Raw genomic sequence first — 72,089 nt, forward strand, 5'->3', positions numbered from 1 at the left:
GTTCTGCCCATACCTAATGGGTACAAAGATGATTGTTCACACCGACCATGCGGCACTTCATTATTTGATGAGAAGAAAGACTCTAAGGCAAGGTTGATGCGGTGGGTGCTTCTATTGTAAGAGTTTGATCTATAGATTCAAGACCGAAAGGATAGTGAGAATCAAGTGGCGGACCACTTGTACTGATTGGAGGAGGAGGGGAGGCCACATGATGGCCTTGAGATCAATGATTCATTTCCTGACGAACAACTCCTTTCCATTTCTATGACTGGGATGCCATGGTTTGCCGATGTGGCCAACTATCTTGTGAGTGGCATTGTTCTGAATGAGTTCTCCTCAAACCAAAGGAAGAAGCTCAAACGGCACTGTCTGGACTACTATTGGGATGAGCCATATCTCTTCAAATTTTGCACTGATGGTGTTATCCGGAGATGTGTTCCACAAGAAAAGCAATTGGGTATTCTCGAAGCTTGCCATTCGTCGCCCTATGGTGGTCACCATGGTGGGGCGAGAACTACTACAAAGGTCCTAAGTTATGGATTCTATTGGCCTACCTTGTACAAAGATGCTAGCTATCTCGTTAAGCGTTGCGATGAATGCCAAAGGGCCGGTGGGATCTCCAAGAAAAATGATATGCCTCTCACCACCATCCTCGAGATTGATATTTTCGATGTATGGGGCATCGACTTAATGGGTCCATTTGTGAGCTCGTATGGGAATACCTATATTCTTGTTGTTGTGGATTACGTTTCCAAATGGGTTGAAGCTGTGGATTTGCCCAAAAATGAAGCACGGAGTGTGGTGGCTTTCTTGAAGAAAACCATATTCACAAGGTTCGGCACCCCAAGGGCCATCATTAGTGATGGGGGTTCATATTTTTGCAACAAAGCCTTTGACACTTTACTCTCTAAGTACGATGTCACTCACAAGGTGTCAACCCCCTATCATCCCCAGGCAAGTGGACAGGTTTATGTCTCCAATAGGGAGATCAAGAGTATTCTATCAAAAACTATCAATGCAAATCGGACTGATTGGTCAAGGAAACTTGACGATGCTCTTTGGGCCTATATAACAACTTACAAGACTCCAATTGGTATGTCTTCGTATCGGTTGGTGTTTGGTAAAGCATGACACCTTCCGGTATAATTAGAGCATAAGGCCATGTGGGCGTTGAAGAAATTGAACCTTGAGTGGGATGTAGCTGCCAATCTTCGGGTGGAGCAATTGAATGAACTTGATGAGTTCCGGTTCCATGCTTACTCCACTTCGTCCTTGTATAAGGACAAGATGAAGTACCTACATGATAAGTATATCCAGAATAAATAATTCAAAGAACGTGACCTTGTTATTTTATTCAACTCTTGGTTACGGATGTTTCCGGGAAAGCTTAAATCAAAGTGGAATGGTCCTTTTGAAGTGGTACATGTGACTCCTTTTGGTGCTCTTGATTTGAAAAATAAGAATGGTGAGATCTTTAGAGTCAATGGGCACCGGGTAAAGCACTACCTTGGTAAGGTTGATGATGGCCACGTCGTGGCATTGCTCTATTTCAAATAAATGATGGTAACATGCGTCGTGTCGCGACGCTAAATCAAGTGCTTCTTGGGAGGCAACCCATGTGTTTTTCTTTCTTTTGATTTTCTTGTTAGATTAGGCATTGTTTTGGACTAACTGGTTGTGAAGTGTATGCAGGAATTGGGTGTGCAATGCAGAAAATTGACAAGACAAAAAAATTGGCCAAGTGGTGAAATTGTGCGGACCACACCAGAATTATGCAGACCGCACAAGCCTTTCGCGGCCGCACAATTCTGTGTGCGATCGCACAGCTGAAAGATGGAAAATGCCAACTCATTGAAGTTTGGCCTGACAAAATCCCTTAAGGATTCGCGGTCGCGATCAAAATTTCGAGGACCGCGCAGATTGTGCGGCCGCAACCATTTTTATGTGGACCACATCACTGAATCAGCTGATGAGCTAGAAAAGATAAAGAGTGCAGACCGCACCAAAATTGTGCGGCCACACTCAGGTAAGTCGGTGGGCCAAAGTATAAATAGGACTTCTTGAGACTATTCACACTTTACACACTTTGACCTCTCAAGCACAGTGCACTCTTTCTTGTTTTCAATCTCATCCCATATTCATCAATTGTTGATTTCCTACTACATTTCATTACTGGTATGTTGATTTCAATGAATTAATTTCATCTTTTTCTTTTCTTTTCTCTTTGTTGTAGTTTTCTTTTTATCTAGGGTTAAATTCATGCCAAAAATGTCAAATTGATGCTTAACTTTTGTTTAGAAGCATGTGGGTAGTGTTTGAATACATAATGGAGTCTGGGGTTAATAGCTTTTATTGTTTAATTAATGCCTAATTGGTGAAAACCTTAGTATTAATCGTACTTCAATGCCTCTCTAATTTGAATTTCGCGGCCGTACACATTTTTGTGCGGTCTGCGCTAGGGTATGCGGCCGCATACAAAATTGTACGGTAAGTGACACCCTAAGTTGAAGGCACCTGTCATTCCTAAGTTTGTGCGGCCGCCCTCAATTTTTTGCGGTCCACGATTGGTTTTTGCGGCCACACTCAATTTTGTGCGGTCCGCACAATTAAACTTCAGAGACCCAACAAATTGATTATGCAGCCGCACTCAATTTTGTGCAGTCCGCGGTTGGTTTTCGCGGCCGAACTCAATTTTGTGCGGTCCGCACAACTAAACTTCAGAGACCCAACAAATCGATTATGTGGCCACACACAATTTTGTGCGATCCACGATGGGTTTTTGCGGCCGCACTCAAAGTATGCGGTCTGCGCTGAGGTAACTTCAGAGAACCAGTAGTCTGAACCTGAGATCTCCGCGACCGCACGCAATTTTGTGCGGTCCGCGATGGGTTTTCGCGGTCGCACTCATTTTTTTGCAGTCCACGATGGGAAGTCCGCGGCCGCACTCAATTTTGTGCGGTCTACGCTGCCCTGTTCTGAGAAGCAGTGTCTTTCTTTCCAACTGTAATTCAATAACACGTATTGAACCCTAATTCTAACTGACTTTCACTACTTGTTTGTTGCAGACAATGGTGCGTTCACATGGTCGAGGTGATACTTCCAAAGGGAGGGCAGAATCCTCCCGAGGCCGGGGTAGAGGAAAACCTAACATGCAACTATCAGTCCAGAAAGTCTTGGGCAAAAAAACTACTCTCAGTAGACCACCTCCGGAATTCTCAGACATCGGTGAATACCTCACGTCCTGGGAAACGTCTGAGGGGGATTCTGTACAACCACAACACATGCCGGATGCATGATGGCTCAGAGGGAGATAGTCAGGCATCTGAACCATCTTCCCCACCTGCTATAACACCTACCACGACAGCTACCCCAATTATTTTAGATAATGATGATGAGGTCCCGAATATCGGTAGAGGGGGTGACACAATTGTGGGAGGCCTGGCTAGATCAAAGAAGTCAGAGGTGTGGGCTGATATATTTGTAAGTGAGAAGGCGTATGGAAATTTTTGGGAATGGTGGCCCCAAAGGTCGCTCACTCTTGAGCAACAATTCATAACCAAAGACCTAAGCCAGCACAATCTGAATATCCTAAAGATATTTACGGAGAGAAAAGGATGGAAATGGTTCACTTGCCGGATGCATGATGCAAATGAATACCTCGTTAAGGAATTTTATGCCAATGTTACCCACATCAAAAAAGGTACAAAGGTGACGAAGTTCCGGAACCTGAAAATTCGGTTTGATGGCCACACATTGAACACATATGTAGGGTTTGAGGAGGACGAGGCAGTGCAATACCTAGAGAAGCTAGCCTTGGGTGATGTAGTTCGCCCATGGCTAGCTGAGATACTTGCTATTCCGGGGACAACACCTGCATGGCTCACAGTAGGAGTTCAAATTGTCAGAGCCACCCTTAACTTTGAAGCAAAAGGGTGAGCAACATTCGTGTGCAGCCGTCTTGACCCGTGCCAGCATGAGAATGTCCTTCCACTCCCCCGGGCAGTATTGGTAGCTTTCATCATGGTAGGCTATCCTATTAATGTAGGAAACTTGATGTCCCACAACATCTCTAATGCAATCCAGAAAGAAGAAAGATCGTATCCCTACCCCAACTTCCTTACAGAGTATTTCCAAGACCAAAGGGTAGAGCCGAGACATTTTGATGTGGAGGTGAAGGCTAAAAAGCCCTTCTCATGGTACCACCTCCAGGGAGCGGACAACCCTAAATTCAAGGGTAAAGCCACTACCTCCACTGGCGAGTCTGAAGAGCCCAGGGTAATGGCCACCGGGTCAGTTGACGAGCCCTCCACATCAGCCGATACTTCTGTCGGAGAAACTGCCATGCCTCCTCCTTCCTCCAGACCATCCCTCTTAGTGCCACTGTCAGTGCCCACATCTTCTACCAACCCTTAGACTGCACTGCGAGTTTCACAGACACTATTCAGTCTCAATAACTGGATGGAGGCAGCTACCACAAGGTTGACTACCATATCCAGTGCAGTGGCCGCACAGTCTTCAGTCCCATCAGAGCTTCAGGTACCTCCATCAGTAGAGGACTCTTTGAAGAAAATTCTAGACAACCAGAAAAAGATTCTGGATGACCAGAAAAAGATCCGAGAGACTCTTAATACACATGGGAGGATTATCAAGGATTTGGGGAAGCAGGTGAAGAAGATGCGGAAGACTCAAGCATCTAAGGCATCGGTGGAGAAGTTGAGCAAAGAGGTTGATAAGATTGCTTCTGCTGGTGATATTCCACTGGACCTGCTCATGGAGGAGACAGTCCGTGCAACACATGCAGCAGTGCACGAGGCATCAGCGGCAGCAGCCGGTCAGTCTAAGGAGCCGGCTACCACTTCACACACTGCTGCGGAGCTGATTCAGATGCTCAGCAACCCCGTAGTCCCCCAGTCAGAGGATGTAGAGATCCAGTTAGAGGATACAGAGGGTGCTGAGGAACCGATGTAGACAGGGACCACATAGGGAGTTTTCTCTACTCTCAACCCCTTTTTCCTGTTCTTATTTGTTTTGAGCATTGAGAACAATGCTATTTTTTATTTGGGGGGTGGTCCTTTTTGATTTGATGACATTTGGTATGTAATAACCATTATACTATTTTTCTTTATCTTTATTTTATTCATTATTGATCTTTATTTTCACTTTTGGTATGTATATATTCTTACCATTCGACGTATATATTCACTTTACTTCATTTTTTACATATTCAGTCTACTTTCCGTAGCTTACTTCATAACTTCTTTCGTTGTTTTTCCTTAGTAGCATAGCTTCTTATTTACTTTAGTATCTTCTTTTTACGTTTTGTGTGAACAATAAACCTTTGGTTTTCTTAATACCACAGTTCTTTCCTAAGGTGGATGTCATGTGAACTGGGTGACTCTGCCCCACGATGGATGGCGTGACAACCTTCTTAAGGGATTGAGTCTGTTTTCTTTATGTTTTTGTATATATAGTAGTATTAAATAAAAGTGTCTCAAGCAGGCTTCACTTGTTACTAACACATTTACCTTCGACCTTATGGTTAGAAACAAGTTGATTGGCAAAGAATAGCTCTAGTTGTAACCTTTAGACTCTTGTGTTGACAAAAACAATCATCAAGCGATTTCTTTGAGCCATTTGTGATTTTCAATCTTAGCCAGGGTTGTTGTGGGACCTCGACTCTGTTCTCTGTAACAATCCAGCAGCTTGAGAGGTGAGGTATTGAATTGCAAGTCCAAGTTCCGTGCCAATAAGTCTAGAACTTACCCTGAATGTTTGTCTAGGCGAAATTCTAAGTGTAGCTCGACTTGAGAAATAATTGTAGGCTCTCCTTGATCCAATTTGAAACTTGAAAGCTTCCATAGCCTACTAATGTGATATCCCTAGTCAACCCCTTTGAGCCGAATCCCTTTTTCATTCAATAGCCATGTTACAAGCCTTTATCCATTTTATAATGACCCTCTTTTGGCACCCGATTTTTCCTTAGCATTCTAATTGGCAAAAGCATAAGTTTGGGGGCGAGATGAGGAATGTGAAAGTGATAAAAGGTACAAAGAACAAAAAAAAATAAAGAAAAGGGAAGGCAAAAAAAAGGAAGAATGGCCAAAAAGAAATATGTCAAAAAGAAAGTGAATAGAGTAGAAAGTTGAAGGGATTCAAAGAAAGCAATGATGAAAGGCATGGAATGATTAGAAAAGAATAAAAATAATTATCATGAGCAAGAAAGAGTGACATTACGTCTCTCTAGTTCCCCTAAGGAAGAAGAAAATGACTCAAAGAGTCAAGAAAGTATGAGCCAAAAAGAGGAAATGGAGTGCTTAAGGAAAGGTGAAACCATCATATGTCGATAAGTCCTACCTTGATCCAAAAGCCTTCATTACGTTACCGCAAAAGCCCTATATGATTTCAAGATTGAGTAAGCTTACATTAGTGGTGATTTACATAATGGGCAAGCTTATGGTACTTAGAGCATGACTTGCGACATTCTTTTAAGAGAGATGAGCGCACTTCTTCACAATCCTTGTTTTGAGTGTTACATTGTAAAGTGAGATTTGCTCATGGAGAGTAGAGGAGGAGGATTTTGGGTTCTACAATGACCTACGTGTTAGAGCGAGCTTCCTAGGTTAATTAAGTCAACTCTTGATGCACTAGTGTCACATTAGAACTATGGTACTCAAAAGGTCAAAACATGGTGTTGTTGATAATTCATTGGTGTTGAGGGTAATTATTAGTCCCAATTGATGCATGATTGATTTACCTTAGGCCAGCTGAAATATCCTTTTTTTCTAGTGGAGGTGGGAATTACCCTATTTGCTTGAGGACAAGCAAAAGCTTAAGTTTGGGGGAGTTGATAAGAAGGGATTTTAACCTATTATTTGCTCTCTTTTACTCGTGTTTTAGGCCAAAAATGCTTGAGGTATTCCCGAAAACTAATGAAATATGCTTGCTTGCAGGAATTATTCAAAATGAGCTAAAGGAATCAAAATTAACTCACAAAGGAGTCAAAAGTTGAACAAAAACCAAGGCTGGGCAAAGAGGTCTAAAGCGCGGATCGCACAAATATTGTGCGGCCGCGAAAGCTATGATGCGGTCGCGATCAAAATTATGCGGTCCACAAGAGGGAGATTCAGAGAGTGTGATTTAGGGCTAAGTGATGAGCGCGGACTGCACCAGAAATATGCAGCCGCGAAAGTCCCTGCGCGGCCGCAATTGAAATTATGCAGACCACTATTACTGAGATTCAGAGAGCTGACAACTTGAGCAAAAGAGAGAAGTGCAGACCGCACCAGATTTGTGTGACCGTAGAAGTTCCTTGTGCGGCCGTGATCGAAATTATGCAGTCCGCAAGATGAAGAATTAGAGAGTTGATTTCAAGCCAAACTCAAGAGCGTGGACCGCATCACTTTTATGCGGCCGCATAATCTGGAGCGCGACCGCGCTTAGAATTACGCGGTCCGCGAAAGTTCGGCTCAACCCAGATCCAAAAGAGAAGAACACGGACCGCATCAGAATTATGCTGCCGCAAAAGCAAGAGTGCGGCCGCACTTAGAATTACGCGGTCGCACAACATCCGTAAGGGAATTTTTGTCAGATATTTTTAGCTTAGTATAAATAGAACTTTTTGTTATTTTTTAGAGATATCAGGTTATGTTATGTTTTGTATACGGCTAACTTTTCTATTTTCGGAAATTTTGTATAAGATTCACTTCTTAACATTAGATTTTCATTCCATAAATTAATATTATGAATTTTATCTTCATTTCATCTTTAATTTCTGTTATTTCCATGAGTAGCTAAACCTATAACTGGGGTTGTGACCCAACCCTAGTACGGGTATTTAATGGTTACTTGATTTTAGAGCTTGAATGTGAATGGGTTAGTGATATTTAGCCTAGTTCTTGCTAGACCTCAAGAATTAATGGTTGCAAACATTGATTCATGCCTTTATGACTTAGTCTCTACTTGAGAAAGGGGGACTAAGTCTAGGAAAACTAGGCTTAACAAGGAATTGGGGTGAACTCAAGAAATTGATAGCCCCAATTAAAGGGTTAAACCTAGAGATAGTAATACCCAACTTGAGCTAATATCACTTGATTTGCATGAATACCCATTTGGACTAGAAAAATCCAAATTGGGAAAAATCACTCAAACTACCGAGAGGTATAGAGTGAGTACCCGGGTGTGATAGCTATATTACAATCCCCAACTAATCAAGCTTGCCCTAGATTTTGCTACCCGTTAGATGTCCACCTAGGTAGAAGTCACTACCCTAGTCTCTTTAAACATTTGAATAACAACAACAAAAATATTGTCCTTAGTTTCAATTATTGCAATCTTTAGAATAAAGTTAGAAATAGAAAAACCAATCAAGTTTGTGGAAGTGAAATTAAAGCCAAAACTTGCAATTAACTTAGATATACACCTAATTGCATATTCTAACTCCCTGTGGATTCGATCCCGACCTTTGTTGGGTTTATTATTGCATCGACCGCCTCGCTACTCAATTGTGGTATTGGTTTGGCTCAGATCACTCCTCTATCCCGAGAGAGCATTCCCTCTAATATCCTAGCAATACTCACAACCTGCTGGTAAGAAATATCCATCTCCAACTCCCGGGCCATACTAATCCTGATACTGGGGTGGAGTCCCTCAATAAACCGATGAACCCTCTCTCGAACTGTGGAAACCAAGGCCGGTGCATGTCAGGCCAAATTATTGAAACGAACTTCATCCTCTGACACAATCATAGCACCCTGGCGCAGCTGCTCAAACTCTGCACGCTATGGGTCCCTAAGGCTCTGAGGGACATACTCTTTCAAAAACATGTCCGAGAACTGAGTACATGTAAGTGAAGTTGCCTCAGCCGGACTACTCAACTCATAAGCACGTCACCACTGATAAGTTGCTCCTCTAAGCTGGAATGCAGTAAAAGAAACCCCACTCGACTCCGCTACACCCATAGTACGGAGAATACGGTGACACTCCACCAGAAAAACCCTAGGCATCCTTCGATGCCAATCCACTGAAGGTAGGAGGGTGGTACTTCTTGTACCTCTCGAGTCTAAGTTGTTCCGCCTCAAAAACTGCTGCCCTAAACTCGGGCAGAGCTGGAGCTACTGGCTGCATCGGTATAGTCTCTGGAATCTGGTCGACCTGAACCCGCTGCTCTGGAGTACTGGCGATGAGAGTCTGTGCTCCTCCCCCGGCCTGAGATGTGGCAGGAGCAAGTGGAATCAATCCAGCCTAAGCTGAGGTGCTGAACATGCTTAGAAATTGGGCTAGAGTCTCCTGGAGGGCTAGTACAGCAACAGGTACCCCAGGTGTCTACCCTCCAACTGGAGCTACTGGGGGCTCCTCTGTAGCAACTTGTGCAGGTGCTCTGGCTGCACTGCGTGGACATCCTCAGCTTCTACGCCGGCCCCTGCCTCTCGCGGCTCTAGCAGAGGGCGCGGGTGCCTGGTCATCAAATCCGCCTATACGTGTCCTCACCATCTGTGAGAGAATAGAATACAAAAATTTAGAATTTTGAAGTCAACAATTTTCGCACGACAAGGAATCAATGAGTGTAATTTTTCCTAACAGTTCCATAGCCTCCCAAAGAGAAGTACATGCATCTCTATACCGATTCGTGAGACTCTAATAAATCGGCTTGTGACTTACGACACCTATGAACCTAGAGCTCTGATACCAACTTGTCACAACTTAAACTCCTTCCGTATAATGTCGTGTCGGCACCTAATCTCTACGACTAGGCAAGCCTAACAAATTGTGAAAAATAATAAAACGAAAGTAAAACATGGCAACTAACAGCAATGGATAACTGAATAACTAGTAACAATGCCGCTCGACATGTACAATAACTAATAATCTATAAATATACAGTCTTCCCAAAACCTGGAACATCGTAAGTCACAAGCTACAGAAGGAAAATAGCATCACTATACACCATAGTCAAATAAAAGGAATACAGGAAGTGTTTGACATAGGGGAGAATAGAGGGGGGACTCCTAGGTCTGCGGACGCGGCAGATGTACCTTGAAATCTTCGTACAACAGCAAGCACTCTCAGCTAATAGCGGGGCTGATAAGAAGTACCTAGATCTGCACACACAAAAACATGTGCAGAAGAGTAGCATGAGTACACCACAATGGTACCCAGTAAGTGCCAAGCCTAACCTCGGTCGAGTAGTGACAAGGTCAGGTTAGGACCACTGGTATATAATAAATAAAGCAGGGGAATATAACAGTATATTAAGAGACTGGAATTTAACAAAATGAAAACACAACAAAAGTAGCAGTACAACACAGGGGGTAAACAGCAGGGGATCTGCCGAGATACCGTCTCGTAGTCCCGAAGTAAAGAAGAAAAGAGATCTCCCGAGGTACCACCTCGTAGTCTCAAAAGTAAATATGCAGGGAGAACTCCCGAGGTACCGCCTCGTAGTCTCAAAAGTAAATATGCAGGGAGAACTCCCGAGGTACCGCCTTGTAGTCTCAAAAGTAAATGTGAAGGGAGAACTCCCGAGGTACCGCCTCGTAGTCTCAAAAGTAAATATGCAGGGAGAACTCTAAAGGTACCACCTCGTAGTCTCAAAAGTAAATATGCAGGGAGAACTCCCTAGAAACCGCCTCGTATTCTCAAAAGTAAATATGTAGGAGAACTCCCGAGGTACCGCCTCGTAGTCTCAAAGGTAAACACACAGCTCAAACCGATAAATACGACAGTTAACAACAAGATTTCTACAGTTATACTGATAAAGAACAAGGAAAAGCAGGAAATCAACTAGGCATTCTTCACAGAGTTCAAATAAGCAGTTAAAGCATGTAGACATGCGATATTAGACTAAACAGGGTAACTACACATATTAGAATAGCTCAATTACGAATGAAAATAGACTAATACTCATTTAAACGGTATAACTCAAATTAAAGGAAAAACAGGTTACTACTCAGTAAAATAAATCGGGTTTTGCAACAAATAGCTTGTGTACGTACTCATCACCTTACGTACACGGCGCTCACATATCACAACAGTACCAAATCCTAAGGGGATTTTCCCCACACAAGGTTAGGCAAGCCACTTACCTCGAACCAAGCCCAATCAATCGGTAACAATTCCTTTTCCATGAATATACAACTCCGAATGGCCCAAATCTAGAAAGAATCAATTACATACCATAAATACAACTATAAGAAACTAATCTAATTAATGAAATCAAAGCTAAAGCAAGAAATTAGAAAATCGCCCCAAAAAGCCTCCCCGGGCCCACGTCTCGGAATCTGGTAAAAGTCACTAAATATGAACACTCATTCACTCACGAGTTCACTCGTACTATCAAAACTCAAAACTTAGTTGAAGAACTTCCAACCTTTTCCCCCAAATTTCTCAACCAAATTCCTTAATTAGATGATGAAAACAACTATAGATTAGTGTAATATAACCATAAATGAGTTAAGAATCATTACCCCAAAGTTCTCTCTGAAAAATCCTTTAATTATCGCCTCAATCCGAGCTCTCAAAGACCCAAAAATGAAAATGGGATAAAACCCTCGAACTTGGCCCTTTTCTGCCCAGCGATTTCGCATCTGCGAGCCTATAATCGCACCTGCGGAAATTCCATCACAAGTGCGGACTTAACTTAAGTCTCCTGGGTCCCTATCTATGAGATAAGTGTCGCACCTGCAGATGCGCTCCTGCGACCAAGGAACTGCACCTGCGACCCTCACCGCTCCTGCGCACCATCCCACCGCAGAAGCGAGGCCGTTTCTGTGCAAATAGATCCGCACCTGCGAACCCAGTCTTGGCTGCTCAAATCCACATCTACGATCCTTCTTCCGCACGTGTGAATCCGCACCTGCAGTCTCCCCACTGCAGGTACGAAAACACCAAAAACCAGAAAACTTCAGCAATTTGCATAAGTCCAAATTCAATCCGTTAAGCATCTGAAACACACCCGAGGCCCTCGGGACCTCAACCAAACATACCAACAAGTCCTAAAATACCATAAGAACTTAGTCGATCCCTCAAATTACATCAAACAACGCAAAAAACATGAATCACCCTCCAATTCAAACTTAATGAACTTGAAATTTCAAACTTCTACAACCGATGCCGACACCTATCAAATCACGTCTGATTGACCTCAAATTTTGTACACAAGTCATATTCGACATTACGGACCTACTCCAACTTTCTAAATCAGAATACGACCCCGTATTCAAAAATTCCACTTCCGGTCAATCTTCCCAAAAATTCGACTTTCGCCATTTCAACCCTAAATCAGCTACAGACCTCCAATTCACATTCCGGACACACTCCTAAGTCTAAAATTGCCCAACTATGTTATCGAAACTGACAGAACTCTATTTTCGGAATCATCTTCACACAGTCCCGACTACGGTCAAAATCCTAAGACTTAAGCTTCCATTTAGGGACTAAGTATCCCAATTCACTCCAAAACTACAACAACAACCTCCCGGCAAGTCACATAAGCAGAAAAAGATATGGGGAAAGCAATAAACAGGGGACCAGGGCTATAAGTCTCAAAACGACCGGCCGAGTCATTACACTTTGCATCATTTTTGTAAGTTCATCCATAGCAACACGAGGTTCTTATTTTCCGGCATTTCTTGAATCGTAACCATAAATCATTATATCTCCAATTTCTTGCTGCTTTGGTTCATCTACCTCTTCACGCCCTTGATTTCGCTGTTCTGATCTTATCTAATCTCTGAAGCACACTAGAACATCCAAACTGTTGCTACCCAATGAGTGACGGGTATCTCCTAGCTGCTGCCTTTCTTGGCTAAATGTGCTCTCTGATGTAACTGTTGAAATCAGCACATTTAGCACGTCTCGAGTCATGGCTGAAAGAACTGGAAATTGATTTAAGTTGGTCCTCCACCAAGCCAGCTGTAGAAATTTGTAACGACCTAGTCGGTCGTTTTGAGTATTATAGCCTCGTTCCCCCATTTATTGCTTATTTTGTATTTATTTGTTGTTATGTGATTTTTTAGAGTGGTTGGTTTAGTTCCGGAGATGTTTCGGAATGAATTGGAACACTTAGTCCCAAGGTTGGAAGCCTAAGTTGAAAAGGTTGACTGAATATTGACTTATGTGTAAATGACTCTGGAATAGAGTTTTGAAGGTTCCGATAGTTCCGTATGGTGATTTGGGACTTAGGAGTGTGTCATGATATTGATTTGGAGGTCCGTAGGTTATTTTGGCTTGAATTGATGAAAATTGGAAAAGTTGAAGTTTGGAGAGTTGAGAAGTTTGACCGAGAGTTGACTTTATTGTTACCGGGCTCAGATTTTTGTTCCGAAAGTTGGCATAGGTCCATTGTATCATTTATGACTTGTGTATAAAATTTGAGGTCAATCGGAGTTGGTTTGATAGGTTTCGACATCGATTGTAGAAGTTGGAAATTCAATAGTTTTATTAGGCTTGAATTGGGGTATGATTTGTGTTTTTGATTTTGTTTGATATTATTTGAGGCATCGACTATGTTCATATCGTGATTTAGGACTTGTTGGTATGTTCGGATGGGGTCCCGGGGGCCTCGGGTGTGATTCGGATCATGTTCAGCTCATTTTTGGACTTGTGTTATTGCTGAAGTCAGTGCTTCGGGTTTCCTCTTTCACGATCGCGAAAGGAGGACTGCGTAAGGTTAGGTCTGGCAGGTGGGAATTTGTTCTATGCAATCTCATGGTTGAGGTTGCAATCGCGAAGCCTTGAGGGAGTTATGTTACGCGATCGCATGGGAGGAGACGCATTCGCGAAGAAGGAAGAAGAGGCATAGGATTTCCACGCGTTGTTCATCGCAATCGCGTGAGGCTGTCTGCGATCGCGTAGGTCAAGGAAATTAGTCACCGTGTTCGCGACCTGGAGTATGAGTTCGTGTAGAAGGTTTTTGGCCACTGAAGGTTTCATTCTTCGCGGTCGCATGGGAATTTCGACGATCGCGATGTGTAATCACTCGACAGACTATTAAAATATCAAAATCAAGGGTTTGAACCCATTTATCATATTTTGAGCTAGATACCTCGGATTTGGGCGATTCTTGAAGATATTTTCAAGGAGTTAATTGGGATAAGTGATTCTAACTCGGATTTGGTTAATATACATGATTCTATCATTGTTTTACCATTTAATTAGTGTTTTGGGTATGAAAAATTAGGGAAAATTGTAGAAACTTCATAGACATTAATTTGAGGATTTGAAGGCCGAGTTTAGATCGGAATTGAGTAATTTTGATATAGTTGAACTCGTTGTTGAATGGGTATTAGGATTTTTTTAATTTTGTTGGGTTCCAAGATGTGGGCCCGGGGTTAACTTTTTGAGTTGACTTTTTGACTTTTGTTAAAGAACCTAGCTTTATCATATGGAATTTATTCTTATAGCTTGTGTTGATTGTATTAAGTTGTTTGTGGCTAGATTCGAGTCGTTCGGAGACCGATTGGTGAGGCAAGGGCTTGTTGGAGTAGGGATTTGTGCGGTTTGAGGTATGTAACACTTCTAAACTTGATTATGGGGATATGAATCCTGAAAATACGTGTTATGTGGTTGGTGTGGAGGTGACGCACATGCTAGGTGACGGGCATATGGGCGTGAACCGTGGTAATTATGATTCGGTTGATTTCGTGGTATTGTGTAGTTATCAAACCTTGTTGCTATTCATGAAACTCCTACTTGTTACAGTAATTGAGCGACAATCCATGTTAGAAATCATGCTTAGACCATATGCTTGTTCTGTTAGGACCCACGAAGGTCACTTCTACTATTGAATTATTTGCTTAAATTGCAAGTATGTACTTAGTCACATCTATCATTTGCATATCAAATCTCAGTCACTGTTGTTATTTATTGTTACATTATATTATCATTATCCAGGTTGATTGTCATGAGATTTGTGAGCCCGAGAGACTGGAGAGATTAATGACTGAGTGAGGCTGAGATCCTGATTGTGAGTGATATTTATAGGATCGGGCTGCACGTCGCAGAATGCTTTATTGAGTCATGCCATGATTGTCTTATATTAGCGCTTGGGCAGGATCCGCACCTCCGGAGTATGACCTACCAACAGTGAGGAATACATATTGAGTGCGAGTGCCGAGTGCAAGTGACGTGTGATTCAGAGTGCTGAGTGATTGAGAGTATTAAGTGATTGAGCGTGTTGTGAGGTTGAATACTCTAAGAATATGAGTATATGGCTTATACATTATGTTGCATTACAGTTGACATGCATATATGACATTCTCGTATTTTGAGCTAGATACCTCAGATTTTGGGCGATTCTTGAAGGAATTTTTAAGGATTTAATTGGGATAAGTTATTCTAACTCGGATTTGGTTAATATACTATCATTGTTTTTACCATTTGATTAGTGTTTTGGGTTGGAAAAATTGTAGAAACTTCATAGACTTTAATTTAAAGATTTGAAGGTCGAGTTGAGATCGGAATTGAGTAATTTTGATATGGTTGGACTCGTTGTTGAATGAGTGTTTGGATTTTGTTAATTTTGTCCAGTTTCGAGATGTGGGCCCTAGGTTGACTTTTTGGGTTGACCTTTTGGCTTTTGTTAAAGAACCTAGTTTTATCATATGGAATTGATTCCTATAGCTTGTGTTGATTGTATTAAGTTGTTTGTCGCTAGATTCGAGTCGTTCGGAGGCCGATTGGTGAGGCAAGGGCTTGTTGGAGTAGGGATTTGTGTGGTTTGAGGTATGTAACACTTCTAAACTTGATTATGGGGATATGAATCCTGAAAATACGTGTTATGTGGTTGGTGTGGAGGTGACGCACATGCTAGGTGATGGGCATATGGGCGTGAACCGTGGTAATTATGACTCGGTTGATTTCGTGGTATTGTGTAGTTATCAAACCTTGTTGCTATTCATGAAACTCCTACTTGTTACAGTAATTGAGCGACAATCCATGTTAGAAATCATGCTTAGACTATATGCTTGTTCTATTGGGACCCATGAAGGTCACTTCTACTATTGAATTATTTGCTTAAATTGCAAGTATGTACTTAGTCACATCTATCATTTGCATATCAAATCTCAGTCACTGTTGTTATTTATTGTTACATCATATTATCATTATCTGGGTTGATTATCATGAGATTTGTGAGCCCTAGAGATTGAAGAGATTGATGACTGAGTGAGGCCGAGAGCCTGATTGTGAGTGATATTTATGGGATGGGGCTATACGCCGCAGCTAGGGGTGTACATAGGTCGGGTTGCATTTGATTTTTCAATTATCCAACTAAACCAATGGTGTAGGGTTTTTAAATTTATAAACCAAACCAAACCAACTAAATCGGGTTTTTCAATCTCGATTTTTCTCGGATATTTTGGAATTTTTCGGGTTTTTGGATTTTTTCCGGTAAAGTCTTCATAGCATAAAATATGTAACTCGTGCTCCAAATATTTCTTAAGTCCTAGTAAAATACAACTATATAATGTGTTTTCCAAGAAACTAACGCAATAATATGATATAAGTCATAGCATTATACTAAAATATTCAATAACAAAGATAAAATAATAAAATTACATAAAATAAATATTGCTAATTAATAAGCCATAATAAAAATTAACATAATCTAAAAATACTATATATGTCATGCTAAAATAAGTATAGCTAATAAGTACTAATATTAATTACATAACTAAGCACTAAAGAAAAAGATAAACTAAGTTATGCATTTTCATTATAAACCAATGTAAAACTAAAATAATTATTCAACACTATCGTCATTCCTAGTATCGCAAAAGGTTTAAGAAATATTTACAAATTACATTACAATAAATATTTATATGTATAAAATATTTTTAAAAATTATATAAATGTACTATCGGGTTGGTTTAATTTCGGTTTGACTTTTTTAGTTAAAAACAAACCAAACCAATTATGGTCAGATTTTATTTTCCAATACCAAACCACATCGGGTTTTTTTTCTGATTTGACTCGGATTATCGGTTTGATGCGATTTATCGGTTTTCTTTGTACACCCCTAGTCGCAGCAGGCTTTATTGATTCATGCCATGATTGGCTTATATTAATGCTTGGGCAAGATTCGCCCCTCTGGAGTCTGAAATACCAGCAGTGAGCACGGGTACCTACTGAGTGCGAGTGCCAGTGCCAGTGCCAGTGCCAAGTGATTGAGAGTGCTGAGTGATTGGGAGTATTGAGTGGTTGAGCGTGCTGTGAGGTTGAATACTCCGGGAGTAAGAGTATATGGCTTATTCATTGTATTGTATTACAGTTGACATGCATATTTGACATGTAGATATCGAGATGTAACATACCTCATATTAGTCATACTTGGCATATTTTATCCGTGTTGAGCTCAAACTGTTAAAATACCTGAAGGCATGTCTACATTTTTAAATTGTCTACAAACTAATTATGAGGTTTTCTCTGAGTTATTATTATCATTTTCTTGTCATATCTGCGTTGTTGTTATTTGAATTTGGACTGTACCTTTCTGAGCTCGTCACTGCTTTTAGCCCAAGGTTAGTCATGTTACTTATTGAGTACATTGGGTCGATTGTACTCATACTACACTGCCCACTTCGTGTGCGGATCCAGGCACTTCTGGGCACGACGGTTGCTAGATTTTAAGCTTCTTTGTTTGGAGACTATTGAGGTAGCTGCTTTGGCATCCGCAGACCTCGACTCTCATTCTTTTCAGTCTATTAGCATTGTTCTATCTTTCTAGACAATTGTTTTAGCAGTTAGACTGTATTGTCATTTAGATGCTCATGTACCCAGTGACACCCGGATTTTGGGAATGTCGTATTTGAGTCGCTATATTTCTTATCGACTATTTAAGGGTGTTATTACTGTTAAACCTGTTTCATCTTGTTTTCAATTTTAAAAATGCGTAGTTATTTGTGGTTGTCAGCTTGCCTAGTACCGTGATAGGCGCCATCATGACATGTTGAATTTTGCGTCGCGGCAAAATTCCTTTGTGCGGGCTCTGTTGCCTTTTGCAAGTAGAATTGAAGTTCATCAATATTCCTGCTACTGGTTTGTTGATGCTCTCCTAGTATAGAGCAAATTAAATAATCTTCAACACCATCATTATCCTCCATAGCACCAGATGCAGATGTAGAAACTGAACTTGAAGGAATATTTTCATTTCCATCTATAACAGAAGAAACATCAATAATGTTAGCATAGTAATTATATAAAGCTTGTAAATGTTTGTGTAGATATGAAATACAAGTTTCAATATCAGGGGTTTCAGTTGGTCCAATATCCATATAAGCATATAAAGTAGTGATTAATTAGCGACAAGTAGCCATTTTGATAGAAGAGTTTAAAATAGCACCAATGAGGCAAATAGGGGGAATATGATAGAAATACTTTTTAAATTTATCTAGCATAAATTCAACAACAGAACTATATCCTTCTTTCTTCTTGAAATTATGGAGTAAAAGAGAAAATTTAACTATATGTACTAAACTATTTGCAATAGTAGGATAATAAGCTCTAGAAAAATCAAGTGTAGCTACATAAAATTTTCAACATCTTTAATGACATCCCAAGTATTAGCTGTTAACAAACGGTTAGGATCGGTACAATGAGAATTAGCAACTTCAGTTATCGACATTCTATATTTATAACAACATCTTAAGAATAAATAAGTATAATTTCACCTAGTAACCATTGCTTCATGCATGAGTCTTGGTCTTAGTCCATAATGTACACATTTATCCTTAAATGCATTTAATCTAGCATTTCTATTATTTTCTTGAATTACACCAATAACTCTTCTAACTAACGCGATCTCATTTCTAAATAATTCAAGGCCACTCTTAACAATTAAATTATAAATATGACATGCACACCTCACATGAAATATTTCAGGAAGTGGTGGTGTAGATGCAATTTTAATAGTGAAATAGCAGTCTTGTTGTTAGAAGCCTTATCAAATGACATGCACAAAAAAATTTCTTCAAGATTGTAAAACATAGCAAATTCATGGATAATATTACTTATAAATACACCAGTATGACATTGATCTTCATCATATTTAAAAGCAAAAATACGTTTTTGCATACAAAAATTATCGTCTATCCAATGGCATGTACAACAACAACAACATACCCAGTATTATCCCACATCGTGGGGTCTGGAGAGGATAGTGTGTACGCAGACCTTACCCCTATCCAATGGCATGTAACAGTCAAATAATCATTTTCATTAACAGCACGATCAATATCATAAGTAAGAGAAACTCTACAAGGAAGACTAGCGAACAAATAACGGATATATATTTGATATTACCCAAAAAGCCTAAATATATCAGTTCTACAAGTACTTCTAAGAATATCTTTAAATAAAGGGTTATAAATTCTTTGAATATAAGTAACAAGATATGGTGAAGCAGCAAAGCTAAAAGGTAAACAACTTAAAACAATCATTTTAGCTAATTCTTCACGATCTTTCAATTTATCGTATTTACCTATTAAACCACCGGTACCCAAGTTAAATTTTTGTTGGACAGATTGTTCATCATCACCCCATGCAATAGTATGGTTATCTACCATGTGCCTACGAAGTTGACCCGTTCCCCCTTCCTTACCTCCGTTCTCAACTTCCTGACAAATAATACATCTTACATAATTTTTATCTTCTTCTAGTCTTTCAGAAAATTGCCAACACTTACTTCTTAATCTTCGATTCTTCTTAACAGGGAGAGGAGGCCTACCTATATTACCGCCACCCCTAGTATTTTGACTAGCAGTACCGGGTGTAGGTGGTAGTGTTTTAAGATTATTAGGTGACTCAATATCATCTAAATTATCATCTATACCATAATCTTCTTGAAGTTGCTCATAATCTACATTTAAATTTTCAGGTGAACTTTCAAAAATATGTGTAAAGCTACTAGAAGAACTAACACCACCTCTTGATCTTTTAGTATTTTTACTCTTACTAGTACCACCCTTAATAATACACGCTTTTTTGGCTGCTCTAAATATATCCATTATGTAAATTAAATTTAAAAACTAAATTAATAATTCTAAATAATAAAATAAAAATAACACCAAAGAAGAGAAAGAGATGGAACGAGTGTAATGGGAGTCCGGATGCCGCATTAAATATGATATCACACTTCAATTGATATTTGATGATACCACACTTTACTTGATAGTTGTAATTTTGTAGTGGCTACCGTAAATAATTGATAAAACTTGAAATAATAATTAATTGAGAACTTGAGAGCAATAAGCAATTCAATAATCAAGAGGGAATTGAGAGAGAATTAGAGTAGAAGAAGAGAGCAAGCTGTGAGAAAAAAATGAAGAAGAGGGGGATATTTATAGTTTTTAAAAGACTAAAAATATAATTTATTAATTATTAGGGGTGGGGATGCTATTTATTAAAGGGGTAGGGCGAAATAGCTAAATCTGCAAAAAAATGCCGTTGCCCAACGATCATTTTTGAATTTGACTATTGGTAACGGTAAAAAAAAAAACCAACGGTAACCGGGCTGGAACCTGGTAAAAACCCATAAACGGGTTATCGGGCTAGCTGGGTTATGGTGCACTGACAGCCAAAAAAGACCCGACCCCGTCCGGCACAACCCCCTACCCTAGCCAATCCGTCCCACCCCTTATCGGAACGGGCCGACCCGGACTAAACCGGGTCGAGCCGGGTGTTAGTGGGCTAGCCCGACCCATTTAACACCTTTAATATGAACTGTGGTGGTTGGGTGAAAAAGGAGGTGTTGGTAGAAGAAGTAAGGGAGGGTCAACGATATGTCATGTCACGCGGGATAATATTACCATGGTGGAGAGTTCTAAATGGCATAGGAGTATTTTTGTATCAATTTTATGACGTCAGGACTGTGATAGACAAATAGTAATGGATGGTATAAATGATCATTATTATTGAATAGTAAAGGGTATTTCTGACTCTTTTCCCTTAAAATATTCTATTACCAACCGTTGTCAATTTGTCATGTTGACTTGTATCTCTATAGAACGTGTTTCCAGTGCTAAATCCATTACAAATCAATGGGTAGCTCATATCAAAATTGGAGAGGTCAAAATATTGACATTCCTAAAGTTAAATTGCCTAGTCATAAAACCAGAGTAATTCCTGTGGGTATATATTACTATAAGGAAGATAAAAGAGCAGTCAAATGAAACAAACTGCTGGCTTCACCCTTGGATTCTTGTTACCCCCTATCGCAAAATCATCCATTCCCCTTATCCTCCAAAAACAACCCATTAATAAGCTACTCTTTCTTCTCTCCAATTTCCACACTATTAATCAGCAATGCTTACTCCAATTCTCTCTTCTCCTTCATCCTCTTCCACTCCCACTTCCCAATTTCCTCATTCTTTCCATTCTTCATTTTCATTTTTAACTAAACCCCACTTACCCTTTACTGTATCCTATAAAACAGCTAAAAAACCAACACCCAACTATTCATTTAAAATTCAAGCAATGATTGAGAAAGAAGTAGCTGAATCCCAAAAGCCAGATACATTTCTTCGAGAATCGGATAAAGGATCCAATGTTACTTCAAGTTCGAGTTCAGTTAGAGGTCGATTTGAGAAGATGATAAGAGAAGCTCAAGACAGTGTGTGTTTGGCAATAGAAAAAGCGGACGGAGGAGCAAAGTTTAAGGAAGATGTTTGGTCAAGGCCTGGTGGTGGCGGTGGAATCAGTAGGGTTTTGCAAGATGGGGCTATTTGGGAAAAGGCTGGTGTTAATGTTTCTGTTGTTTATGGTGTTATGCCTCCTGAAGCTTATCGGGCTGCTAGACCCACTGATAATGGAAATGTCAAGCCCGGCCCTATTCCTTTTTTTGCTGCTGGAGTTAGCTCTGTAAGTTTCCACATTTCTGCTCTTTTTTTTTTTTTTAAAGAAAATTGTCACTTCCCCACATTTATCTTTTGTACTTCTGTTTTTTCTTGTCTTTTAGGATAATATGGATGGTAGTTTAGAATTTATGTTTCTTCAGTTTCTACTGCTTAGTTAACAGCCGGTAGAATGCTCGGTGGCGGAGCTAGGAATTTATATAACGGGATTCAAAAGTAGCAGTTTTTTAACCCCTTTGCCACTTAACGAAAATATTCTCTTATGCTTATATATAGCCAAAAAAAATCGTTTTTGTCCTATTTGTATAATATAATTTTTCAATGAAGGGGTTCAATTGAATCCCCTTTCCCAACCTAGTTCCACCAGTGAGAATGCTAGAGCCTATTTCTCAATTCCAAAAACTAGATCCGATCAGCCATTCGACTCTATTGGGGCCCATTTCCTTCCAATGCTAGATACTTTTGTTATAGACAAATCAGGGGTTCTCTAAAACGAAACGTTCTTTAAATCGTAGGCTAATATATATGCTATAGACTAAAGTGATCAACTTCTTATTCTCTTTTTCTGACATTAAAAAAAATCTTTGCTCCCTTTATTTGAATATGAGTTTTATCAGAAAATTGTAATCGTTAGTGTGTTTTATTTTTTCCCCAGGTGCTGCATCCAAAAAATCCATTTGCGCCAACTTTGCATTTTAATTATCGTTACTTTGAGACTGATGCTCCAAAAGGTATTCCTTCTCTTGATTATCGTTATTCTTTGTTGATGACGGTTCCGATTTGCTTAAGATTGAAAGATTTTTCTAGTGGTAGAAGACGAAATTGCAAAACCTAGGACTACAAGGTGATGCAGATTCCTGTTGTACTTTTGTGCGACATTTGAAAAGACAGACTCAATTTACTAGAAAAAGAAGAGATGGCAGTTCCAGATATAGGACTGGAGGGTTCTACTCCTTGGTGTGCACTGAATGCTAGTAATGTTGTCGTATACATATCATATGTGCACCTTTTGCAGTTGTACCTTCTAATCTTCATGATAGTTCTGCCTACTCCGAGGTGGTTCTTAACTTGCTTTGGTAGGTGCTACCTCCTGTAGATCACAGCAAGCGAAATCCTGTTATAGTAGCCTGACTGAATTCGCCTCGGGATTATATTCTTAAAATTGCATTAGGGAAAAATGAGGACACATAGTTGTGTCAAAAACATTGCTAGACATAATTGGTTGAAGTGAGGTTTTATATTATGCAAGTTGATTTTTTTTCTTTTTCCACCCCATGGCCCGTATCTTATATCTCTATGCCTCTCACAAACTTGTATTGCCAATAGTTTCTTTTTGGGATATTGCAGTTTTAGTTCCTCAATTACATACAAACTTCAATTTGGTTTTCGTAATATCCAACTAAACACATTTGTTAAAATCATGTCGTAAGCTGTCTTTTCATATTGATGTAAACTCTGTTACTGATTTCTGGCACTCCCTGCAAGTTGAAGGAGGGGGAGGATGAAAGTTTCTGTTGTACATATTTTGCACATTCTTGGTGCAGTTTAAATGAAATTTCTCACCTTACTTATAAAAAATAAAAAAAAATCCAACTGAACACACTTTGACCTTCAAATAATATGAAAATTTTGGTTTCTCTAAAATCAAATTCTCAAACTTAGCTACTTTTTAATCTACAAGAAGGGGTAAAAATATCAAAATAGGCACCTCCTAGTATAGAAGGTGACTAATCATAAATGGTTTAACAGTTAATAATTCGTTACATTTGTAGAATTATTTGGCAAAAGAGCCAAAGCCACACATTCTTATTAACAGAACCTTGTCCTTTATTGGATATCATGAGTATCAACTTGAAATTTCTTAGTAACCTAGAATCGCAATTTCCTCCTTGTTTTTTCTCTAATAAAAATTAGTGTGTTTCAGCTTGAGTGAGACTGCTGCAGTTATACGTCATTAAGATTCTCTGGATTTACCTTTTATAACTTCATGTGTATGATATGCCATCGTGCTGATCCCTCTATAGAGGAGAGCTATATGAACTATAAAGTTACTTATGATCAATATAAATGCAGATGCACCAGGAGCACCAAGGCAATGGTGGTTTGGTGGTGGTACTGACCTTACACCTGCTTACATTTTCGAGGAGGATGTGAAGCACTTCCATTCGGTATAAGTGCTCAAATGGTTTTCGTCTCTATATCTTTAGTTCACAATTTCAGCATGTCAAACTGAGATAATTATACCATGAGAAAATGCATCTAAGACATTTTTCTAATGTTTGATAGTGATTTTCTGTTTGCATTACATGAAGCAGATCGACTGTTTTGTAGGTGCAAAAAGCTGCTTGTGATAAATTCGATGCTAGCTTCTACCCTCGGTTTAAGAAATGGTGTGATGACTATTTCTATATTAAGGTAAGCAAGCTTCATTTTCTAACATGGTTGGTATATATGCTGGAATGAATTCCAAAATCTGGTGGAGTACTTAGGTAAATAGGGAAATTTTGCATGGTTGAAATATTCTCAGAGTGGCTATTAACTCACTAACTTATGATGGTTTTAGCTGAATCTTTAATATATTTAATATAAAACAACTTAACATTTCCAGGCAAATCAGAGCCGGAGATCCATAAAAGTAAATCACATGACTAACATGTGGTACTACCTAACAGCTACATAGTCTTTTGACAGATGTATCTCCTTAAATCACAGAAACCCGTATAAGAATTCTCCCCTCAATAGTGTACCCTAGTTCTCTTGTGGTTTTTGAGGTCGTGTACTGATCTGTTGTGATTCTGCCATATATATTGATTCCTTAAATTGTAACTCAAGTTTCGGGTCCTCTAGACACATGTTGCTGTTGGTTGCTGGAACTGGCGATTGAAATCTCTAATATCAAGGAATTCCTTCTCAAATACCTCATGAGGGTATTACACTTACACGTGAAACCTCTGCCTTCCCTTGGTAAAAGTACTATATAAGCCACACGATTCACATAAAAGATATTCAGAGGCCTTCATAAAACTTTAGAAACATTTAAGATATGTGACATGTTGATCCTCTTATGCAACTGTTTAGCCAAAAAGCAAGCAATAGCTACTCTTGCCCTTTCCTCTCTATATCTGTATATTTCTGTTCAGGACTAGCATCATTGTGCAGGATCCTTAAGTTGAAAAGTAGTTCCCGCTTTTCTGCATTTAAAATTGTTGGAAGCTTATAATGGGTTTTCTCTTGTATTGCTGTCTATTCTTTTAGATGTTGAGTTAAAGTATGGATCTTTATTCTGGTTGCCTATTCTTTTAATTTTTAAATTAAAGTATGGGCACAATATAGCTTTTCATTGAGCTCGTTGTCTTGCAGCATCGTGGTGAGAGGCGAGGTCTTGGAGGAATTTTCTTTGATGATCTGAACGACTATGATCAAGAAATGCTTCTTTCCTTTTCTACAGGTAAATGGTGTGAAAATGACCTCACATGTGCTTGTAAATAATCTTTGTTAATGGAGGAAACAGAGCAGTCAACTTATCATAGACAAGCTTCCTTTTATGCGTAAAAAACACAATGGCATCTGTTAGTTCGACACTTATCTCTAGAAGGGAGTTAGCTGTGTGCTATTTCCTCATATGCATTCCTTGGATGAATACCCAAGATGTTAGTGCCTTTAAGCCCAAGATTTCAAGTGCTGCTTAAGGAGTTGTTGATATGCTGGAAACTGTATTGCTAGACTAGATTATATCTTATTTTTCATTTTCCCTGAAATAATTAGGACAACAACAATCCATAATCTAGCAACGAAAGTTAATTCAAGCACGGAGAACTTTTTGCTTTAATGGATAAAATACTTTCCTTGAAGTGTCAGTTTTGGAATTGTAGAGTGCGCAAATTCCGTCATTCCAGCATATATACCTATCATAGAGAAGAGGAAGGATACCCCTTTCACAGAAGAAAACAAAGCATGGCAACAACTACGGAGGGGCCGCTATGTGGAATTCAACTTGGTGAAATACTTTGTTTCCTTAATTCCTATTTGCCTATCTACGATGATTATTGTTTAACTCCTTTATTTCCCTTGTAATTGCAGGTTTATGACCGTGGAACTACATTTGGTCTCAAGACAGGAGGTAGGATTGAGAGCATTCTTGTATCTCTTCCATTAACTGCACGATGGGAGTATGACCATGTAAGCTTTACTCTGCTATCTATTTTATTGATATCATTATTAGATAGGAGGGCGCGCTGGGAAAGCATCATAGAATATCAACTAAATGCTTGTTGCTCAATGCAGCAACCAGAAGAAGGCACTGAAGAATGGAAACTCTTGGATGCTTGTATCAACCCTAAGGAATGGATCTGCTAGTTGTCAAAGCAATGTAAAGGTTTGGCCGTGTTGGTCTTTTGTTACCTTTCGCTTCACTTCTGTTACCAAATCTCCTTATGTCTTTTTTTTTTTGGGTTCTTTTTTGTGTTGGAGGCACGAGGAAGGTCAGGAATTACTGATTGCAGAATTTTGTTAGGATTCATAGTTGTATTACAAGATTGCATTTAGCCTAATATGATAGGGAGAATTTCTTATGTGAGTTGTGTATCTTATTCTTAACTTTTCGATTCTATAATCTGAACCTGCTTGTAGCAATTGTGGGGAGGAGAAAATGTATGAAATTACAACTTTTTCCATTGTGTACAGTGTATTTTTGTTGAGGCATTCCTTTTTCCTGGCTGAATTTTTTCTGCTTGTTTAAGAATTCGAGTATTCTAATATTCCCTCCACTTGCTACCTTCTGAGAAGCTTCCAGTTGCTTGCACTTCTTTCTCCAACTTGAGCCTTAGGCTGCTTAGCTTCATTGGATTTGACCTCAAGGGATAAAATGTAAGAACCCAGCCTTCACTTCGTAATAAACCTCCTAGGAATTTTGCAGAGGTGAACTGGGATACCACCAGACCAAAATCTGGAGAACAACTCTATTTCTCTTCTTGAACATGCACCTTTAGAAATCAGCATGAGGTTCATGACAAGAAGAATTGTACATATCAAAGTTTGAAGGATGTATAAAGGTAGTTGGTAGATAATGGCATGGCTTTAACTGGCAAACATGGAATGTGAGATGAAGTACGAAGGCAGGAGGTAGTGAAACCTTATAGGCATATGATCAACGTCCTCTCCAAAATCTAATCTGGTCTGAAAATTCATAGCAACTATTAAATGCCCTTTGGATGAGAGTGAATCTGCTGTGTTGAATCTTCTATTAGACCCATTCTTCTGCAAATACTATGTCAGACCTTTGTTATTCTGCTGGGGACTTTTTGTCGAACTCGAGATGAGTGGTACATAACAGCCTCAACCTGAGCTTCTATTGAACGAGGTCCAGTCCCACCTCTTGATGATTCTTCCTAGAAAATAAGGCAGATGTACTAGAGGAGCATAGGCATAACATGCTTCAGAAGGAGTAATTTTTATGGCAGAATGATAGGTAGTATTACACCACCATTCTTCCATAAATACGAACCAACCAAATCATGATATGACTTCGAACAAAAGCACCTTAAATAGATCTCCACGTAACGATTTAACAACTCATTTTCCCCATCGGATTGATAACGATAGGCAGTTGAAGTAATCGAAGTGAATCCCCGGCATAAAGAGGATTCTTGCCAAAACTTTTCTAACAAAAATAGGGTCCTTATCATTGATGTTTGACTCGTATCCCATGCAACTTGAAAAATGTGATCCCTTAAAAGTTGCCCTAACTCGGAGCTGTATGCAGAGGGCCAAGAACTGCCTATATTTACTTTTAGGCTGAATATCAGCCAAATTATAGTCGTCCTTTTTAAATCGACAACCTTTTTATGATCCATGCTAATTGTTGCTCATACTGCCTTAAGACTGATAAGTATTACCTGATCTTTACCGTATAATCTGTTAACAGTTCTTTCTATTGGAATTCATCTTTTCGTTAGCTAAGTATTACCTGATCTTTACCGTATAATCTGTTAACAGTTCTTTCTATTGGAATTCATCTTTTCGTTAGCTGAAAGTCTATCGGAAACAGCCTCTCTGCCCGTCTACGGTAGGGGTAAGGCTGCGTATATTTCACCCTTCCCAGACCCCACTTGTGGGAATACACTGGGTCGTTGATGTTGTTTCTTTCTATTGGAAGATACATAACAGCACGCAGTAATAGTAAGGGATGCATCAACAAGCTAAAAGCAGAAAGTCACGTTGCAGTCATTTTACCACATTATTATTAAACAAAAGCAAATTATTATCGTCTACTTGCTAATTGCTAAAAGTATGAAAAACTGAAGGACTTTGTACAATACACTCCGATGTTGTTGGAATTTTATGCAGAGAAGGAAAAACGAGGAACAAAAGTATAATTATAAGCGAGATTAATTAGAAGCCGACTTTAATCTTCCTTTGGATCAAGCCAATCGAATTCCTTAATCTTTTCCTATTTGAGTACAAGATTACTTAGTTTTGAGTGTTCGAAGAAATTATTCATCAGAAAAGTCTTCCGCCCAGGACAAAATTAAAGGGAAAAGAATTAACCGAAGATGATCGCATGCATAAATGCATAAAGTAAAGATGGCAGTCAAAATTATTAGAGAACTGGCATAGTAAAATACGTGAAGGTAAAACAAAAAACTTATTTAATGTTTTGTCCTATTTATTTTTTGGGGAAAGAAAACAAATACATCCATGAACAGATTAAGCTCCTATTCATTACCCCTCCCCTTTGATTCTACCAATACAGATTGATCATTACAGAATTTAAGCCTTGTATGGAGCTGGCATGGACAGGCCCTTGACGATACCGCAGAGAGGATGGTTGTCTGGGATGTTGTATTCATCCCTCAATGAGCGGCTTGGGGAGAGAACACTGAAGTACAATTGCTCTCCCAAGTAAGTTTTCTCCCACATCTCTGACCTCAAGTTCCACATACCTGCATTGTCAAATGTCAACATTATAGCTGCCCATGAGTTTGGATAGACTTGGATGTTGTTCCTGCTTAAGCCGTCCACCAAGTTGTAGTTCTTTCTCTTCTCAGGGCTCCACCTCCCGGGCTCGACAGCAACGGCGAAGAAGGAATATCCATCCAAGTGATAGGTACGGATAGTCTTCTCGTGGTTCTCGAAGATGATTTCCACGAAGTTACGGTAGGTGGCGTTCTTCACATTTGTGGCGATAGTGAGCTTGCTTGGGTCGGCCGGGGCTTCGTCAGCCATGAGATCATACTTGAAGGCCTTATCGGTAGCTCCAAAGTACTCAACAAGCTTCAATGGAGTCTCGCCATTAGTGTGGGAGATACCGTTCAAGCCATATCTAAGCTTACCACCTACTTGGCTCATTGAGTTGAAGATCTTGATGGTGCGGGTGATGTTGATCTGTCCATAATGGTAGGATCCTTGTGGGTTGGGTCGGGCAGCACTAGCGGTGAGGTTCCATCTGAAGGAGCGGAACTGGTTCATGGACCAGGCAATGCCTTCGGTGTTTTCTGGTGGGGGTGTTGGGAGCTCAGGAGAAGCTGGGCCCTTGCCGTTGGCGTATCGGATGATGGCCACGGAGGAGAGGGCTTGCTTCAAGAACCTGCTTGAAACAACCAAGTAGTAGTCCTTGGGCTCCTGATCAGCAGTGACCAATACTGAGAGGCACTGACCAACATGGAGGTCCAAGGAATCGTAGATGTTTTGTACGGTGTGGGATCCCTCTAGCTCGACTAATTTCATTGGGTGACCTTGGAATCTGATGTTAACAGATGACCTCATACCAAGGTTGCAGAATCTGTACCTATAGGTCTTGCCGGCCTCCATGGTAAAGAGTGGCTCTTTTGCCTCACCAACCTTGGCAGATTTACCATTAATGATAATACCATCAGGCCTGCCAATAGTGCGTCCACCGTCCAAGATCTTTTTCAAGGTCTTGTGACCCTTGTTGTACCAATCCCCGACGAACACATTGTATTCATCAGCAGGATTGTCAAAGGGAACTGGGATGAGAGCACGACTGTGGACGTTGAGAGCACCATAACCACCCGCTGCCCGGTGCAAGGCTGTGGTTGGGAAGTAGGAGTAGCTACCGATCTGGTCCTTGACCTGGAAACGGTAGGTGAAATTTTGACCGGGCATGATTGGACACATGGTTCCCGGGGTACCATCTTGCCATGAGTTCTTCCTATGTTGGACACCGTTCCATGTAAAAAGGAATGGCTCGTCCAAATTGTTGAAGACATTCACAACAATGTTGTTGTTAGAGGTACAATTAATTCTAGGCCCGGGGAACTGACCATTGATGAGAATTCCTTGTTGTGGTACACCCAATGGAGCAATTGTTCCATAGGTGACATTCCAGTTAAAGTAGAGGTAAGGGTCCTCAGCTATCACCCCTACGGAGAGGCAAAGTAGCAAAGCCACAAATGTTACTTTACCACTTCCCATGACGTTGTTTTTTTTATTCTTTAATCCCCAAACACAAAAACTCTTTTTGAAATTTGTTTTTTTGATGATTTTCTTTTTTTTGGGAGTTTTATTTTTTACTCTCATAAGAAGAAGAGGAGACGCTTCTTCTTCTTCTTCTTCTTCTTATTTCTTCTTCCTGCTAGAGCTTGCACTATTCACCATCTCCATGAGGGCTTTTTATAGTAAGGGAAATCCCTCTGAGGACCGTAGATTAATTACCGAAATGATCTCTTTGTCTCTCATTTTGATTGTTGGCTCATTCTTTCTTTCCATCTGATTCGCTCTATTCTTTGTTGGTTCTCCTTACATTTCTCGCCTTCCTATAGCCTACCCTTTCCGGTTCTTCAGCATCACCAGTCTTAATTATTAGATAGTACTTTTTGTTTCCTCTTCTTAAGGCTAGTTTCTATATTTAGTTGGTGGAAATTAAGAATAAACGAAGTGCAGGGTGCGTATACAGTTTTATATATTAACCGCACAAGAATTTAATGTTTTGGTTTCACGTAAAAACTTTGCTAAATAAATGAACTGTTGGTTTCATTTCATTTTTTTTCTTATTGAAGCAAGGATCAAAGACATCTATTTTAAGGTTAACATACTTGAATTGTAATATAATAACTTGATATAATAGCTATAACAAGTGGATGCTTCTCTGATATAGCAGCCACACAAACATTTTCCTCTTGGTAGTTTTAGGATACACACGTTGCGAGTGTATCTTAAAAAAAATACATATATTATTAAGATATATTTAAATTATAAAATAAAAATTAATGATAAAGTAAGTTTCTGAATAATGAAAAATGTCGACCCTATTAAGATAGATCAATAAAACATAAACTCTACCCGTTTTTCTCCAAAATATTATTGTATTTATTTTTTCTCTTATTTAAAAATTAATAAAGGAACTTCTAGAATACTTAATCCATGTACTTATATGATTGTGCCATTATTTATTATTCTTATTCGATAAAACAAAAATTCTATTAAAAGTGAATGTTGCTATAATTAATTTCTTAAAAGAACTTTTGATAATCTATTCCTAATTAATAGGGAAAAAGTAGCATCTAACATCTCGTTCTTTTGGTCATAGCATCTCGTCTGGGTTATACAGGACATTTTAAGAATACGATAAAACGTTTGGCCTTTCTAAACCAAAAACTATTATACTAAAAGTTAACTATTTATAATATATTATAAATCAATGATATTATTCATTTTTGGTAGTCTTTCAAAGGATTCAAACTTTGGAAAAAAGTTTTAATCTCATTGTTGTTGATACTTGAAAGATTCCTTCTATAATTATAAATCTAGCAGATCCGTGTTAAATTAGAACAATAGCGCAGAATATTTCTATTACATTTATAAATATTTGTTGAGATTAACTTGAGTTACAAACAAAAAGAATTTCTTAAGTTTATAAATATATATACTCATAACAAAATACTGATTCCTATTAAATTTACAGTTTATATCAACTTAAACACTAATTTCAACCTTTTAGCTATTTTAAAATGTGTTCTACCTAGGTTAAAAATTCAAAGCCACGCCAATAATCACGTATGGGAAAGACCACTTTTCAAGAATATTTTTCCTCAAAATAGTATATATAAGAATCCCAAACCTAAAGGAAATATTTAGAAGGAATTGATCCGTATAAATTGTTACTATTTTTCTTTTGTACATATATTATATTATATAGTTCAAATAAGGAAGGATTTAATATAGTATATAATTTAGTTGATTTCAAAATCCTAAATATTAAAAAATAACTATTCCTAAGTAATAGAAAAATAACTACATGACTATTTTATCCAATGTGAAATCTATTTTAAAAGGATAAAAAAAAAAAACGACTGACATTTCACTAAGGGTCTTCATGCTTTTAATATAGTATAGATGAAATGATTCCTAGAATAATTTTTTTTTTGTTCTTTTTCTTTTTTTAGCTTATTAGGCTTTACCAAACTTTTAGAGGTCATTTGGTAGGAGGTATAAGAATAATGCCGAATATGGTGTATTACTAATGCTGGTATTAGTAATGCTGAGATTAGTTATGCTGACATCAGTTATGCTTAGATTATTTCTTATCTATTTTTTTGGTTTGGTGTATTAAGTATTGCATAATATCTAAAAAAATTAGTTGTCCACAAAAATACCCTCCACATTCTTTAACTTTGTACACTATTTTTATTGCAACAGTTTGATTACCCTTCACATTCTTTACTCTCTCTAAAGCCAAATATTTTTTTTATAGGAGAGCAAACTAAAAGAGAAAACTAATTGAAATATTAAAGTTAAAAGAGGAAAAACAATTTAATTTCTATGACATATAATACAAAATTTAATTGCAATTATTTAAAAAAAAAAGATAAATTTTTAACAAATAAAGAAAACTTTGGTTTATACTTTGAACGAATCCAAAATCAAATTTAGTATTAAATATGATATTTTTTTATATTGTAGAAGAATGCTAAAGGGAAAAAATTAATTAAAATATCACAATATAAAAATATAGAATATATGGCGAAAAGTATTTAGAATAGGTTTTGAGGGATTTGAGGGGCAGTTATGTCTTTAACTAAGCATATGCATGTATTAACAATCTTGGTATTGCTAATATCATGGTTTGTTATATATTAGCTATACATATGATAATACCAAATAGGATAATCTACCTCTTTACAGAAAAAGTTCAACAATCCAATAATGCTTTCCCTTAAATAAAGCCTTCAAACAACTCGAATATAGCCAAATATTATTCAAATAAGTCAAAATAAGCTTTAAAAACTATCATAATGTTAAAAGGTTCAATCTTACCTTTTAGAAAAGTCAACAAAAAGTCAATCCGAGTCCATATGGCCAAAATACGAAATCAAGACCAAATCCCGATTACCCATTCTTTACCGAGGCCAAATACGTGATTAGTTTCAAAATTCGACCTCAAATTAAGGTCTAAATCTCCAAAATTTTATCTCTTAAATTTCTACCTAAAAGTCTATTTTTCTACACTTAAAAATCCTAACCTCTAATATTGCAAGTGCGAGACTGACCTCGTAGAAGCAACATTGCATGCGCAAAACAATTGGCTCGCAAATGCGAGCCTGCGTCGGTTTAGATGTCATAGAAGCGATCAACACTTTGTACAAGCGGACATCGCAGGTGCTCCTTGGGAACTATAGATGCAACAGCCGCTGACCATTCCTCTTTAGCATATGCACTGGACAACTCGCAGATGCAGCCATCGCAGGTGCGATGCAACACCAGGACCAGCCTCACCCCTTCACAGATGCAAGCCAACACCTCACAGATGCGACCTCCTACCTACGCACCTAGAACCGCAAGTGTGAAAGTGCGCCTGGGCTCCCTTCCTTACAAATGCGGACCAACCCAAGTTGGGGCGAGCTCGCACCTGCACACTTGATCTCGCAGGTGCAATATCAACAGCCCGACAATAGTGAAATACATGAAATTGTCCTAAATCAATCCAAAACTCACCCGAGCCTCTCAGGCCCCAGTCCAAATATTCCAGCAAGTATATAAACCTAACACAAACTCACTTGCAAGCTTAAAATATCAAAATCAAGAATCAAGCATCAAAATTCAAGGATTTCAAATGTTCTTAAACTCAAATTTTCAACTTTCAACTACAAGCATTGAAATGGCCTCGGGCCACTCGGCACCCACATCAAATACACGTACAAGTCCAAAATTATTATATGAACCTAAAATACCGATCCAAGGTTGTCTACCAAGAATGTTGACCGTGGTCAACTCCAACAACATGAAAATTCTAGAATCAAGATTTTCTTTACAAAAACACATCTTAAATCAATACGAACGAGGCACACAAGTCATAAATCATCAAATGAAGCTATTCAAGATCTCAAATCATGAAACAGAGAACTAGAAATCAAAATGACTTATCGAATCGTTACAATCAATGTATCTCTCATGAACCAATCAGAACAAAATATAAGTAAGGAGATATGTTGATGAATAAGAATCCTCTTTTCTTTTGCTTTAAATTTGATTTCCTTATTCATTGTTGTTATTATTTCTTGCCATTTATATTTTAGAAAGTGAATCAAATCGATTGCTAGTTCCCTAAAAATACAAAATTTAATTGATTTAGCTTTTAGTTTTAGGTGAAACACATATAATACTTTAATCTATACTTTATGTGTCATATTAAATGTAGCTCTTATTTTACGTAAAAATAAAAAATTCCAATAACATTGCAACTCTTACTTGATGTTTTGAAAAATAAGGTATCGAAAATAAATGGAACTTAAGAGAAATCAAAATAATTGGCATAGTCTCAAAAAATTTAATTTTGTTATACTAATAGAGTAATAGAAAAATTAATATGATAAATATTTGTGAAAATAACCGTCGAACCACCATTGACAGCCCTAACCACAGCTATGACTGTACCCAAAGCCACTTCTACTCAATTACTATGTCTCATAAAGTTGGCAAGATATTTCTTACGTGACAATTTGACGAGCGAAAAATACAACATGAAATTAATGCTCGCTAGTCAAAGATAGTATAGTTTAATTATTGTCTCCATATAGATTGAATTTAAATAATGTTCGAATAATTTCCAGTTACTTGCTATCCAGGATAATTAACACTTTTATTAGAATGTTATCAATTACAATTAACTACTAAAAGCAAAGCAAAAATCAATTATATCACGGAGACAAAAATCGAGCAACACAGAAATATTAGTGGGAGAAATAAGGGTAATTGACTAGACAGGTACATGACAATTAACTCGAGATCCAATTCTTGAATTAGTTCACTCTATTACATTGCCGATTCTCATAAATTCACTAGATAATTAGATTACACTTGAAGTTAAGGTTCCTCTTTCGATTAAACATTAATTCCCAATTGAAGCACTATGAACACTTGTTATGAATATAATGATGGTTGTAGTCTAAAGGGTAACTTCTCACGAATAATTTTCTATTTTTTTAGTTTAATTAATAAGTCAAGAGGCTCTTTCGATTACCTAGATGAATCACGAATTTAAACTAGAGCATGAGATGTAAAGAAATTTAATATCAAACTCATCCTTCGATTAAGTAAAATAATGAATAACTTCACAATACAATTTAAAACTCCATCAATTAATTCAAGAAATTAACAAGAATCAAATCCCTCATATCTTTGTTGAAATGAATAACTTCACAATACAATTTAAAACTCCATCATTTGTTGTATTATTATATTTTCTGCCTCATTACCTTTTATTCCAGTAGAGCCCTGACCTGGCCTCATCACTACTCTACTGAGGTTAGGCTTGGCACTTGGTGTACTCATACTACACTTTTGTACATCTTTTTGTGTAGATCTAGGTTCTTCCTACCAGACCAAAAACCAGTGAGTTGGACCGTACGTGGAGACTTCAAAGTATATCTGTCAGCGTCCGCAAACCTCGGAGTCCCCCTCTATCCTTACTATATTGTTTTCCCTTTTTTTTTTAGATTCTGATGTATAGAGACACTTAGTATTTTTTTTCTTAGAATCTTGTGACTTGTTTCTACCGGGTTTTGGCAGTTGTAAATTAATTGAATCACATATCGTATTTATATTTCATGTGTTGAGATTACCTAGATGAATCACGAATTTAAACTAGAGCATGAGATGTAAAGAAATTTAATATCAAACTCATCCTTCGATTAAGTAAAATAATGAATAACTTCACAATACAATTTAAAACTCCATCAATTAATTCAAGAAATTAACAAGAATCAAATCCCTCATATCTTTGTTGAAATGAATAACTTCACAATACAATTTAAAACTCCATCATTTGTTGTATTATTATATTTTCTGCCTCATTACCTTTTATTCCAGTAGAGCCCTGACCTGGCCTTATCACTACTCTACTGAGGTTAGGCTTGGCACTTGGTGTACTCATACTACACTTCTGTACATCTTTTTGTGTAGATCTAGGCTCTTCCTACCAGACCAAAAACCAGTGAGTTGGACCGTACGTGGAGACTTCAAGGTATATCTGTCAGCGTCCGCAAACCTCGGAGTCCCCCTCTATCCTTACTATGTTGTTTTCCCTTTTTTTTTAGACTCTGATGTATAGAGACACTTAGTATTTTTTTTTAGAATCTTGTGACTTGTTTCTACCGGGTTTTGGCAGTTGTAAATTAATTGAATCACATATCGTATTTATATTTCATGTGTTGAGATTTGAGTTCAGTTTTACAATCAGTTATTCCGCAAATTGTTAGACTTACCTAGTCTTAAAGAGTAGGTGCCATCACGATACCCTACGGAGAAAAATTATGGTCGTGACAATACCATAAATTCCTAGCCTCAAGACTCAACTCACAAGCACCATGTATTTTTCAAAACCTGCTCAATTACTCTAACACAGAGGCCAACGACATTACCTTTCCTTTATAAATCATGTGCCCTCACACCAAATATAGAGAGTAGTTTCATACAATATAAAAGTCAAGAACAAATAGGAATTAAAGATATAAAGAATTCACTCACTCCCAAAAATAAAATTCGTGTGCCACATAAGACGTACCATAAGCTTGCCCGTAGTTTAATACTCTACTAATTGGAGCTTATTCAGTCAAAGATCAAGTATGACTTTGTTTTGTTGTAATGTAGGCTGCGGGACGGGTAGGATACATTTGGATAATAGTGACTACAACTCCCTAAGCACTTAAATACATATACATTCACATGTCAATCTCACACTTATGTTGGACAAAACCCTAACCTTCATAACATAATAACATCAAACTCCTAATTTCTTTAAGCACAACAAGATGAGAACTATCGCTAGCAAGGAATCAATTTTTTTTCTTTCTAATACATACACAAACTCTTTTTTTTTTTTTTCAAAGTTCTACTTTTTTTCCTTCAAGCAACTTCATTTTTTTTTATATCAATCCCTTATAATTGGCTCTCAAAAATTTTAAAACAATGCGTCTGTCTCTATTTTTTTCAGTTCCACTCAAAACCCAACTACACCTTCACCTAGCTTTTAACAAGCTCATAACAATTTCAAGTTCTCAAGAGAGAAAAAAAGTTCAAACAAATAATCAATTTAAACAAAGGGATCAGGCTTGCAGTGTGGTTGCCAAAGAAATAAAGTACAAGCTCAAAGGGGATAACTAAGATACACATTAATTAGGTGTGTAAAAGTATATATCTGTCTCAACAAAGAAACGTCTCTATCACATCCTAGACTGAACAAGACTATTATTTCCCTTTGTAAACATACATGGCAAGTTCTAGACATCAACTGATATGCACAGAATATCAACAAAAACCTCACACACATATTCACAGATAATTTAATTAGGATCGGATCTATCATGACTCTCTAGTCAAAGCAGTTAAGCGAAGTTGAATCAAACAAATTAAGACACTTATACATGAGTCAAGAACTAAGTCTAAGCGTCACACTACGGTACTCACCGCTATCGAGGCACACAAAGTCAAGGAAAATTTCTTCCAACTAGCACAACGACTCAAGATTCTTTCTTCCTACAAAAAGAAAAAAATTAACTATACCTGGTTCAAGTAAAACCCTTTGAAAAGTATCGCACCACAAAAAAATACCAAAAGAGAATTATTACACTATCGAAGAAAGTAAAATAGAAATAAAAGACATATTTTTGGATTTTTTTTATTTTTTTTTATTTTTCTCGTTCAACTTCAAATCCCTTAAGAAGACAATCTAGAAAATCTATCGTTGGGAAGAGTCAAAATTAAACGACTATAATTACTAACTATTACATGCCGACTAGAGCTAGAGTCAAGATTATTATAGACCGGATATTGTCTAATGAAAGAAGAAAATAGATCAAAATAATACCAAGTGGCAAAAACAAAACAAACAAGTACACACAAATAAGAGCACCCCACCCCACACTTAAGAAATTGCATTGTCCCCAATGCAAAATAATTTAAACAATGGTGGAAAAGGTGACTCCATGAGGCACTCAACCTAATCATCATCAACACCCTCGAAGGTGTGCAAATACTCGTCATCATCATAGGGCACAAAGTTCACATCCTCGTTAGGTGGCAGCTCCACTCCCTCAGCCAGACCCAACCACGGTTATGTGCTAGAAGAGAAGGGATAATCTTGCTGCAGCTCAGTCAAGTCAACCTCGCTCATATCAGCGTGAAACTGCATATCAGCGAACATCAGTTGCAGTGTCTCAACACGAACCATCCTCTGGTCCATAGTAACATCAGGAGGGTCTATCACAAACGTAACATCAAAGGCCTTAATAGGCTGCGACATTGGAATCATCCGATCATAGTGAGGCTCCTCCTCCAATTGGTGCGTCCTCAGTAGCCGAGTGATCATACTCGGGCAGAACAAGCGGCGAGCCCTAAAAGATCGCACTCTAGCCATTTTCTCAAGAATGACCTTCCCTAAGTCGAACTTCATCCAGGTCAGGAAGGCATAAATTAGAAGAACCTTGGCTGGACGTTGGAATGTCCCCTTCTTCATATTCTTGTGACATTCATTAGTATCCCGCATCCACGTAGCTACAAAGTTAGGTCCACACAGCTGGCGTCAGATGTTAGGATAGTCAGGGCGATGAAGAAACCTCCGAAACAGATTGTGAGAGTGCTTTACGAATCCCATAACCTGGTTTATCACCCGAGAGAAAAAGGGGATCACTTTGTCTCGCACATGTACCTGGTGTATAGCATCCAAACTAGCCTCGGGCTGCCAGTTGGCATAGAACTCCTTAACTAGGTTCATGTTCACCGCATCATCGGGACGGAACAAACTCTCAAATCCTAGGGCTTGGATGTTGTTGTAGATCAAAGAATACATCCGGGGCAACTTCTCATCATCAATTGCAACCTCGGGATCCAGGTTCACAATAGGGACAAAGGTCCTAAACCAATGTCTATCATGAGCTGGGACAGCCCGAATGCCAAACTTTCCCCTAGGGACCACGTCTGTATCAGGGTCAATTTGCTCCATCTCCTCTTCCACTGGGGCAGCGGGTTCTGCCCGCCTACCTCCTCTCCTACTACTTGAGGCAACTCTAGAGGAACTAGTGTTGACATGCTTACTTGGACGACGAGACATTGTACCTGCACAAGATGAACATAATTAGCCACAACACTCAGAATAAAAAGCAAAGCCAAACATGATAACCACCCCCACACTTATGTCATTGTCATGTTCATAAGTACAATGGATACCGGGGACTCAAACTATCCTATTATGAGCACGTCACAAGTTATCAGCAACCCACCTAACCACCTAAATAACATTACAATAACAACAATCAACGATTACACTACACTATGTTAAAGTACAAAACCAAGAATCTAAACTAGTAACTAAGAAAAGAAAATCAAGAATTTATACTAATTGACTACAAATAAAAATAAGAAGTTACACTACAAAACTACACAAATATAGAGCATGAATCGGGCACCGTAATTAGCAACTAGTGACAAAATAGCATGAGGTGATCAATCGATTAGCACTCAAGGCTAACACTTCACAATATCACAAAATTCGCACATGACCGCCCACCCCACATTCATTATCTATCATCACATCATTACAAAGCAATTACCCTCTAATTCAGCAACAAAGTACACATTCTATGTCGGTAGGACATTTTATCAAACACATTGTAGCCACTAAGTTCAACTTATAATTTCAACTCAAAGTGGTCTAGAACCACCACACATATAAACCAATCTCACGCCCAACAATAACCATAACATCATCAAATCTTAGCAATAGTATAAAGTTCTCCAATTTCAACCAAAAAGGCCACAAATTTTTGGCCATAATACAACTCCCACCAAGCTTCATAAAATATATATTCTAATATCACCATTACATACTACAAACCCTTCACAAGCATTAGTGCTAACAAAATCCCACCATAATCAAGCATAATTTTGGCCATAATAAGAAAAATTACTAAAAGCTACAATGAAAAAGCTAACTAGGGTTTGAAAAAAAATTTAAAAAAATTAAACCTAACACTACCCAAATACTACAATGAATATACAAAATGGGATGGAGAAGAGAGATAATAAACTTACCTTGATGCTTGAGGAAGATGGTAGGATGTGAGTGTGGAATGATTTGAAGAAGAATGAAGGAATGCAGGGTGGGTTAGAGAGAGGAGAATGGAATAATTGGGAAAAGAAAGGGAGGATAATGGGTCGGGTGTTATTATTTTTATTTTTAATGTTTTTCAAAAAAAATTCAATAACTAGCCGAAAAGATACACTACCGCGCTGGGGGCGCGTTGCCCCGCGCGCCATGGTAGTGGAAAGTTCAGAGGCTTGTTTTCCTGTCATAGGGGCGTGTTTGTCCTGGCGCAGCACAGGGCGCGGCGCCCCACGTGGCGCGCTAGGCCAATTTCTCAGAGTTCCGCCAATTTTTGTAAATTTGCCCATAGTTTGCTCCCCAACTCCATTTTATACTTATTTTGTGTCCAATTCATACTACTTAAATGCCCCAACAAGTATCAACACTTCTAAACTCTAATAGTCATAATCTATGATCATCTAACTATTCTACAAAAGCAAGAAAAAAGGGTTAGAAATAGTTCTGAGTTATAGTGGTCAGCTTGACTCCGTCACTTAGGCTCATTTGATCACTATGCTAGAGGACTGCTTGTCAAATCCTCCAACAATGTACGGTTTCAACCTATGCCCATTCACCTTAAAGCTCTCAATTCATTCCTCATTTTGGATTTCAATGGCGCCATACGGTGAGACACGTTTCACCACATACGAACCCCACCACCTTGACTTGAATATTTCGGGGAACAACCTAAGTCTACTATTGTATAGCAAGACTTTGTCCCCTTCATGAAACTCCTTTGGCTTAATCAGACGATCATGCCACATCTTTTCTATTCCTTAAAAATTCACATATTTTTATACACGCCCAGTCTAAACTCTTCCAACTCATTCATCTGCAATAAACTGTGTTCACCTGCAAGACTAAGATCAAGATTAAGCAACTTAATTGCCCAATAAGCTTTATGTTCTATCTCAACAAGTAGGTGACACGATTTTCCATACACTAATTTGAAAGGTGAAGTCCCTATGGTTGTTTTGAACGCAGTTATGTATGCCCATAGAGCTTCATCCAATTTCACAGAGCAATCCTTACGAGAAGCACTAACCATTTTTTCAAGAATTCGTTTTAGCTCATGGTTAGCCACTTCAACTTTCCCACTAGTTTGGGCATGGTATGGTGTTCCAGTTTTGTGTGGGACCCCATACCTAGACAACAATGCAGCAAACTGCTTGTTAACAAAGTGCGACCCATTGTGATTGATAATCACTCGAGGTGTCCCAAAAGGAGTAAAGATGTTCTTCCATAAGAACTCACACCCCACCCGAGCATCATTGGTACTGGTAGGGATTGCTTCGACCCATTTAGAGACGTACTAGGATATACTTATAAAAATAAGATGATAGGAATGGCCCCATGAAGTCAATGCTCCACACATAAAACATTTCACATACTAGAATGGAGTTTAGTGGCATCTCATCCCTCTTGCTAATGTTACCTGCCCTTTGACACTTGTCACATGCAGCTACATACGCCTGTGCGTCTTTGTACAAAGTTGTCCAATAGAAACTGGCTTCCATGACCTTTGCTGCAGTGTGATTTCCACCACAGTGTCCTCCAGCTGCTCCATCATGGGAATGAGACAAAATGCTGGCCATTTCTCCTTCAAGTACACATCTTCGAATCACACCATCTGCACATAATTTAAACAAGATGGGGTCATTCCAAAATAACTTTTTATCTCACCTTGAATCTTCCTTTTTTGATCATGAGAGAGGTCGCGAGGAAAGCATCCACTAGCCAAAAAGCTGGCTACATCAGCATACCAAGGCGGTGTTTCGAAGATCGCATCAATGGAAAAAATATGCTCAGTAGGAAACTTCTCTTATATCTACTATCTCTACAGGAGGTCTCTCAAGTCGAGATAGATGATCTGCGACTTGATTTTCAGTGCCTTTCCTATCTTTAATTTCTAGGTCAAACTCTTAAAGAAACAACACATACCGCATCAGATGTTGCTTGGACCCCTTCATACTCAGCAAATATTCCAAAGTTGAGTGATCACCTTACTCCCCACTAGATAAGATCTAAACTTGTCAAAAGCAAAGACCACCGTAAAGAACTCATTCTCGGTAGTAGCATAATTCACTTGAGCATCATTCAATGATCGGCTTGCATAGTATATGGGCCTAAACATCTTATCTTTCCTTTGCCCAGAACTGCTCCCATAACTACATCACTAGCATCACACATTATTTCAAATGGCTGACTCCAATCAGCCTTCAGCATAATAGGAGCACTAACAATGTTTTCCTTTTTCAGTGCGAATGCCCTCAAGCACTTCACAGTGAATATAAACTTAACATCCTTTGCTAGCAATGCAGTCAATGGCTTGGTCATATTGGAAAAGTTTTTGATGAACCTTCTATAAAATTCACCATGCCCCAAGAAACTCCTTACGCTCTTCACAGAAGTCAGTGGAGGAAGTCTAGCAATTACATCAACCTTTGCTCTATCAACTTCAATGCCATTTCCCCCTTTCACCATGAAGTGACTCTTCTCTCAGTTAAGAACCAAGTGAGTGGCTTCGCAATATTTAAGCACATGCTCCAAGTTTTTCAAGCAGTCATAAAAATCATCACCAAATAAAGTGAAATCATCCATGAATACCTCTAGGCACTTCCCTTTTAGATATGAGTAGATAGACATCATGAATCTCTTAAAAGTGGCCGGTGCATTACACAACCCAAATTGCATCCTCTTGGAAGCAAAAATACCTGCAGGGCAAGTGAACATAGTCTTCTCAACATCTTCTGGGGTAGTCAGTATCTGATTGTAGCATGAGAACCCATTCAAGAAACAGTAACAAGCATGTACATCCACTTTCTCGGGCATCTGATCAATAAAGGGGAGTGGGAAGTGGTCTTTTCTTGTTGCATCATTTAGCCTCATGTAGTCAATGCACATTCGCCGCCCTTTGACTATTCTTGTTGGGATCAATTCATTGTCTTTATTTTTCACCATAATCATGCCCCCTTATTAGGAACAACTTGCACTGGGCTGATCCATTAGTTATTATAGATGGGGAAAATCACCCACGCATCTAGAAACTTGATAATCTCTTTGTGTACTACCTCCTCTGGATTTCTTTTTCAGCTTGCGTTGGGGTTGCACTATTGGCTTGCTATTTTCTTTCAGTAAACTTTTGTGCATTCAAATGGATGGACTGATGTCTTGAATATCAGCTATGGTCTAGCCAATGGCTTTCTTGTACTTCCTCAGCATCTCTACCAACTTTTGTTCCTGTGCACCTGTCAAGTAAGCAGAAATAATCACAAAAAAATTGGTAGTCTCAAGAAAAGCATATTTCAAGTGAGTAGGGAGGACTTTCAATTCTACACTAGGCTTAGACGCCTCCTTATTGAGTTCCTCTTTATCAACCACTTGATCCTCAGTCTCAAGAACTTCAGCCTCTTTCTTTATTTCAGGATCTTCATCCTCCACTGTGCTATATTGAGTAATACACCCCTCTAGAGTATCCCCCACAAGCTTATCAAACTTGTATTTTTCATCCAACTCCCCAACAATAGCAAGTTTAAAACACGAGTAGGCAGATGCCTCATCACTGGGATATTTCATCATTCTCTTTATATGGAACACCACTTTATCGTTACCCACTCTAAGCATAAGTCGTTGCTCCTCGTAGATATCAAGAATTTCTCTAACTGTATATAGAAAAGACCTCCCTAGAATCAGAGGCACCTCCTTATTCACTTCCATGTCCACCACAATAAAGTCTACGGGGAACACAAACTTGCCCATCCATACTAGAATATCTTCGATGATTCCTTCAAGTAAGATGGTGGACTGGTCAGCCAGTTGTAAGGACACTGGTATGGATTTAAACACTCCAAGCTCACCTTCAAGTTTCATGAACACAAACAAAGGCATTAAATTTATAGAAGCACCAGAGTCACATAGAGCCTTGTCAAATTTCTCATTCCCCAACGAGCATGGTATGGTGAAGCTTCTCGGGTCCCACTTTTGAGGAAATTTATTTTGCAATATGGCACTGCAGTGGGCATTCAGCTTGACCATTGTCATTTTCTCTAACTTCCTCTTTCTGGATAAGATATTCTTCAGGAACTTAGCATAAGCAGACATCTGAGTGAGAACCTTTGTGAAGGAAATGTTCACATATAGTTGCTTAAACATCTCCAAGAACCGCCCAAAGCACTAGTCTAATTTTTCTCGCTTCATCTTTTGAGGTAATGGTAGACATGGCATGTGTTTGATTTCTTCAATCTCTTTTTTACACCATTACTCTCGCCTTTCTGTTCTTCACTCTTTTGCTCCTTCAATGTATTAGTCTGCTTGCTCACCACCTCTAGTCTAGTTTTCACAACTGGATCAGCCAATGTTTTGCCATTTCTCAGAGATGTAACCTTGATTGTTTCTTTCGGGTTCTTTTATGTGTGAGAGGGTAGAGTCCCAGGAGCCCTCTCAGATAACATGTTGGCAATTTGACCCACTTGTCTTTCCAGATTTCAAATAGCAGCACTATGAGTATCGAACCTCTATTCAGACTTATTGATGAAAGCCTTCATGAAATCTTTCATACTAGACTGATTTGACTGTTATGACTGGTATTGCTGGTACTACTGCCTCAGATGGTTCTAAAAACTTGGTGGTCCTTGACCCTGGGGTCTAGGATTATTTTGCTTCCACGAGTTCAAACTCTCACTAGGTGAACTTCATGAAAAACATGGATGTCGTTGCCCCATAGCATTGAAGTTATTTCTACCTTGATAGTTTCCTCTATTATAGTTCCCCAAAATATTAACTTCCGCAGCTGAAGCTTGACAATCAAGAGTAGGGTGTCCCTTTGTACCTTGGCTAAGGTCAACTTTTTTATCTCCTTGGCCATGGTGTCTAGCTGAACTTACACTGATGTGTTAGAGTCTACCTGGTGAACCCCAACTGATTTTCTTCTTTCATTACTCTCAGCGGGCTATTGGTTAGCATCCCCAGATAATTCTTCAAGGATAGAGACAATCTCCTCAGGAGTTTTCTTTATTAATGGACCTCCAACTGTATTATTCAGAGTTCTTTGTGAGGAGGGTATCAGTCCATCCCAAAAATCTTGGAGTTGCATCAACAATTCGATTTCATTATGCTGGCACCTTCTCACTATCTCTTTAAATATTTTCCAAGCTTCGAAGACTGTTTTAGTGTCCTTCTAGCAGAAGTTGTGGATTTCCCTTCTGAATTTTCCTATTTTTGCAGATGAGAAGTACTTGTCCAAAAACTTTTTCATCATATCTTCCCATGTCCTGATCGACCCAGTTGGTAGGCTTTGAAACCAGTGCTTCACATCATCCTTCAGTGAAAAGGGGAATGCCCTTAAGTAGACCGCATCTTTGACACTCCGTTGTACTAGAAAGTGTTCATGATTTTCTCAAAGTCCATCAAGTGAGTGTTTGGATCTTTATGTACCTTTCTTCCAAAGACGTAGTTGTTTTGGATGGTTTGAAGTAAGTCTTGCTTCAACTCAAAATTATTTGCTGCTATTGGTGGAGGTCTGACACTCGACAGTCCCTGATTGTAGACTGGACTGGCACAGTCACCCAATGATCGGCCTGCTCTGGGACCCACATTTCCAAATGCATCTTCCGGAGAGGCCGGTTTAGGTTAAATCTCCATCCTTTGTCCCCATTAACAGTTTCATCATCTCCCAGAGCCGCTTTTGTCGTTAGGCTACATCCCTTGCAACCAAATTGAATCCATCATCACCATTTTTTGCCATGTGTTCTGGGGTCAAAGATTGCCCAAAGAAATTTCTGGTGATTCCTCTTTCTTTTCTTAGTTGTCGTAGGTATTTCTCCAACTCCGGTTCGTAAGGTATCACTTCCTTTGAAGAAGATCGAGTCATACACCAGAGAAGTTAAACTTGTTGCCTGTACACAAGTGAGAAAACGTGAAAACAAGAAAATAAAATTGGTTCCTGAATTAGCATCAAAAATTATTTTGAACACTATTGATTGCCAATCCCCCGGCAACAACGCCAAAATTTGACGAACACAAAATATAACACGAAATTAATGCTCACTAGTCAAAGATAGTATAGTTAATTATCATCTCTACAGGGATTGGATTTAAATAATGTTCGAATGATTTTCAGTTACTGGCTATCCAAGATGATTAATACTTTGATTGGAATATTATCAACTACAATTAGCTACTAAAAGTAAAGCAAATATCAATTGATCACGGAAACAAGAACTGAGCAACACAAAAATATCAGTGAGAGAAATAAGGGTAATTGACTAGACAAGTGCATGACAATTAACTCGGGATCCAATTCTTGAATTAGTTCACTCTATAATACTGTTGATTCTCACGAATTCACCAAATAATTAGATTACACGAAGTTAAGGTTCCTCTTTCAAGTGAACTTTAATTCCCAATTGAAGCACTATGAACACTTACTATGAATATAATGATGGTTTTAGTCTAAATGGTAACTTCTCACCAATATTTTCCTATTTTTTTTTAGTTTAGTTAATAATTCAAGAGGCTCTTTCGATTACCTAGATGAATCACGAATTTAAACTAGAGCATGAGATGTAAAGAAATTCAATATCAAACTCCTTCTTCGATTAAGTAAAATAATGAATAATTTTACAATACAATTCAAAACTCCATCAATTAATTCAAGAAATTGACAAAAATCAAATCCCTAATCAAATCATCAATACACCATATATGTCAAATCCCTAAGGGAAAACTACTCCATAATAGTAGGAGAAATCATCACAGATAAAATTAAGTAAGAAAACATGAATTCAATCTAAACTCGGGTATTGAGTTGATGGAAGAATGATGAATTCTTGTACCTTAGAGTCTCCAATGCTTTTTCAATCTTTCGTAGGTCAAAAGTCCTCCCAAAATTGTATTTTTTGTGTATTTATACCATATAGATGCAGGTTCGGATGAAACTACCCTTTCCAAGGGAAGTGGAAAAATACTCTAACAAAACTACACAAGCATGGCGCGCCCCGCGGCGCCCCATGCGATGCGCTAGTGGGGATATCCAGAGAGCTGATTCTGATAGAGATTCTCCAAATGCACTACCACGCCGCCGCACGGTAGTGCAAATTTCTCAGAGTGAATTTTTTTCTCATTTTTTGATATCCAGACTTGGTCCTCGACCCCTGAACGCAATCCTGGTTTAATTCTTTTGGCTTTTACTCAGATTTCAAAGCTTCAAATTATTCAATTTAGCTCCAAAATATTTTCCTAACTCTGAATCATTTCCCGCAAGGCATAAAACACGTGATAAGTGTAAATCACCATCACTTAAGATCAAACACGAATAAAGTGTAATAATTAGAGTGCAAAATATGACTAAAATATGAGTTTCTAGCCTACCATCACAATTCTCGAAAAAGACCATACTTGGCACAAGGAGGACAAGTTACCTAAAAATGCTCCTACGTCTTTGAGTTAGTAGCATTTTAACACCTCCAGCGCAGTGCTGCTTACTACTCTATGTTTTACCCGCTTGTCAAAAAGAAAAAGAAAAAGAAGAAGTGATGTGACGTTTCTAAAATGCTATTTCCACTACCTTTTTCTTTGTTACTTCCTTTCTGCCATTGAATTTCTTTGAAAAGTGTAACATATACGAAACGGATGCATCCATATCCACCGATTTTTCTTTTGGTTGAAATATTTCATGACACCAAGCTTTTCAGTGATGAATTTAAACTGCATTCAGTTGGCTTCGCTAGAGTCTACTTCAAACCCGAAAGTTTGAAGTTTGAATTATAAAAACGTAATTTCAATTTCAGACTGTCAGGTATGTTTGAAGTTGAGATTTTGATGCAGCTAAACTTTTATAACTTTATAAATTTCGACTATTCTTTAAATAAAGGTCCGAGGAACGGCTATTTGTGCACTCCCCCATAGTATATACTTGAGCTCCTTTTTTTTCTCTTTTCTTTTGGTTAAAGTATATTTACCTTACCGGAGAATCAATGCAAAATAATCACATGAGATTTTTGTTGTTAAACCACCATCACATGTTCACAACCCATTTTTGCAGAAATTAGCCTCTTATTTGCGTAGAAATTTGAAGAATTAGATAACCCGTTAGCAACGTAATCAGTCCCCTCCGGCTAATAGGGAAATATTGTTCAAGAGCTGCTATGAGATCTCCGATTGCAGTAGGCAAAATAACTCAAAGACCGGCACTAGTCTGCTGGAAACTTGTAGCGCTCCTAAGAATGTGGTTAGGTATTGGTCCAAAACATTTTCTTATTATTTTCTAAAATAGATGTGTCCGAGTCAAGCTTGGATGTACCTCAGATTATTCCACTTGATACCTGCTACATCTTACTAATATCGGAATCAGATAATTTTGCTCACCAAAGTTTGAGTAAATAGGAAAAAATCACTTAGTATTCTTTTTCCAAAACATTTATATATTAGCAACTCACCTTCTCAAACTTTCATTCAGACTACTAAGGATTATATTTGGTGTAGTTCCATGAAGAAAGAAAAAGATTTCCCAAGCAAAGACTGACAGACGTAACACGAGCTACAAATACCATCACTAATGAAAAACCTTCTTACCAAGTTTATCTCCTCATAAGCTGAAAACTTTCCCCTGCACCCTATGTAAGCTTAAGTGGAGATGATGTTGTCAAAAATTAATTCAGGCTAGTACGGTATGCAAACTGCATTTAGATCTCAAAAGAAAATTGATAAATCATACTTCTAAAAAAAAAATTCTTTCACGCAGTAAGGTACAAGTACAATAGAATGGGAATTATAATATTTCATTGGTTGGCAACCTAAACGTTCACCCTTCCCCTCCCCTTATGTATTTCTTAAATTAAAGGGGAAAGTATGGGTTGCTCTAGTGGTAAGCACCATCTACTTCCAACCAAGAGGTTGTGAGTTCGAGTCACCCCAAGAGCAAGGTGGAGAGTTCTTGGAGGGAGGGAGCCGAGGGTCTATCGAAAACAGCTTCTCTACCCCAGGGTAGGGGTAAGGTCTGCATACACACTATCCTCCCCAGACCCCACTAATGGGATTATAGGTGGTTGGGTAAGGTCTGCATACACACTATCCTCCCCAGACCCCACTAATGGGATTATAGGTGGTTGTTGTTGTTAAAGGGGAAAATATGGTAGCTCAGTAAATTGGACTTTCACCTTGTTGGCGGGGTCCAATTCCCCTCCACTATGTATACTATTCTTTTTTAGAAAACGTACAGCACGAAAAACATAAAAAGCTTATCAATATTACAAAACGTACTATCTCACTCAACCTAGGTATGTTTTATCAAATTTTAGTTTATCAATTGGGGTGATAACTAAGACTACATGTTACACCTCTGGCACTAACTGTTTTGCCTGGCTGCTGTTCATATAGGCACAAATATCACCAAGTCCTCATAATTCTAAAGATAATTAAACCTAAAATTTCCCTATACACCATTAGACATCAAGTCCTACAAAAAGTTCTCAAATGCAACTAAACAAGTAGGACGGCCCCATAAAATACATGGCAATCAATTATGCATAGATGAAATGGATTAATCTAGCTATGTTACATTTAAATTGTTAAATCATTAAGGTTTTCAACAAAACTGCAGGTTGGTTGTAATTCTCCTGGACTCAGTGATCTACTCATCCTGGCGTTGCGTCTGTTGACTAGTTTTATTTCTGTATGAAGCTAGAACTTAAAAATATTTTTACAAACCTTTGTTACTACTCGACAGGTCAAAGAAACTCTTGTGTTAGCCCTGTAAATGACAGTGTCATCACTATCAAGTGCTTTCACCGAACCTGATAATTGCTGAACCACTCCATGATTTTGAGCATTTGTTAAATTTACAGCCTGGAAATAAAAGGGAGCACAATTATACAAAGACGTCGGGTACTCATTTCAAGTGACATTGAGGATCAACAATGCTTGTCATCTTACCTCGTTACATCGCTGCACCTCAGAATCTTTTATACCATGCAAGTAGTCTGGACAACAAGAAACAACACAAATACTAAGTACCAAATATGCGTACATAATTTAGACATCTTTACAAATACCCATAAAGCTTTTGATAATCAGAGGTGAATTAGGGATTTTCGAACAAGTGTGGGGATTTTGAAAAGGCACCAGCCGGGCCCCCCCCTATCTTTTTCTTTTTTTGATAACTGTAGTGTCCGGGCCAGCTTGCGTGCACCTCGATTAATTCCACGGGATACCTGCCACCTCGCATGAGCAACAGGTATCCGGTAACTCTATCCATTAAGACTTCACATATGGGAAGAATGTTTTTTGCCTACGCTGGGATTTGAACAGATCTCATGGTTCTCACCCACTTTATTGACCACTAGGCCACACCCTTGGGTGCAATCGGGCCTCTCTTTGTTTCGATGAAAGCCTACTCGCGTTCCAGGGGGAACTTTTTTGACTATTTGCCTTCATCAAAGCCAGAAGCAAAGGGCGAAACCTCCACAAACTAGCAAATAAAGGGATCAAGGGCTCTTTACTAATATAATATCATATATGTCACTTCCTCAAAGAAAGCCGTACTCCCATCAAAAGTTAAGGTTAGTGACATCAGCTAAATTGGCTTTTGTGAATAAAGATATAGGGGCTTATTGACAAGTTCTGGTGCAATTGGACAACTAGCATTGGAGGTTTGGCAAATTAAGCCATCAGAAGAATGGGCAGGGCGGAATAGAACCTTTGTCATTAGCAATAGAAGCTAAAACTTCAAGGACAATGTTGACACATCTTCAAAGTACTCTGAGAATAGTTATCAAAACCTCAGGCAGTATGTCGAATTGTAACCTGAGTGGTTCTGTCGAAACTAACTACCCAAATAGAAAGTTTTACCTGAGTACACCAAGTCTTTGAATATCAACAAACTCCGAGGCATCAATACGATAGAAAATGGATGGCAATTATCCAGCTGTTCACCAGAATTCATCACAGCAGCCCCCGGGTCAGAAATTTTGTCATCAACACCGTTTCCATGTGTACTGCTGCTCAAATTAGGATGTGGAGTGAAATCCATAACTACAGGAGATCCAAGAGAAAGAATTGCCACTACAGGATAATAAGCTGGTCCATCTTGATGCGGCTGCAGAACAGGTGCTCTTGTCAGCAAAACTAATTTAATGTTAAGCAAAGCCAAGGAAATTAATCCTGATTCACTAATATAGCTATTATCCTGTTTTATTAGCTATGAGCCTATGACTTAAATTATCCACAATTTTACCAGAACTAGCAGTTGCAATACAGACCTCCTAACCAGAACTAACATGATAAGCACATTGACTTTATATATAGACAGAGTCAAAATGTTCAAAACTTTGTAAGGAAGTAGGTACTACAAAACAAAAGAGAATATAGGAACAGATATTTGAGATAAAAATGGAATGGGGAAAAAGGAGGAAGAAAAAGAAGAATAAGCAGCAAATGAAATGAGCAAAGCAGCTTACACGAGTTCAGAACAAACCATTATTCCTTGGTTATGAAGGTATTCATTGATAAGCACATGATTAATTGATGAAGGAAATAACCCTGATTTCTCATTTATTCTCTCTGTAATTCTAGTTAACCAAGGAGGCACTGCAAACAAGAAAAGAAAAGCGATATAATAGGTTTTCACTAATACGTTATACATAATAAATGGCTCAAAAAATATATAGATACATATGATATAGATATTTAACTAACTGCATTGGTCCAGTACGAGAAAGATACGTTCAAATTTTCAAATAGGAACAGTTTAAAATATAACTAAGAAGATTCCAGAATATAAATATCTCAACAACAACAGCACCTCTTTATCAAGATAGTTTGGGAAAGAGGGACTGTGGTTGCACTTTGGGCAAAGAACACTGAACCAACTTTTTCCGGACTTTTACAATCTGAACCAACAACAAGGATCATCTGTTGGAGAGGTGTGGACAGGCCTAGGGTGGAACCTCACTTATAGAAGACTACTAAACGATTGGGAAATTCAGAGGTTGACAGCTTTCTATAACACTCTAGAACAATTCACAGGGACATCAAACACTGAGGATCGTGTGATCTGGCAAGGGGGTAGAGAAGGCAAGTTCTTTGTTAGATCAGCTTACAAGGAGTACAATCACTCTAACAACCAGATTGGTTGTTGGCCTTGGAATATGATATGGAAAGTCAAAATCCCATACAAAGTTGCATGTTTTACTTGGCTTTTAGCAAGAGAGGCAATTTTGACACAAGATAATCTCATTAAGAGAGGATATCAGTTGGGCTCCAGATGTTATCTATGTGAAGATCATGCGGATGCGGAGACAGTCAGCCATCTTTTTTTGCACTGCAGAGTTACTGACCAATTATGGAAGATATTCATCAACCTGAGGGGGATTCGATGGGTCATGCCCGGGAGAATTCGGGAAGTTCTAGCAAGCTGGAAAAGAGATAGTGAACAATCCATTCAGAAAGAGAGATGGAAGATTGTCCCAGCTTGTATATGGTGGACAATTTGGAAAGAAAGGAATCAAAGGTGTTTTGAAGACAACCACAGTCCTATACAAAAGTTGAAGATGAGTTGTCTAGTGCTTTATTATTTTTGGTGTAAACAGGAGTATTTAGAAGAATGTGAATATATTTTTGATGTTTTAGATTATTTATGAGATTTTACAGAGAACTAGAATCTCTTCTGGTACTCCCTCTTGTAATTATGGATGGTTACACTGGTTTGGTACAGTCCACCTTCTAATTAATACAAATATGTTACTTTTTCAAAAACAAAAATGCACTTTGGAGGAGAACTTTGGTGGAAAAGTTTTCGTTGGACAATCCATGGCACACCAAAGAGTCTAGAGTGCCTCATGGCACCGGTTTACGGAAACATATTAGAGGTTGTGAGTTCGAGTCACCCCAAGAGCAAGGTGGGGAGTTCTTAGAGGGAGAGAGCCGAGGGTCTATCGGAAACAGCCTCTCTACCCCAGGGTAGGGGTAAGGTCTGCGTACACACTACCCTCCCCATACCCCACTAGTGGGATTATACTGGGTTGTTGTTACTAATTCGGAGATTGGATTAGAAGCTTAAACTTTAAAAAGAAAATTGAGTAGCAATTTCAAGAACTTATTTGGAGTTGGATGTTGAATCTTGGCCTATTATATTTGGACTACAGCTTTGTAAAATTGTATATTGGCCACATGATTGCAATGTATGTGCGTGAGTTGCACTTATGTGTAGTTCTCCCTTCATTTTCAACCACTCCTTCAGCAGCTTTACTAGCCAAATCATGTTACAACAACAACCCAGTATAATCCCACTAGTGGGGTTTAGGGAGGGTAGTTTGTACACAGACCTTACCCCTACCCTGGGTAGAGAGGCTATTTCCGATAGATCCTCGGCTCCCTCCCTCCAAGAACTCCCCACCTTGCGCTTGGGGTGACTCGAACTCACAACCTCTTGGTTGGAAGTGGAGGGTGTTCACCACTAGAGCAACCCACTCTTGTCAAACTAGCCAGATCATGTTGACGAGAATTTTTCCAACAACAAGTCGACAACCAGAACTTTTTCGGCAACTCTTCGACGATATTTTCGGTAATTAACCGATGACACTATCAAAAAATATTTACTTTTTAAATTTCAAACAAGTAAACTCACTCCACAATGAGTTTATGGAGACTGTTAGAATGTTAAATGTTAGTATTAATAGATTTGAAGTTAAGTTCTCAAGTTTGTCATTTTCCTAATCGGACAAATATTATATGTGAATTGTGTTCAACACATATAAACAGGTGTTTCTCATCAAAATATCAAGTAAATCAAATTATATCTCTTCTTCTCTTACTTCCCCAGGATCCTGAGAAAGAGATCACCAATAAACAAAGCCCTCCAATGTCAAAGATTGATTAGAGAGAGCAATCTATTACAGAACAGTTTTCGTTTATGCTTTGTCCAAATATACCCTATATCAATTCTTTGCACAATTGAAGCCCCAAATGCTTAACCATTAAAACCTTATTGGCTGAAAAACAAGCAATGAATTATGCTTTCTTAGTGTGTTACATGTACCTTATGGAGGAAACAGATATTAGATGCTTTAAGGGTTTGAATAAGCATATCCCCAAACTGAAGTTCCAATGCCTTAGACAACTATCTTGTTGCATAGAATATTGTGCCAATAGGGTTGAAGACCTTGTATGGTTCATCGGTTTAGTTAAATTGTACTTGGGTTTCTCTCTCCTCACATTTCTTGATAATTGATGCTCTTTGCAAATCTGGTGTATCCGGATGCAACTCCTTGTTGTCCATCTAAGCAAGTCTCTTTTACCAATTAAAATAAAAAAGAACTAGTTGATTGAGTATTGGAGCACAAAATATGTTATTGATATTGGATGATAAATACAATACAAGAGGTCCCAATTTATAGCTATACACTACAAGGAGATATTACTCCTCTTCCAATGTGGGACAAGACTACACTATACATATCTATAAACTAACACTCCCCTCAAGCCGGTGCATACACATCATATGTACCGAGCTTGTTACACATGTAACTAATACGAGAACCAGTAAGAGACTTAGTGAAAATATCTGCTAGTTGATCATTCGACTTTACAAACTTTGTAAAAATATCTCCTGAAAGTATTTTTTTCGCTGACAAAGTGACAGTCGATCTCAATGTGTTTAGTCCTCTCATGGAACACCGGATTTGACGCAATATGAAGAGCAGCTTGGTTATCACACACTAGTTCCATCTTGCTGATTTCTCCGAACTTTAACTCCTTGAGCAACTGCTTGACCCAAACTAACTCACACGTCGCCATAGCCATGGCCCGATATTCGGCTTCGGCGCTAGATCGAGCAACTACATTCTGTTTCTTGCTCTTCCACGAGACCAAATTACCTCCTACTAGAACACAATATCCAAACGTAGAACGTCTATCAAAAGGTGATCCTGCCCAATCAGCATCTGTGTACCCAACAATCTGCTCGTGGCCTCGATCCTCGAATAGTAATCTTTTGCCTGGAGCTGACTTTATATGCCGAAGAATGCGAACAAGTGCATCCAAGTGACTATCACAGGGAGAATTCATAAGCTGACTTACAACACTCACCGAAAAAGAAATGTCCGGTCTAGTCACTGTGAGCTAATTCAATTTGCCAACCAACCTCCTATATCTCGTAGGGTCTCTAAGGGGCTCCCCTGTCCAGGCAGAAGCTTAGCATTCGGATCCATATGAGAGTCAATAGGTCTGCAACCCATCATTCCAGTCTCCTCAAGAATGTCTAAGGCATACTTCCGCTGTGAAATAACAATACCTGAGCTAGACTGAGCGATCTCAATACCTAGAAAATACTTTAATCTGCCCAGATCCTTAGTCTGGAAGTGCTGAAAGAGATGTTGCTTCATATTAGTAATACCATCCTGATCATTACCAGTAATAACAATATCATCAACATAAACCACTAGATAAATACACAGATTAGGAGCAAAATGCCGATAAAACACAGAGTGATCATCCTCACTACGAGTCATGCCAAACTCCTGAATAATTGTGCTGAATTTACCAAACCAAGCTCGAGGGGACTGTTTCAAACCATATAGTGACTTGCGCAATCTGCACACACAACCATTAAACTCCCCCTGAGCAACAAAACCAGGTGGTTGCTCCATATAAACTTCTTCCTCGAGATCACCGTGGAGAAAAGCATTCTTAATGTCTAACTGATAAAGAGGACAATGACGTACAGCAGCCATGGACATAAAGAGACGAACATATGCTACTTTAGCCACGAGAGAGAAAGCATCACTATAATCAAGTCCAAAAATCTGAGTATATCCTTTTGCAACAAGACGAGCCTTAAGCCGATCAACCTGGCCATCCGGGCCGACTTTGACTGCATAAACCCAACGACAACCAACAGTTGACTTACCTGCAGGAAGAGGAACAAGCTCCCAAGTGTCACTCGCATGTAGAGCAGACATCTCGTCAATCATAGCATATCGCCATCCTGGATGAGATAGTGCCTCACCTGTAGACTTAGGGATAGAAACAGTGGACAAAGAAGATATAAAAGCATAATGTGGTGACGACAGACGATGATAACTTAAACCAACATAGTAGGGATTAGGATTAAGTGTGGATCGTACACCTTTGCGGAGTGTAATTGATTGACTAAGAGGAGACAAGTCCGCAGTAGGTACAGAATCTAATGCGGGGCGTGAATCACCTGGGCCTGATGCTGGATGTGGACGACGATGATAAGTCAAGAGTGGTGGAGCTGCAGAAGGTTAAACTGGATTATGTGGAGGAACTAGAGCTATAGGTGGTGGAGCTACAACCGGAGCTGTAGGTGATGGAACTGGAGCTATAGGTGGTAAAGCTACAACTAGAGCTATAGGTGGTGGAGCTACAACTGGAGATGTACGTGGTGGAGCTGGAGTGACTGAATCTCCAAAAGATGAAACTGGTAGTACCTCAGAAATATCTAAGTGATGACCTGAACCTGTGAAGTATGATTGGGTTTCAAAGAAGGTAACATCAGCGGACATAAGGTACCGCTGGAGGTCAGGAGAGTAGCATCGATACCCCTTTTGTGTTCTCGAGAAACCCAGAAATACGCACTTAAGAGCACGAGGAGCTAACTTATCTGTTCCTGGAGTAAGGTTATGGACAAAACAAGTGCTTCCAAAGATACGGGGTGGAAGAGAGAACAAAGGTAAGTGGGGAAGCATGACAGAGAATGAAACTTGGTTCTGGATAGCTGAAGATGGCATACGATTAATAAGATAGCAAGATGTAAGAACGGCATCCCCCAAAAACGCAACGGAGCATGAGATTGTATGAGTAGGGTACGAGCAGTTTCAATAAGATGTCTATTCTTTCTTTCAGCTACCTCATTTTGTTGAGATATGTACGGACAAGATGTTTGATGAATAATCCCATGAGATTTTATAAACTGCTGAAATGGGGAAGACAAATACTCTCGGGCATTATCACTACGAAATGTGCGAATAAAACCCCAAATTGATTTTGAATTTCAGCGTGGAAGGTCTGAAAAATAGAAAACAGCTCAGATCGATTTTTTATCAAAAATATCCAAGTGCACCTGGAATAATCATCAATGAAACTGACAAAGTAGCGGAATCCTAAGGTGGAACTGACCCGACTAGGACCCTAAACATCTGAATGGACTAAAGTAAAAGGTGACTCTGCTCGATTATCAAGACGCCGAGGGAAATGGGAGCGGGTATGCTTACCGAGCTGACATGACTCACACTCTAGAACTGACAAGTGAGATAAACCAGATACCATTTTCTGAAGTTTTGACAAACTGGGATATCCCAACCGTTTATGTAATAAATCTGGTGAATCAGTAACAGGACAAGTTGTAGAAGGAAGACAAGATGCGAGTCCATGTGATTTAGCAAGGATAAGATAATAAAGTCCGTTTGATTCACGTCCGGTACCAATGATCCGTCGTATTGCGTTCCTGTATAAAAATATGGTCATCAAGAAATAAAACAGCGCATTTAAGTGATTTGGCTAAGCGACTAATAGCTATGAGATTAAAAGGACTATTGGGAACATAAAGGACTGAATCTAAAGGTAAGGAAGGAAGTGGGCTTGCTTGACCTATTGCAGTTCCCATGGTTTGAGACACATTGGCCATTGTGACTTTTGGAAGAGATTGAGAATACGAAATAGTAGTGAAAAGAGATTTGTTACCAGAAATATGATCTGATGCACCTGAATTAATGACCCAAGACTCAGAGGATGAAGATTGGGAGAAACAAGTCACGCTATTACCTGTTTGAACAACAGAAGCTATCTCAGAAGATATCTGCTTACATGCTTTATACTGAAGGAACTCAATATACTCTGCTAAAGAAACCATCCGACTATTCAAAGCATCGGTTCCCATGTCGCTACAATTTGTAGTAGTAGGGTTAACTTGAAATAGTGGAAATAAGTAACTCCTGTGAGAAAACTGAAGAAATAGCTTGAAAAACACTGTTTACAGCAGGAAAACAGAACACTGTTCTGTTCCGAAAACACTGTTCACGCCGGAAACACTGTAGCTCGCCGGAAAATTCCAAAGTTGTCGGAATTTGTTGTAACCAGGATGGATAGACTCGGAATTCCTTTGCGAGCAAGCTGTCCTGAAGAAATATTTTCAAAAAATGGCCAGAAAGGTCACTGATCACGCGGAAAAAATATAACAGTGGCCGGAATTTGATTTGAATTAGATGGGTAGGCTCGGAAATTTGAGGGGAGCACACTGTCCTGAAGAAGCTTCGCGAAAAAATGGCCGGAAAGTGGCCGGAACCCTCGCCGGAAAAGTTGTTGCCGGCGTGTGGAGGAGCGTGGCGGCTTTTCTGCCGGATAAAATTTCAGGGGTTGGTAGTCGGAGGGTGATCTACCTCGTGGTGGTGTTGGTTTTAGCACAACGCCGACAGAAAGTGACTTTCACTTGGACAAGCCTTAGGTCACCGGAAAAATTACACGATGACTAAGTTCTTTCTTCCCGGTTAACGCTGGAATGACGCACAACGATCTTTTCTCACTAATGCTCTGATACCATGTGAGAAGGCACGGGAGAAAATATGTTATTGATATTGGATGATAAATACAATACAAGAGGTCCCAATTTAGAGCTATACACTACAAGGAGATATTACTCTTCTTCCAATGTGGGACAAGACTACACTATACATATCTATAAACTAACAGGATTGAATAAACATATCCCCAAACTAAAGTTCCAATGCCTTAGACAACTATCTTGTTGCATAGAATATTGTGCCAATAGGGTTGAAGACCTTGTATGGTTCATCGATTTAGTTAAATTGTACTTGGGTTTCTCTCTCCTCACATTTCTTGATAATTGATGCTCTTTGCAAATCTGGTGTATCCGGATGCAACTCCTTGGTGCCCATCTAAGAAAGTCTCTTTTACCAATTAAAATAAAAAAGAACTAGTTGATTGAGTATTGGAGCACAAAAAAAACCATCATGTAGTGCAAATAAAAGTCTTCTCATTCCTCTTATGAAAGAACAATGCAGAGAGAAATGAAAATGGGTCCCATTCCTCTACATGTACAAAATATGCACCAATTCCAACTTATGGACTTGAAGAAAATGTGGTGCTCCATCAACTACGATTCACATGGGAAACGGAGGGGAAGGATGAGAGAGTTGGGACAAAGAATGTTGTTCAGGGAAATTAGAATTTAGATGATCTCATTTAATAGTAGGAAAGGAAGACCTGAACAAAAGGGTCATAGCAAACTGGGTACAGGGAGTGGAGAGTAGGGTTGGTTTATCTTCAGACAAAATAAAAATAATTCTAGAGTCAATTACTCGAAGCGTGTCAAGAAAGAAGTGGACAAAAATGAAATGATATCGGCTAGGGGAGAGTAGGAGGGGAGTTGATATAATAAGAGACGAGGAAGTCGGAAACTCTGGCTGTAAAGAAGGGGGATTTTTCCATTGCTATGGTGTTTTAAAGTGAAGGGATTAGTATGGCATTGGGTTTTATAGGGGTTCATGCAGTAGGAGATGGGTCAATAATAGAATTCTGGGATGAATTCTTTGAGTTTATTTCTAACGTAAGCCTCCTAGGGTGATAAGGGGACTTTAAATAATACAGATTTCTGAAGGAGAGAGTGGGATGTGAGACCTATTCCAGAGAAATACGGAATTCACTGAGTTTTAAAACTCTCAGCAACTGGTGTCTATGTTCACTTGGGAAGTGCTAAATCCACATAATCCAAGGCAGATGAACTAAAATCTATATTAGACTCTATACATTTCTCATTTTACAAACTAGGAGAAAAATTCTTAGATATTATTCACGCTTCACTACGCAGACTACTGTCGATTCATATGCCAATCCTTCTGGATTGTAGCTGATGTAGAAGACCTAAGACACAATTCAAAATTCAAACTTGAAAACATGTGATGCATATGCGGATAATTGCTAAAAGTATAGTACATTAATGGAAGGATGTCCTGTCAAAGGCACTCGGTTTACTTGCATTGCAAAAACATTAAAAACCCTTTAAAATGATCTTAGAACATGGAATATGGATGTGTTAGGAAGGAGGAGATAAACTGAGAGAAATGGATGAGATTGAAGAATTAGAGAGGAAAGGACCAACACGGATCTAACCAACAGAGCAAAAAAAGAGGAAAGAAGAAGTGAAGAAGAACTAATGACCCACAACTCTTGCTCAAGAATCCAATCCGAGACGAAAATTGAGAGTACCATGGTTGAAAGAAAAGCATTGCAACACAAAGTTGCTACTCAATTAATAGGATGCAAAGCTTTATAAATGCAATGGAAGTTGTAGGGAGAGTATTTGAGGGGAAGGAGGAGTTAGGAGCTAATTTAGGGCTTCTACACACAACAGTATAAGAACCTAGGTGGGAAAGAGTAGCTGTTAGCAATATTGGAAGGGAGAGGATGAATTAGTTAGAGATGAAGTTCTCACAGTCACAGAATCAAATCTAGAAGGCAATCAAAATCTGTTGGGCATAAGCTTTGAGTCGCATAGTTTATGCACGGCGTTCTACCAGCATTGTTGGAAAATGGTCAAAGATAATATCATGAAGGTAGTTCATACTTTTTATATCACTGGAAATCTGAAAGGAGCCGTAACTTAACTCATCTGTATGGGGCTTCAAGCATTAAGGATGTTAGACCTATTAGCTAAAAACATACTCCCTCCGTCCCAATTTATGTGATGGTGTTCTACTGGGCACGAGGTTTAATAAAGAAGGGAAGACTTTTGAAATTTGTGGTCTAAAATAAACCATTGGTATTTGTGTGGCAATAAATCATCTATTAAGGATAAAATGAGCATTTTAGAGTTAAATTGTTACTACATAAATGTGTCATTCTTTTTGGGACTGACTGAAAACGAAAGAGTGTCATATAAAATGGGATGGAGAGAGTATAAAAGATTATTGCAGAGGTACTTTTGTTAGACTTGAGAAGGTACTAGAGGTTACATTCTCAGCCTCCTAAAATCCATTCTTGGAAGGAAAATAAAACAATGCCATCATTCGATACAGATGAGTCCGTGGATTCAAGAATTAAAGGTAGTGTTTCAATGCTACTGTAAACTTGATCTAAAAGAGCATATAATTAAGTTAATTGGGAGTTCATGATCTTGTAATGGAAACAAGATGAGATTCGGAGGTAGATGGAGAAAGTAAATTACGCATTGTATATCCACAAGTAAAGCGTGTGGTGTTAATAAAAGGAACTCCAACATGCCTCTTTTAAAGATTCAAGAGGCCTACGACAAGAGGATTCCTCTAGCTTACATTGTGCATCCTTGTAGTATAAGCACTTCGATAGATGATAAACAAAGCTGTGGCAGAAGGAAACTTAACGAGATTCTCAAGCAAAAGGAAGGTAAGACAACGTGCACTAGCTTTTGTTGATAACACACTAATGTTTTATAATGCGAAGATGGCTCAATTACAGCATTTGAAGCACATTTTCCTAGGGTATCAGGCTTGCCTGAAGATCAATTTGAGAAATGTGAAACCATCCTGTGAAAGAGGTGGAGAATATTGAGAAACTTGCACAGGTTTTCAATTGCATAGTTGAATCACTTCCAACAACTTACCTTGGTCTACGGTCTACCTCCGGAAGCTACTTATAAGGACGGTGCACTTTGGAATTCAGTGATTAAGAAAATCCAAAAAAACATTATTGGATGGAAGCATAAGTACTTATACTACCCTATTACATGTCTCTCATGCACATATTTGCTCCATACCAGAAAAAATTGAAAAAACTAGAAGAAATTTCTTGTCGGATACAAATGACCTAATAAACTGGAAGGTTGCTAGGTTTGGTCCTAAATGCATCAGCTCTAGACCTAAACAATTACAATATATAAGAAACCTATTGTTCAATCCAAGATCAAACTTCAAATCGGTACGCCCATATCCCTCTCTGGATTACTGCAATGCTCTTTGCTTTACCTACTTCTCACACGACTGTTCGTCATCTTCCTTCTTGAAATCCGAATCTATCCTCTCTAGTTTAGTGCTCTCTTTGGTCAAGCCTTTAGAACTTTCAGTTCTCAAGGTTTATTTTTCGATACCTTTTGAGATCACAAATTTCAATGTAGGATATAAAATGTACAGAAATGTCATGGTGTATCCTGTGCGCTATACATCTCTCAATATTGGAGTTTGATGTGGCCTTAATGCTTCATAGATTATGAAATGTTAAACCTACTGAAAGAATATACTCCAATTATTTGCAAGTCATTTGAAAATTAACTAAACATTTATTGGAGAATCTACGGCTTCAGAATTGTTTAGAGAATTACAGTAAATGGAAGTTAATGAAAGTGGTTAGCAATTGACATAATTTCCTAAGTGAATATTTAGTTCTTTAACAGCTTGTTTGATAAGCCGAAAACTGCTAACCCCAAAATTTGAAGTCAGAAACATACATTCACACACTGCATTCAACTGTTAATAGAGAGACAAAGGAAGAGGGTTAAATGAGTACATACAGTCTTGCGCTATAAGGCCTTTTTCATGCACAACTCCTCCTGCCATAGAAATGATTAAATTTATTAAGGGAAAATGTGTATAAATTCATAAAAAAATGAAAAGAGTTAATTGCTCTTTTGGTCCTCCAGTTATTAGTAAATTATGGTCCTTCAATATACTAAAACGTGAGTTTTTGCCTTTTGGTCCCTTCATACAGGAAATACATTATATTTAGACTATTACGTTCTAGAACTATATTATCCTCAAATATGGAGTAACAATAAAAATTTAACATAACAAATCAATAATTAGCGCTTAATAGTTCATTAAATTTGTGAAGATTCACAACCAGAGGCATTAAAAGTGCACATATCAATTAGTTGAATGTTAAATGCGCTTAAGCAGAAATCAAAAGGACCAAAAAAGAATTTGTTGATATTTGAGGGACTAAAAGCACAAATTTCCCAAATGAATAATAACCCCACGAACATTAAAACGCAGCATACCCCAATTCTGCAATCTCCTGTTCTTCAAAGATTTCCATTTAGAAATTGGCGCACCGTTTATCTAGAAAAGCACACACAAAAGAAACAAAGTCTTGTAAATAATGGAAGAAAAGTAAATATACAGTATTTCAAGAATAAATAGAACTGAAGAAAATGAAAAAGGCAAAAAGGATGGATTAAGTAAGTAATAAAGATGGGAATTTTACATTATTCAAGAGCTGGTCGTGTTCAGAATCAGTAATGAAATCTGGAATGTAGAATACAGTGGGTACAGACCCAACTGCGAAGTCGTTCATTTTTCTGCTATGGCAAGGACCAACTTGAATTCAGTCCAAGTATCCCCGGTACCCCTAGTCCGATCAATGAACCACTTATTTTGAACAAAAATGTAAAATTAAACTAAGAGTTTTTTGTTTAGGGTTCGTTTGGTGGATGATTTTGGTGCATAGAAATACAGTGAATAATAATATGAGAAAATAAATTATAGGGTTGTTAACGCTCGAAATAGATCTCCTAGTGCATCCTAGCGGCCGACATGGTTAGGCAGGCTCGAGACATAACAATAAAGGATTGAAGATCGATCCAAGTTCCACCGGGCTAAAACCTGAAGATAGGACGCTTGCCTTCGAAAATATCGAGGCCATGATCCCGAAACCAATCCTAGCCTCAAACAACTTTGAAGAAACATTGTTAGCAAAGCCAACGGAAGTCCGAAATATCCGTGAACAGTCGGATATTACGACGGGAATCTCGGCACGTATCGATAAAGAATCGACAATTAGTAAATCAAAAGATTTTTTACCTTTTATAAAACTGTAACTAAAGTAGGACTCTTGTACTATACAAAGAGGGTCTGATAATTCATAAAATACATGGTAACACGCATTCCAAAGCAATATATTCATTAAGGCTTAAATCATCTTCCTCATGCGATTTGAGCTTACTTTATCCTTATTTATTTAATTTATCTTTATTTGCTCCTTTGTGTCAAATAAATCTACGTATCCTCAAAACCACTTATAAATTTAATTGTTATCCAATTTTGAGGGTAAACAGTTTGACGCCCACCATAGGGCTGAGGATAATAGTGAATATTTGATACAAATCTATAACACATACTGCTTTACACTTGTTCTTTGGAGTGTCTCTAATTTCAAGTTAAAACTCAAAATGTCAAACTCCTAGTCAGCACATCTGCATGTTAGCGATGAGTCCGGTCTTCACGGCGAAAATAACATAGTGCTCAGTGGCGGGGCACCACCTATTGATCCCGTCGGAATTTTGGTCGCTGACCCGATTGACGCCAACTCGCATATGGCCATCAACGCATCAATCTACGGGTGATCTTCGAAATGTTGTAGGCTCAACAGGCGGCGATAGCCCAGTTACAGAACCAAAACCGCGCACCGAGTAGAATTGAACCCGATCCATCCCGGGGAAATCACCTGCAGAAACGAACCGGTCGTAGAGAGGCCGAATGAAAATAAATCGGGGACCAACCCTGAGATCCTAAAGATGCTGGAGGAACTAACAAAATGGGTAGAATCAGGGGAGAAGAAAATCGAAGCTAATGACAAAAAGGTAAAAAACTACAACTTCAGGGTCGACCAAATCCTAGGAGCACCGCCGATATTAAAAGTCGTGGATTCCAAGTAGTTCGTTCAAAAACCATTCCTTCCGAGCGCGGCTCCTAAGCCGATCCCTAAGAAGTTCTGCATGCCCGAGATTCCTAAGTATAACGGAACGACTGACCTAACTGAGCATGTGACCTCTTATACATGTGCCATCAACGGGAACGACTTGGAGGATGATGAGATCGAGTTTGTCTTGCTGAAAAAGTTTGGGGAGACCCTGTCAGAAGGAGTTATGATATGGTATCACAACTTACCTTCTAATTCTATTGATTCGTTTGCTATGCTTGCAGATTCCTTCGTAAAAGCACACATCGGGGCTATCAAGGTCGAGACCAAGAAGTCAAACCTTTTCAAAGTAAAGCATAGGGATAACGAGATAAGCATAGGGATAACGAGATGCTCAGGGAATTCGTGTCCTGGTTTCAAATGGAACAGATTGATTTGCCCCCGGTCGTGGATGATTGGGTCGTTCAGGCTTTCACCCAAGGACTCAACATTTGAAGCTCCTTGGCTTCATAGCAGTTGAAACAAAACTTGGTAGAATATCCGGCCATCACTTGGGCTGATGTCCATAACCGGTATCAATCAAAAATCAGGATCGAACATGATCAGCTTGGGGGCCCTTTCGGGTCCGTGTATCCCGTCAGAACCATCGATAGAGTCAAGAGAGACATTGATCATGAACCGAGGTCAAACAAGGATCGGTATCAGTCGTACAATGGAGACCGAAGAAGCAGTGGATTGGGGCAGAACCCTATGAGAAATGAAAGAAGAAACGACCGAGGTCAAAGAAACCGGGGACTCATGAGCAAAAGCAGCTTCGGCAGGCCCGTCGGGCCTAAAGAAGCGCCAAGATTATTAGAGTACAACTTCAACGTCGATGCCGCCACTATCGTATCTTCCACCAGACACATCAAAGATACCAAATGGCCTCGACCTCTACAGTCCGATCCATCCCAAAGGGATCCTAACCTAATGTGCAAATATCACGACACTCATGGCCACAGAACAGAGGACTGTCGACAATTAAGAGAGAAGGTGGCCCAGTTGTTCAACAATGGACATCTACGAGAGTTCCTGAGTGATCGGGCCAAGAACTACTTCAGGAACAGGGATTCTAATAAATAGACCGAGCAGGAGGAACCTCAGCATGTCATTAACATGATAATCGGTGGAGTCGACATTCCCCAGGGGTCGATGCTGAAGCGCACCAAAGTATCCATCACAAGGGGAAAATGGACTCGGGATTATGTACCGAAAGGAACCTTGTCTTTCAACGACGAGAATGCTTAGGGGATCGTGCATCCCCACAACGATGCACTGGTAATATCGGTACTCATAAATAAATCTCGAGTTAAGCGGGTGTTAATTGATCTAGGTAGCTCAACCAACATCATCAGATTGAGGGTCGTGGAACAACTCGGCCTACAAGATCAGATCATACCTGCGGTCCGAGTCCTGGACGGGTTCAACATGGCATATGAGACCACTAAAGGGGAGATAACATTATCGATGAACGTTCTCGGAACTATTCAGGAAGCCAAGTTCTATGTAATCGAAGGAGATATGAGATACAACGCTTTGTTTGGGAGGCCATGGATTCACAACATGAGAGCAATACCCCCAATACTGCACCAGGTGTTGAAATTCCCAACACCCGGAGGAATCAATACAGTTTACGGGGAACAACCGGCCTCCAAGGAAATGTTCGCGGTCGATGAGGTGATCCCGGCATCCACACTCTCGATAGCGAAGGGTCCGAATCTGGTGGCCAAAGACGAGGCCAAATAGCAATTATCGGTACCAGCCTCGACAGAACTAGAAAAACAAGGGGTAGACGAGGACGACGACTACAGAGTTCCCAGATCCTTCATAGCCCCCGACGATTCCGACGCTAACAAATCAACGGTCGAGGAACTAGATCAAGTCGCACTAATCGAACACTTGCTAGATCGAAAGGTATACCTGGGCACGGGGTTAAGCCCCGAGCTCAGGAAAAAACTCATTTAATTTCTTATAGCTAACGAAAATTGTTTCTCTTGGTCGCACCTTGATATGACAGGGATCCCGCCGGAAATAACCACTCACAAGCTAAGCCTGGACCCGAAGTTCCACCCGGTCAAGCAGAAGAGGAGACCCCACTCTGAGGTTAAACATGCTTTCATCAAGGATGAGGTATCTAAATTCCTTAAAATTGGGTCCATTCGGGGTTAAATACCTGGATTGGTTAGCAAACGTAGTGGTAGTACCTAAAAAGGGGAATAAATTAAGAATGTGTGTAGAATATAAAGACTTGAATAAGGCATGTCCCAAGGACTCCTTCCCTCTGCCCAACATCGACCGCATGATCGATGCAACGGCCGACCACGAGATCCTCAGTTTTCTCGACTCCTATTCCAGGTACAACCAAATACGGATGAACCCGAGCAATCAGGAAAAAACCTCCTTCATCACTAAGTACTACACCTACTACTATAACGTGATGTCATTCGGACTAAAAAATACCGGTGCCACTTACCAACGCCTAGTAAACCGAATGTTCGAGGAACAAATAGGAAAATCAATGGAGGTTTACATTGACGATATATTGGTTAAGTCCCTGCGAGCAGAGGACCATTTGAAATATTTGCAGGAAACCTTCAGCATATTGAAGAAATACAATATGAAGTTGAATCCAGAGAAGTGTGCATTTGGAGTCGGATCCGGTAAATTCCTCGGATTCATGGTATCCAACCGGGGAATCAAGATCAACCCCGATAAGATCAAAGCCATCGAGTATATCATTTTGTGGACAACATGAAGGCCGTGCAAATATTAATCGGACGCATAGCCCCCCTGGGGAGGTTCATCTCGAGGTCTTCAGACAAGAGTCACCGATTTTTCTCACTGTTGAAAAAGAAGAATAACTTCTCGTGGACCCACCCCAGAGTGCCAACGGGCCTTGGAGGAGCTCAAGCGATATTTATCGATGCCACCTATCGAGCTCAGGTACTATACTTGTACCTGGCAGTATCGGAGATAGCGGTAAGTGGAGTCCTAGTCCGGGAAGAGAAAGGTACACAATTTCCAATTTACTATGTCAGCAAGACTTTAGGCGAGGCCGAAATTAGATACCCTCACCTAGAGAAATTGGCGCTTGCTTTGCTAAGCGCCTCTAGGAAGATGAAACCGTATTTTCAATGTCACCACATATGTGTTGTGACTACTTACCCATTGAGGAATGCAATGCATAAACCCGAACTCTCGGGGCGGTTGGCCAAATGGGCCGTGGAGATCAGCGGGTACGATATTGAATATCGGCCCTGAACCGCCATTAAATCTCAAATTTTGGCAGACTTTATTACCGACTTTATGCCAGCCCTAATAGCCGAGGTCGAAAGAGAGTTATTGTTGAACTCAGGGACTTTTTCGGAGATTTGGACCCTCTTTACGGACGGTGCCTCAAACGCAAAAGGGTCCTGACTTGTCATCGTATTGAAGCCACCAACAAGCAATGTAGTTAGACAATCTATTAAGACTGTAAAATTGACTAACAATGAGGCCGAATATGAGGCCATGATTGCAGGTCTCGAACTAGCCAAAAGCTTAGGGGCGGAGGTTATCGAAGCTAAGTGCGACTCCCTCCTTGTGGTGAGCCAAGTTAATGGGATGTTCGAAGTCAGAGATAAACTCAACAAGCCTAACTTGGGACTGAAGAAATAAATATATAGAATATCTGAAGACCGGAAAACTGCCCTTGGATCCAAAGGAATCGAGGGCCCTACGTACGAAGGCAACCAGTTTTAGTTTGTCCGAACTGTTCAGAAGAACATTCGATGGCCCGCTCGCGATATGTCTAGGAGAGAGAGATACTGAGTACGTTCTGATGTATATTCACGAAGGCACCTGCGGAAATCATTCAGGCGCCGAATCATTGGTTCAAAAAATAATTAGAGTCAGCTACTACTGGATCGACATGAAAAGGATGCGAACGAGTTCGTACAAAAATGTGATAAATGCCAAAGGCATGATCCGATGATTCATCGAGCCGGGGAGCTGCTGCATTCGGTCTTGTCACCCTGGCCATTCATGAAATAGGGGATGGAAATCGTTGGCCCCCTTCCATGGGCACCTGGTAAAGCTCAATTTATATTATTTATGACTGACTATTTTTCTAAGTGGGTGGAAGCCCAGGCGTATGAGAAGGTCAGGGAGAAGGAAGTCATCGATTTCGTTTGGGACTACATCATATGTCGGTTCGGAATGCCGGCCGAGATCGTGTGCGACAATGGGAAACAGTTCATTGGCAGCAGAGTAAGCAAGTTTCTCGAGGACCATAAGATCAAAATGATCCTATCAACACCCTACCACCCTAGTGGGAACGGACAAGCAGAGTCCACTAACAAAACCATACTCCAAAACCTCAAGAAGATGTTGATCGACACCAAGGGAAAATGGAAGGAAATCTTGCTCGAGGTCCTGTGGGCATACCGTACGACCTCGAAGTCCAGTACCGGGGCCACCCCGTTCTCACTGGTTTATGGCATCGAAGCTCTAATACCGGTCGAAGTCGGAGAACCGAGTCTCAGGTTTCGATATGCAACCAAAGAATCAAACGACGAAGCCATGAATACGAGCTTGGATCTAATAGATGAAAGGCGCGAAGCCGCCCTTGTTTGGTTGGTTTCCCCAAAACCTGCAGATCGAGAGGACTTAGTGTTAAGGAAGGTCACGCTAAGCACCCGGAACCCGAACGAAGGGAAGTTGGGGCCGAACTGGGAAGGTCCTTATCAAATTATCGAGATCACTGGAAAGGGATCGTACAAACTCGGAACAATAAGCGGTGAGCAACTACCGAACAACTGGAACATAACTCACTTGAAGTGATATTACTGCTAAGGTACGACCCCATTCATTCCTTTTACTTATTTGCATTTTGGACTAACACTTGCAGGCAACTGTCGAAGAACGACAAAATTTTTAGGCTTGAAAGCACGCGTTGCACTCTTTTTCCCTTGAACCGATTTTGTCCCAAATGGGTTTTCCGGCAAGGTTTTTAACGAGGCAACAGTAAATAGCGCTAACTTAGAATTGAAGGCCGGCTACGAACTGGTGTCAAAGATCACGACAACAATATTCAAGGCTTCTCTATGATTGGTCTCGAACACTAGGGAGCATCACCCTCAGATAATGACTTTAGCAAGGAAAGAAACTTTATGATCGAATGGTCTCGGCTCGATCGATAAGATTTATTGTAAGGGCCAAACGGTCAAATGAACCGTGCCCACATAGACTGCTCGAGCCCTTACACAAAGCTTGTACACATGTGTAACCATATATATTACGCACATAAATAAAAAGAAGTTTCTACCTTGCGGATTAATATCTTGTCCCTTAAAATTTTTCTTTTCTTTCTTTTATCTTAAGGAATTTCCTACATTCGATCCCCTAAAGATATCGAGCCCAAGGGTCGCCTTTATCCGGGTCCAAAGGATTGTTCTCACTCGAGGACTGCCATCCAAAGACAAACTCGGACTGCCCTAGCTATCATAGCCCGGGGGCACAAGACCTATTAGGCAGTGCACGAACCTTAAAGGCTATGGCCACCCCCATTCGGGGACTGTTATCTTGGGCAATCCCGGATAACTCGAGGTAACAATCTCACTTGGCAACACCAGAACTAAAATGGCTACGACCATATTAAAATGGCTCGGAGACATCCGAGACCCGTAACAAAAAACAAGGCCTTCAAAATTTCTAAATCGGTTCAAAAGGCTACCCTTGAAAAAATTATCATCTAAATATTTCTAAGTATTTTGGGAAAAGCTTCCGGTCATACCGAGCCCCCACTAATCGTAAGCGAAATAATATCGAAAGAAAGGCATGTTCGAACCTCCGAACAAGACCTAAATATTACATGCTAAGGTATTTCGATCTTTGTAAATATAAAGAATAAAGCGAAGGAAAACAAACTTAGAAACTGTCCAAGGGAGAAAAGGAGCCTTATATTATATTATATATATATAAAGTCTTTACAAAGGCCAAACTGCCTTAACAAAAGAATAAAAGTACAAAAATAAAGGAAAATGTACAAGGCACTTAAACGACCTAGTCTTCATCAAAGCCCGCCTCGTCGCCAGGGTCTTCGGAGCCCCCTCCATCCTTGGATCTGCTCGAACCCTCAGAGTCTTCTTTATCCTCGGGATATGCCATCTTCTTGGCAGTGACTTCGAGTCCCTTAGCACTTTCAATCTCAGCCGATAAGTCGAAACCCCGAGCATGAATTTCCTCAAGGGACTCTCTTCGGGATTTCCACTTTGCATGCTCGACGACATCTTTCAGTCGATCCTGGGCTGCCTCGGCGTTGGCCTTATATTGAGCCACCATATTGTCTGCATCATCTTTGACCACCACAACCACCGACTTGGCCATTTTGAGCTCATTGGCAAGAGTTTCTTGATTAGAGACGGTTGAGCTTAGCTGGGACTGGAGCTTCTCAACTTTTTGGGCCCACACCTCGGCCTTTTCCTTTGTCGCCCGAAGCTGGACCTCTGCTGAAGTCAGCTGCGCCCGTGCAGTCTCCTTTTCCAAGGCCAAACAGTCCATCATGCCTCTCAATTCTTCAGTCTCGGCCTTAACTGCATCCATCTCAGTTCAGAGTTGGTCGATCCGATCGATCTTCTATTAAACCTGCAGATTCTGACCATTAGTCACCATGCCTAGCTCATCGTCACTAACTTCAAATATTTTTACCAGTTTAACCAGGTCAGCATGATCCTTCCGAGCCACCTCCAGCTCAGCTCGGAGGCTCTTAGCCTCCCTTTCACGCTGCTCGCTGAGGAGTTTGTAAGTATCTCTCTTCTCAGTTAGCCCTCGGACCTTGGCTTCAAGCTGGTTCAACTCGTCCTGATATCGAAGGAAAGTTTCATGGTGAATTACCGAGGCCTACAAACACAAAAGAAAAATGTTAGGGTTATCTATGAATTAGTATAAGTACGAATTAAAGGCATCAAGAGATATCTAAAGTTACCCGGTTT

The 72,089-nt window shown here is 39.3% G+C and overlaps 4 protein-coding genes across 5 annotated transcripts; 1 reads left to right on the forward strand and 3 right to left on the reverse strand.

Moving 5' to 3' along the window:
* The first annotated feature begins 21,159 nt into the window (after nucleotides 1–21,159).
* LOC104085909 (oxygen-dependent coproporphyrinogen-III oxidase, chloroplastic) lies at nucleotides 21,160–26,518 on the forward strand. The gene is made up of 8 exons (XM_009590033.4): nucleotides 21,160–21,852; nucleotides 22,501–22,576; nucleotides 23,919–24,013; nucleotides 24,177–24,260; nucleotides 25,206–25,293; nucleotides 25,718–25,842; nucleotides 25,926–26,024; nucleotides 26,130–26,518. The coding sequence occupies exons 1-8, from the start codon at nucleotides 21,298–21,300 to the stop codon at nucleotides 26,199–26,201; spliced, it is 1,194 nt and encodes a 397-aa protein (XP_009588328.1). The 5' UTR covers nucleotides 21,160–21,297; the 3' UTR covers nucleotides 26,202–26,518.
* A 1,970-nt stretch (nucleotides 26,519–28,488) lies between these two features.
* LOC104085910 (L-ascorbate oxidase homolog) lies at nucleotides 28,489–30,568 on the reverse strand. The gene has a single exon (XM_009590035.4). It carries the CDS (start codon nucleotides 30,381–30,383, stop codon nucleotides 28,614–28,616), a length of 1,770 nt encoding a protein of 589 aa, XP_009588330.1. The 5' UTR covers nucleotides 30,384–30,568; the 3' UTR covers nucleotides 28,489–28,613.
* A 13,061-nt stretch (nucleotides 30,569–43,629) lies between these two features.
* On the reverse strand, nucleotides 43,630–44,592 carry LOC104085912 (uncharacterized). The gene has a single exon (XM_009590037.2). The coding sequence runs from the start codon at nucleotides 44,590–44,592 to the stop codon at nucleotides 43,630–43,632; it is 963 nt and encodes a 320-aa protein (XP_009588332.2).
* A 5,352-nt stretch (nucleotides 44,593–49,944) lies between these two features.
* LOC104085911 (alkylated DNA repair protein ALKBH6 homolog) lies at nucleotides 49,945–63,904 on the reverse strand. Of its 2 annotated transcripts, none has more exons than XM_070191809.1 (7): nucleotides 63,646–63,904; nucleotides 63,440–63,500; nucleotides 62,954–62,992; nucleotides 51,896–52,023; nucleotides 51,286–51,532; nucleotides 50,371–50,417; nucleotides 49,945–50,283 (listed from the first exon to the last, which is right to left on the reverse strand). In XM_070191809.1, the coding sequence occupies exons 1-7, from the start codon at nucleotides 63,733–63,735 to the stop codon at nucleotides 50,119–50,121; spliced, it is 777 nt and encodes a 258-aa protein (XP_070047910.1). In that variant the 5' UTR covers nucleotides 63,736–63,904; the 3' UTR covers nucleotides 49,945–50,118. The 2 variants fall into 2 exon arrangements, with proteins under 2 accessions (XP_070047910.1, XP_070047911.1); XM_070191810.1 differs by having other exon boundaries at nucleotides 51,911–52,023; nucleotides 63,646–63,901.
* Between the last annotated feature and the right edge of the window lie 8,185 nt (nucleotides 63,905–72,089).

Source organism: Nicotiana tomentosiformis, chromosome 1 (genome assembly GCF_000390325.3).
Source record: "Nicotiana tomentosiformis chromosome 1, ASM39032v3, whole genome shotgun sequence".
Classification (NCBI taxonomy): domain Eukaryota; kingdom Viridiplantae; phylum Streptophyta; class Magnoliopsida; order Solanales; family Solanaceae; genus Nicotiana; species Nicotiana tomentosiformis.

Bases quoted from the DNA above. Each gene is read 5' to 3' on its own strand.
- LOC104085910 (XM_009590035.4), bottom strand. From the start codon at position 30,383: ATGAGAGTAAAAAATAAAACTCCCAAAAAAAAGAAAATCATCAAAAAA.
- LOC104085911 (XM_070191809.1), bottom strand. From the start codon at position 63,735: ATGAACGACTTCGCAGTTGGGTCTGTACCCACTGTATTCTACATTCCA. The intron at 52,024-62,953 runs GTATGTACTCAT...TCTTGTTTGCAG, and splicing joins AGGCCTTATAGCGCAAGACT to TGCCTCCTTGGTTAACTAGA. The intron at 50,418-51,285 runs GTAAAACTTTCT...CTTGTTGTCCAG, and splicing joins CAAAGACTTGGTGTACTCAG to ACTACTTGCATGGTATAAAA.
- LOC104085909 (XM_009590033.4), top strand. From the start codon at position 21,298: ATGCTTACTCCAATTCTCTCTTCTCCTTCATCCTCTTCCACTCCCACT. The intron at 24,014-24,176 runs GTATAAGTGCTC...ACTGTTTTGTAG, and splicing joins ATGTGAAGCACTTCCATTCG to GTGCAAAAAGCTGCTTGTGA. The intron at 24,261-25,205 runs GTAAGCAAGCTT...GTTGTCTTGCAG, and splicing joins ATGACTATTTCTATATTAAG to CATCGTGGTGAGAGGCGAGG.
- LOC104085912 (XM_009590037.2), bottom strand. From the start codon at position 44,592: ATGTTTAAGCAACTATATGTGAACATTTCCTTCACAAAGGTTCTCACT.